The 71,179-nt window shown below is 38.0% G+C and overlaps 8 protein-coding genes across 8 annotated transcripts in view; all 8 read left to right on the forward strand.

The window, feature by feature from the left end:
• The first annotated feature begins 24,928 nt into the window (after positions 1-24,928).
• LOC128473770 (acrosin-like) lies at positions 24,929-28,110 on the forward strand. Its single transcript, XM_053456008.1, has 5 exons — positions 24,929-25,193; positions 26,343-26,589; positions 26,950-27,215; positions 27,435-27,580; positions 27,748-28,110. The coding sequence occupies exons 1-5, from the start codon at positions 24,929-24,931 to the stop codon at positions 28,009-28,011; spliced, it is 1,188 nt and encodes a 395-aa protein (XP_053311983.1). The 3' UTR covers positions 28,012-28,110.
• Positions 28,111-33,079: 4,969 nt separating this feature from the next.
• Positions 33,080-35,357, forward strand: LOC128473771 (acrosin-like). The gene is made up of 5 exons (XM_053456009.1): positions 33,080-33,149; positions 33,503-33,701; positions 34,064-34,329; positions 34,549-34,694; positions 34,868-35,357. Exons 1-5 carry the CDS (start codon positions 33,080-33,082, stop codon positions 35,129-35,131), a joined length of 945 nt encoding a protein of 314 aa, XP_053311984.1. The 3' UTR covers positions 35,132-35,357.
• Positions 35,358-39,056: 3,699 nt separating this feature from the next.
• Positions 39,057-41,264, forward strand: LOC128473188 (acrosin-like). The gene is made up of 5 exons (XM_053455279.1): positions 39,057-39,184; positions 39,537-39,735; positions 40,098-40,363; positions 40,583-40,728; positions 40,902-41,264. The coding sequence occupies exons 1-5, from the start codon at positions 39,115-39,117 to the stop codon at positions 41,163-41,165; spliced, it is 945 nt and encodes a 314-aa protein (XP_053311254.1). The 5' UTR covers positions 39,057-39,114; the 3' UTR covers positions 41,166-41,264.
• A 3,830-nt stretch (positions 41,265-45,094) lies between these two features.
• LOC128473186 (acrosin-like) lies at positions 45,095-47,429 on the forward strand. The gene is made up of 5 exons (XM_053455277.1): positions 45,095-45,222; positions 45,575-45,773; positions 46,136-46,401; positions 46,621-46,766; positions 46,940-47,429. The coding sequence occupies exons 1-5, from the start codon at positions 45,153-45,155 to the stop codon at positions 47,201-47,203; spliced, it is 945 nt and encodes a 314-aa protein (XP_053311252.1). The 5' UTR covers positions 45,095-45,152; the 3' UTR covers positions 47,204-47,429.
• A 3,749-nt stretch (positions 47,430-51,178) lies between these two features.
• On the forward strand, positions 51,179-53,328 carry LOC128473773 (acrosin-like). The gene is made up of 5 exons (XM_053456010.1): positions 51,179-51,248; positions 51,601-51,799; positions 52,162-52,427; positions 52,647-52,792; positions 52,966-53,328. The coding sequence occupies exons 1-5, from the start codon at positions 51,179-51,181 to the stop codon at positions 53,227-53,229; spliced, it is 945 nt and encodes a 314-aa protein (XP_053311985.1). The 3' UTR covers positions 53,230-53,328.
• Positions 53,329-57,138: 3,810 nt separating this feature from the next.
• LOC128473187 (acrosin-like) lies at positions 57,139-59,346 on the forward strand. The gene is made up of 5 exons (XM_053455278.1): positions 57,139-57,266; positions 57,619-57,817; positions 58,180-58,445; positions 58,665-58,810; positions 58,984-59,346. Exons 1-5 carry the CDS (start codon positions 57,197-57,199, stop codon positions 59,245-59,247), a joined length of 945 nt encoding a protein of 314 aa, XP_053311253.1. The 5' UTR covers positions 57,139-57,196; the 3' UTR covers positions 59,248-59,346.
• Positions 59,347-63,176: 3,830 nt separating this feature from the next.
• On the forward strand, positions 63,177-65,285 carry LOC128473774 (acrosin-like). Its single transcript, XM_053456011.1, has 5 exons — positions 63,177-63,304; positions 63,657-63,855; positions 64,218-64,483; positions 64,703-64,848; positions 65,022-65,285. Exons 1-5 carry the CDS (start codon positions 63,235-63,237, stop codon positions 65,283-65,285), a joined length of 945 nt encoding a protein of 314 aa, XP_053311986.1. The 5' UTR covers positions 63,177-63,234.
• A 3,979-nt stretch (positions 65,286-69,264) lies between these two features.
• Positions 69,265-71,179, forward strand: part of LOC128473775 (acrosin-like) — a 2,150-nt gene continuing 235 nt past the window's right edge. Inside the window, exons 1-5 of the mRNA XM_053456012.1 lie at positions 69,265-69,334; positions 69,687-69,885; positions 70,248-70,513; positions 70,733-70,878; positions 71,052-71,179. The exon at positions 71,052-71,179 is cut by the window's right edge and continues 235 nt beyond it. Coding sequence (XP_053311987.1) covers positions 69,265-69,334; positions 69,687-69,885; positions 70,248-70,513; positions 70,733-70,878; positions 71,052-71,179 — 809 coding nt within the window. The remainder of the gene's footprint in view (positions 69,335-69,686; positions 69,886-70,247; positions 70,514-70,732; positions 70,879-71,051) is intronic.

The following is a 71,179-nucleotide window of genomic DNA, read 5'->3' on the forward strand; positions in this document are numbered from 1 at the left end:
CATTTAACACATCACAAGTATGTTAAATCATGATAACATAAATATAATATACTCTGTTTACACTATAATATCTGAGTTTCTAAAAGCTGTCATTAAAACATAAAAATTCACCTTTCATAATGTTATTTTCTTAGAAGACCAGTTTATTTTCTTTGTTGTGTTTTACTTTGATACATTATTTATAAAACTATGGATAGCCTTAAGGATGCTCCTAGAGAGGTAAGCACTCTATATTCACATGATACAAAATTATAGTTAAGTGATCCTTTCCATGGATAGAGTATACGTCAACTAAAAATAAAACATCAAGAATACCCATGCAATAATATATAACGATGGTTCTGTACAAGTTTTTTCAGAACCATCAAGACCCATATCTAGACAATGTGGCTGTCTGTTGATTGAAACAGGCTTTCACCATACTAAATGTAGGATCAATTTTATTTAAATTCAGTTGGTTTGCTAAATTAAACTTTTAAAATTATGTATTCATCAGTGTATTTAGTGAGTGTATCTACTCTCAGTAGATATAACCGTTACACTATATATATGTATATATATATATATATATACACATGAGGGATATTCAAAAAGTTTTCATTGGAAACGGTGAAGGCGGGAGGAGTAGTAATTGGTCATGTCTTAGCGTGTCACTAGTTCTGTCTGGCAAGCTGGCTGCCCTTGCAGTTTACTATAAGAGTTTTCACCCTAGGATGAAGATGGCTGCGAAACGTATAAATTGCACCAAAGAGGAACAGCGTTCTGTCATACGCTTTATGTTGGCAGAAGGTGTACAGGGAGCACAAATTCATCTTCGCGTGTGTACTCAGTTGAAAAAGTTGGAAAGCTTAACGTGAGTGCTGGATCTGCCTAAGCCCTGATTCATGACAGCCTTAAGTTCAGTAAAGTTTGTGCCAGGTGGGTGCCTAAGCACCTGACAGAGGAGCACAAGTGTTCCCGACACATGGCCCGTTATTGTGAAGAAGGTGATGACTTCCTGCATCAGCACTGGTGATGAAATGTGGGTTCACCATTATGATCCTGAATGCAGTGGAAATATAAGTGGAAGCATCCATGCAGTGGAAGCATCCATCATGATGATGATGTAAAAGAAGTGGTGCATTGGTGGCTACGTGTTCAACCAAAAACATTTTTTGCTGAAGGCATTAAAAAATTGGTACAACGTTGGAAAAATTGCATCACAAAGAATGGTGGCTATGAAGAAAAGTGATGTAATTTGTTTTGGAAACTTTTTGAAGATCCCTCGTATATATATATATATATATATATATATATATATATATATACTCACTGGACACTTTATTAGGTACACCTTGCTAGTACCGAGTTGGACCCCCTTTTGCCTTCATTCTTCGTGGCATACTTTCTACAAGGTGCTGGAAACATTCCTCAGAGATTTTGGTCTATATGGACATGATGGCATCATGCAGTTGCTGCAGATTTGTCGGCTGTACATCCATGATGTGGATCTTCCATTCCACCGCATCCCAAAGGTGCTCTATTGGATTGAGATCTGGTGACTGTGGAGGCCATTGAAATACAGTGTAAAGTCATTGTCATGTTCAACAAAACAAGTTTGAGATGATGTGAGCCTTGTGACATGGTGCATTATCCTGCTGGAAGTAACCATCAGAAGATGGGTACACTGTGGTCATAAAGGGATGAACATGGTCTGCAACAATACTTAGGTTGGCTGTTTAAACAATGCTGAATAGGTACTAAGGGGCCCAAAGTGTGCCAAGAAAATGTCCCCAAAACCATTACACCACCACCACCAGCTCGAACCGTTGATACAAGGCAGGATGGATCCATTCTTTCATCTTGTTTACGACAAAGTCTGACCTTGCCATCTGAATGTCTCAGCTGGAATCAGGACTCATCAGACCAGGCAATGTTCTTCCAGTCTTCCATTGTTCAATGCAAATTGTAGCCTCAGTTTTCTGTTCTTAGCTGACAGAATTGGCACCCGGTATGATCATCTGCTGCTGTAGCCCATCTGCTTCAAGGTTCGACGTGCTGTGCTTTCAGAGATGGTATTCTGCATACCTTGGTTATAACAAGTGGTTATTTCAGTTAGTGTTACCTTTCTGTGATCTCGAACCAGTCTGCCCATTCTCCTCTGACCTCTGAAATCAACAAGGCTTTTTTGTCCACACAACTGCCGCTCACTCGATATTTTCTTTTTTTTGGACCATTCTCTGTAAACCCTAGAGATGGTTGTGCATGAAAGTCCCAGTAGATCAGCAGTTTCTGAAGTACTAAGACCAGCCCGTCTGGCACCAACAACCATGCCACGTTCAAAGTCACTTAAACCCCCTTTCTTCCCCATTCTGATGCTCGGTTTGAACTTCAGCAAGTTGTCTTGACCACGTCCACGTGCCTAAATGCATTGAGTTGCTGCCATGCGATTGGCTGATTAGCTATTTGTGTTAACAAGCAATTGAACAGGTGTACCTAATAAAGTGGCAATTGAGTGTATATATATATATACACTGTATATATACATACATACACATAGCAACATTCACAATAAATCCCAATGTGTCTGGGTGTTATTTAACTGGAAAGGTTAAACACAAAGTGTTTTATTGACCAGCTTACTAGTTGGATAACCTGACCGACTTTAAATAATGGTCTACTGTCTGTCGGCAGGAGCTGGTATAGCTGTCTCCTCACTGTCAGATACAACAAAACAGTACTTGCACTGATGTTGGAATCCTTCCTTCTGTAGGCCAAAATTTACAATTTAACCGTTACATTGTAACCAGCCATATGAGTAGGCAGGGCTGCGGCACAGCAATAGGTAACCTTCCTTTTCAGTCTAGCCTTTGGGTTATTATACATGAATGCTTCAGCAACCAACGTGGTCTTTATTAAAGCGTATGTTACTGAGGCCTAGCAAGTGTAATTAATATCATATGTAATCTGTACATTTTTACACTTTTTTATTGTTCGTGAGAGCAGCAGTATTATGCTGCAAATGTTTTCTCTAAAAATAGAAATTGTAATTACTCTGTATATACACGACTTACAGGAATCAGAATGCTGTTCGTTTTTATGAAGAAAGCTGAACGTAGAATAGCATATATTAACATAATAAAAGATTTATCTCCAGATCACTTACTCTTTAAAATGGTGTATGTACATTTACATTGCCAATTATACATGTTCACAGCAAATAACGGCTTACACATGCTTGATCACATTTTCATTGTTGATTTAGACAAATGCATATTCCTCATGTTGTATAATGTTATAATCTTTTTTAATGCAAATATTACATTTGTGTTTATGATACATTTTGGAAAATTGATGGATTTTAAATTTCTTATAGTTTTTTTGCATCGCAGTGAAAGGAGGTCTTCAGAATTAATAAGCCCCATCTGCATGTACAAAAGACATGACAAGTTTTGTCTGAGGACAAAACTACGCTTCCTTTCACACGCAATAGAGGAAATTAATGTCATCACCAGGATGAAGACATAAAGGGATTCAAAATTAAAAATCCTTTGTAAGCCTGCAAAAAGATTCCTATAATCAGCTGAAAGATAAGTAATGATCAAAGCCCGTTAAAATTATTGTTCACTCCATTACAACCACTATAAGAAATTGTCCAAGGTTATTGCAGAAATCACAGCATTCTTGTACTGAGCAGTCCAGATGTTTTTTTGGAATCGGCTTGCCTTTAAAAAATAAGGTTAAAAACCAAGATTCTGGCAAAATGATGTTATTCTTACATATTCTTCTCAAAAACATTCCTATTCCAGAGCACATGTAAAAAAATATCGTATAAGTAATTTAAAAATATACATTATTTTAGTATTTTTTAGAGTTTTAATGTTCATTTGTTCTAATTTTAATTGTTCCACCTATATACCAGCCACTCAGTAAAGCTAGAGCAATGCCTCTATGGTATAAATGGGCCATTTTGGGAGACCAGAGATCTGTAACAGGCCATTGAGCAGTGGTGCACCAAGATGCCTGACCACGAGGTGATCTACAACCAGTTTTGCAGCAGATGGGATGCTGCATCCTTGGACTTGCCACCGCTATGGACATTCTAGGCTAGTGTGCACCACAACTGAGAACAATTGGCGACTTATTGATACTGGACCAGAAATCGACCTTAATTCTGTCACATTATGCCACAGATCTCAGCTTCCATAAGGTGAAATAGTCATCTTTTTTTTTTTGCAATGCCAGCTTCATTTGCTGATTCTGAGAATTGCGCAGCAGCTTATTAATGCGGTTGCATTTAAGTTTGGGATAATATGATGTCATTTTGGTTTCTGCTGTTTGAAATCTATGGATTACTGTAATCTTGCTCAGGTGACAGTGATGTGGTTTGGTACTGAATAAAGGGCAGGGAGCAAACTAGAAGAGACTAAACAAAAGCTAATAGGAATGATAGCATGGGTATGAGTACTGCTGATGCATGATCAGTAAGTGGCAACTTCAGCTTCTAATACAGTGGCTTTATTTTTATCATTTCAGTAGAAACCTAGAATTTTCCACTTTGTTACACTGCCTGCCTACATTTAAGTTCTTAGAAATAATCACTCCTAAATCCCTTTCCTCGGTTGTCACTGATCGCTCAGTACCCTTATTCTGCCTTTGAAGTTTTACATTATTTTTACATTTATCAACATTAACATATAGCAAACACATTCCGGTTTGAATTTCCTTAAATTATTAGGTCTTTAAAATGATTTTAAATATTTTTTCTTAAATTATTACGTCTAAAGTGCATCAGAGCTCAGGTACAGTAAGACTGTACAACATTAAATGATGTAAAGTGGTACTTTTTTATACAGCTAGAGAACATAGTTATTGTCACTTTTATAACTGCGCAAAGAAGCAAGTAAAATGAATGTATGCCTCAGAAACACAGATATCTCTGTTCTTCTAATAGGTCAGCAAGATGTTACTTCTCTAGATTGCAGGGACACCATAACCTCTAAGCCAGTTGGCCTAGTTGTAGCTGCACCTCCTGCAAGCCATTTACTCACGTCACTGCTTATCATTTTGACATGTCCTTGCACTACACTTTAGTCTTTTGGAGTGTGCTGCCATGTGTATCCAGCAAGCAGTCATATATAATAGTATTTATTCACTAAAGGGAGAATTAGCAAGATAATTGGCAGCAGGGTTGTGATTCACTCTACTGGATGAATGGGCAAAAATTCCCACTGATACACTTCGAAATCTTGTGGAAAACCTTCCCAGGAGTGGAAGATGTTATAAATGCAAAACTGCAAAGGGGGGACCAATTACAAATTAATATCTATTTAATAAAAAATATAATATATATATTTAATTAAATATATATATATATATATACACACACACACACACACACATACATATAAATATATATATATATATATATATATAATATGTAAATGGATTTAGCTGTATTAGTCCAGTAGACACAATGTAAAAAACAAATACTCTGCAATACTCTGTTTTTTTTTACATTATATATATATATATATATATATATATATATATATATATATATATATATGTGTGTGTGTGTGTATACAATATATCTGCAAAATGTTATCTGTTAAAATATGCTTCTGAAAGAAATGTACTATTTGTAAAAAATAAAATGATGCTGTGAATAGGTAAAAAGCTTTTTTATTTATTTTTGAAAATCTACATTTTTTGAGTTATCTTTTTTTTTTTACTTAAAAACAGTCAAATGTTTTGCTGTCACATCTGTTAAACATAGGTTGCATTTATTATAGTGGTACGAGAAGCTGGAAGGATTAATTACTACAGCATAACTCTAGATGCACCCCTGTGTTCTTTAACAGAGAAAATTAATTCAGAGTTGACAAAACTCTTTCAGACACAACCTGCTTCCTGCTGATGGTGCTTTATTAGCATATTCTTCCCAGAAAAAAAAATGTCTCGTAGACCCATTTTTACCTCTCCTTTGAGTTCACTTTGTAAAGCACTGAGTGACATGGCATGAATATAACAGAGGCAAGTTGCCAAAATTATCCTGACAGAAGCACTTTGGTTCCATTGTTCTAAGTGCATTAAAGTCAAAGAAGGTCCATGTACCCCCGACAGTACAGAGGAGGCAGGATGTTCGCAGTAAGACAAAACAGCAGGTGATAAATGACATTAAATAACAGTGAGAATTTACCACAGACTAAATTAACTACTAAGGTGAAATATTCTCAGCTTTAAGGCTATAATAACAGTGACTCTATAATTAGGGATTAGCATTCTCTTTTAACATCCAAAGAAATCTATATGTAAAAATGACTGGATGTGGTTCTGTTTGACTCATGAGACAATATGCTTCTTCGCATATTTTTATCAGTATATCTTTTAAGTGGACCTATTATCGCTTTGATTTGTGTTATGACACCAATTCATAGAAGAAAAAGAAAAGTTTAAAGGGCACAACACAAAACTGCTTTTGTCAGATTTAAAATGCCACCTTTATGCCTATGGGGAAGAACACATTGGCAGTTTGGGCTTATGCAAATGAAACGTTTTAAATTTAGATACCCTGTAAGAGTAATACATATAAACAGACGTATGGAATGTTGTTATTAAATTATTCTGCATTAATTTAACAACATATAGTTTGCAGTTTCAATCATGTTGCTTAAAAAAGAGGTTATGCAAGTTATTACACTGCTCTATAGTGGGACCATAGTGCATCAGTGACCAGAGTCCTCCTGTTCCTTTATTGACGGAGGGCAGGAAATAATTGGTTAGGTATATATATATATATATATATATATATATATATATATATATATATATATATATATAAATAATTAGAAAAAAGGTTTTAATTTGTGTGAACCACCTCCATCTTACAGCACATGGGATGGAGGGAGGTATGAGTGACCTTTTCTAAAGGTTAGTTATGCCTTTTATCACCCTCCAGATCACAGCATGATGGGTGGTGGGAGGGGGAATAGCTAGGCACCATGTCTACCCCAGGGATCAACTTTGAATGTAACTTACCATCCTACTAGACACATGTAGATGTAGATGTAGATGGGCCCCATGCCTCCCCATAGTACTTACTACATATTTCTGATGCTCCCCTCTATAGTGGATGAGGTTGCCATAGGTAGGTTCTAAACATGTATTAATTGGGGCCCATGCCACATAACACCATTTACAACATATTTTCAACTCTCCATCCCAATATGTGATGAGGTGGGTATAGGTAGCCTGAGTACAAATTAGCCCCCAACTCTTGCATATGAGGTAAGTAGGAGATGCATTGGCTCCTCTTGGTTAAAAATGTCTTATCGGGAGAGAGGGTTTAACTCACATATTTAAGAGGTGAAGGGAAATTTACATAGTAAGGGGTTAATGTACTATATTGAAGTATAGTTTGAGTCTACTGTCAATGTGAGTTGGCAGTAGAGAATATGTGAGTTAGAGATTTTGTTCGACTTTGCTGAAGAGAGTCAAATTATATTTTTTTATCTACTGTCGTCCACCACTGCATGTTTAACATTAAACATTAATGCACACACACACAATTACACATACATGCTCTCACACACACATAATTATACATCCATGCTCTCACACACACACACACACACACACACAATTACACATCCATGCTTACATGCAAACATATAAACATACATATATATACTTCCCACCTCTGTATCTGCACAAATACACATCCACATACATGTAATCCTATATTAGCCAGCATATGCATAATGAAAATGTCTTATGTCCCATTCTGAGTTTAATGCACCAGGTTTGTGAGTCCCAAGATGAAATATCCAAAAGACTTCTCATTGACATAGGAGTCAAAATCACCCCCCTACGGTTACCTGACACACTGAAATTATCAAGCAATTCCAACAAAGACATTTTCTAGATCTAACACAATGCCCAAAGGTTATATAATGGTAAGTGACAAACTAAGGGGTGCATAAAGCAATATGTTTTAATCTGAGATTTATAGAGTTTATAGTTTGTATTTTATTTATGTGATATAAATACTGGCCACATATCCCTAAGTATTTCTAAGTTATTGTTTCGCTCTTCGTGTCTGTTTATTAGCCAAAACTGACATTTCTTTCAATAGATTTTGTACAGGGAGTGAGCATGGCCTGTTTTTGTATCTTATTTGTACATTCGTTAGGCTCACCCCCTAGAATGTAAACCAGCTGCCACCTTAAACATCTAGATACCCTGCCACAAACTACCGTTGATCTCATTGGCACCTAAGCCTAAAACTCAAGATGTATCATTAATAGCGCATTTAAAGTACAAATTTCTATGATAACCTGCCAATTTGACAATCGGTTCAGACAATGAGGGAGCAGTAGGTTGTGGAATAATTAGTGCAAATTATAAATGTTGAACTATTTTATGCCACAATGAAGAACTTTGTATTTTAAATAATACATTGTTTTTATTTTCCTATACCAGCTACACATCTTACACATTTCACGTATGCAGAAATAGATGAAATGTCCTGTTTTTGTCTACTTAGCATACTGTTTGTGCAAACTCAGCAAAAGGTAATTATAAATTGTTTATGTCTAGAATACATGTGTCTCAATACTGACAACAACAATTCTAATTTATGTAGTCTGAGCACAAAAAACTATATTGTTCAGATGGCATCCATAGCACGGACAATGAATTGTTTTTTTCTGAATTCATTTAAATCAATCAAGTTACTTAGACAAACAAACTTCTCTGTTAAATGTAGTAATGAGAGAATGAGTATTAGCAGCAGGAACAGAAGAGTGAATTCATAATGTTATTAGTAGCAAGTAAAATATTTAGAGGAGATGCTAGGCTTATTACTGTTGTATATAAATCTGTTTATAATCATCTAAGTCAACAAAATTAGTTTTCCCATTATTCTTCTAATGAGGAAGTACTGTGGGATGCGGTGCTTTTTTGTACTTACGCTTTAGCTTTCGCTTAAATTATTTGATATTTGTTGTTGGATATAAAATAATTAAATTGTATTCTAATGCTAATGCTTATTATGTAGCAAATCCAATCTACTAAAAGCCAATTTATTTACTGACAGTTTGCTTTAGCACTGTGTCACACAAAAAAAGCATTCTGTTATCTAACTATGAATTATATTTCTTTGAATGTTAGATTTTAATGGATGCTAGATTTTTAGCAGTATAACATTCAATCATTAAAGTCAAGGCAAACTCTATGTGGTTATATATTATATGGTGTCACATAAGATGAATTTTAATGGAGTAGTCTATTAAAAAAATAAAATGGAATATAGCCAGAAATATGTTTCTGGGAACAGCTAGAAGCCCTATATAAACAAAAGATAATGGTCTGGATTTAATGCTCGACATAAATCTATCCAAGTCACTGAATATTAATTCTCCCATAGTCTGCTATAGAGCAGTAAGACACATTTTATCTCAGTTAATTAATCTAGGCCAATATACCACATGTATACCAAATACAATTTTTTACATTGTATTGTATGGGATGACTGCTGTTAAATAACTTGTGATCTGTTATTGACATTGAATCCTGCCTGATGTGTAACAAATTCTACAAATTCTACTACTCCCTCAGATTATAACATCATGAGCGGGCAAAAGCCCATCATTACTGCTAGGAACGTTGTGTAAAAGTGCCATAAGGCTAGATGGCAAGCTCACAGGTATGTGTTAATTGCCCAATTTGTTGGCGCTTAATAAATAATAACAAAAGTTAATATAGTGAAGTTCAACAAGTAAGCCATAAGTAAATTTCAATAATGAGCAACCACCCAAATGTGTTACACAATTCTTACTTTGTGAATGTGTAGCACTGTCCCATTATAGAATTGTTTGTTTTTAGCATAACAATTCTTAAAGTCACATTTTTAAGATACAGTATTTATCTGGATAAGGAATCTCAACACAGTTGGGTCTATTCATTAATATGTCGAGTGCTCAGTCAATTTAAAGGTAAAGTCAACTGACCACTTGACTTAATGGTAAATAGGCTCAAGTGAATAGCTAAGAGATAACTCGACTGGTAGACTCAACTGAGTCAACATGTTCTTCCATATTAACAGTTATAAAACATACGAATATTCACTAAATTTAAATTGTGCGAGATGTAGGTAAGACTATGTGTGTTGAATGAAAAGTCACCCATGAATAAATATATGTAAATGAAAGAATGAATTACATTTTTAAAAAAGTCCTTTATTCAAGTGAAGAGGGTGATGATCATCTCCCCTAACCCATGCACCATTGAACATGGGTGGATTAAATCAACCAGGGGTTGGGAGGTGGAATTTGCTATGTGGAACTTAGTTGGTGGAACTTTGTTGCAACTTGCAAGCAGCTTGTAGGTTAATAAATGAGGTAGTCTTTTTTAACTCACATTAATTAGACACTCCTGCAGTGGAGCGTATATATGTTATCTGCAAGTGCTAATCCAAGGTGATCTTAATGAATTTGAGAGTTAGACTTTTGACCAGCTTTCCTGCTACAAATTCACATGTTTTGCCTACTTGCAAGCATTAACATGTGAAAGACCCCATTGTGCAGATATGAATTATTTTTAATTTGATTTAATATTTAATAACCTGCACCAGAATTATAATCTTTTCAGCCATGAAATACTGCTGTAAAAAGCCCAAGAGTAACCATATTGCAAGAAAATGAATAGTATGGAGTTCCCAAAACCACCTAATTAGAGGGAACAACTAACACAAGTACCAGGGTAACCGAAAGCTTTCAAATTGGATCGTTACTTTATTGCTTTCCCTTTCTGAAAGAGAAGCTTGCTGGTGTGTGCCAGCACAATATGCCAGTACAATTATATTATATTATATAATATATTATATGGATAATATATAGTGATATTAGAAAGCTAAAACTCTCCTTAAAAGACCCTCTAACTATTGGTAGTTTTTATATTTAAAATTATATTTTACATTTAATTATTTTTTTAATTTAATTAAGTTGTATTCAGTAAGTACCAGCTGATTTCATAGCATTATAATAATAATGTAAAATGGTACAAGAAGAAGAGGGCCCTAACCTTACAAGCTTACAATATATTAGAAATTGTTGTCTGTATTCTAAAAACTGTAACAGCAATATGATTATAACTGATAATGTTATATAGGCAGAGGCAGTGAGTTATACCATTTGATGAAGCCAAAGGCAAATATTATAAAGAAACAGAGTGACTGAGGAGATGATGCAAATTGGTTTCTGATGAACAGTGAGAGTGGATATAAGCAATTATTCATTACACACCTGATGGCAGAATTAGATGTTAATTTGATTTGCCTAAATGCACACCTTCGTGACTTTCCATACCCGATAGTAAAACAGTTGATGAAATAAAAATATGCAATATTGATTGATCTTGCTGGGAAAGGTCTTAAGCTACTGCTGTCAAGAATGATTATATGATTTTGAAGCTTAGTTTTGTATCTTACATTACATTACAGAAAGATACATTTCTGCATCTTGAAGGAATCCTGCATCATACAGTTGCTTAGTTACCGATGAAAGAGTAACCAGTAAACCAGTGGTTTTCATCCTAAATAGGAAGTATTTTGGTCTGCTTAGTGCAGAGACAACAGTAAAGCAAGAGTACCTAGAGCTAGACTATATATAGAACGAGTTTTAATTTTCAGGACAAGAAGATCTGCTGGTGCTGAATTTGATTGAAGTCTACCTTTAGGACATGACCCAGGGCAACTCCTGGATTTAAGTGGCTGCATGCTAGGTTTTCCCATCAAAATAACTCAACACACAGCCAATAAACCTTGGCAACAAAAGTGAGTACACCCCAAGTAGAAATGCCCAAATTGGGCCTAATTAGCCATTTTCCCTCCCCCGTGTCATGTGACTTGTTAGTGTTACAAGGTCTCAGGTGTGAATGGGGAGCAGGTGTGTTAAAGGTGTTATCGCTCTCACACTTTCTCATACTGGTTACTGGAAGTGCAACATGGCACCTCATGGCAAAGAACTCTCTGAGGATCTGAAAAAAAGAATTGTTGCTCTACATAAAGATGGCCTAGGCTTTAAGAAGATTGCCAAGACCCTGAAACCAAGCTGCAGCACGGTGGGCAAGACCATACAGTGGTTTCACAGGACAGGTTCCACTCTGAACAGGCCTCGACATGGTCGACCAAAGAAGTTGAGTGCACGTGCTCAGCGTCATATGCAGAGGTTGTCTTTGGGAAATAGACATATGAATGCTGCCAGCATTGCTGCAGAGTTTGAAGGGGTGGGGGGTCAGCCTGTCAGTGCTAAGGCCATACGCCGCACACTGCATCAAACTGGTCTGCATGGCTTCCGTCCCAGAAGGAAGCCTCTTCTAAAGATGATGCACAAGAAAGCCTGCAAACAGTTTGCTGAAGACAAGCAGACTGAGGACATGGATTACTGGAACCACGTGCTGTGGTCCGATGAGACCAAGATAAACTTATTTGGTTCACATGGTGTCAAGCGTGTGTGGTGGCAACCAGGTGAGGAGTACAAAGACAAGTTTGTCTTGCCTACAGTCAAGCATGGAGTGTCATGGTCTGGGCCTGCATGAGTGTGCCGGCACTGGGGAGCTACAGTTCATTGAGGGAACCATGAATGCCAGCATGTACTGTGACATACTGAAGCAGATCCCCTCCCTTCGGAGACTAGGCCACAGGGCAGTATTCCAACATGATAGCGACCCCAAACACACCACCAAGATGACCACTGCCTTGCTAAATAAGCTGAGGGTAAAGGTGAAGGACTGCCTAAGCATGTCTCCAGACCTAAACCCTATTGAGAATCTGCGGGGCATCCTCAAACGAAAGGTGGGGGAGCGCAAGTTTTCTAACATCCACCAGCTCCGTGATGTTGTATAGAGGTGTGGAAGAGGACTCCAGTGGCAACCTGCAAAACTCTGGTGAACTTCATGCCCAAGAGGGTTAAGGCAGTACTGGAAAATAATGGTGGTCACACATAAAATGACACTTTGGGCCCAATTTGGAAATTTCCACTTAGGGGTGTACTCACTTTTGTTGTCAAGGTTTAGACATTAATAGCTGTGTGTTGAGTTATTTTGATGGGAAAACCAAAGTTACACTGTAATACAGGTTGTACACTCACTACTTTACATTGTAGCAGAGTGTCATTTATTCAGTGTTGTCACATGAATATGAGTATATCCCCAAGTTCACAAACTGACCTGCCATTGCACCCCAAGGACTTTCCATTGCACCCGCATGACTTGCCCCTGCCCCCAGTGACTTGCTATAGCCACAGGACTTGACGTGGCACCCTCAAGACCTGCCTTGGCTCCTACTGAATATACAAAATACAAATTTGTTGAATTTTGGCAAAGTCCCCAAAGAAGAGCACAAAAATAAAGTAAAAAGCTCTCATATGCTCACTTTCTCATTCACACACTCTCTAAATGTTTCCCTACCTTCTCTGCCGAACACTTCCACTTCGTTTTAGCTGTGAGGAGGTCACTGGCAATCTTAGTCCGTGCAGTCTCTGTTGAATGCTGTGGATGGAAAACAGATTGTAGAGGGTCAAGTAGAGAGTTTGACGAGAGAAAGTTTGTTAGTTGATTGTACGTTAATTGTTCCAGCAGTTTGGAAGCTAGCATGAGAAGGGAATCAGTGTACAGTGTTAAAATGTTTGTGTCAGTATACAGGATTACAATAAGTATATGTGAGGAAGTCAGTGTGCAAATGAAACAGTGTTCAGTATGTCTCAGTATACAGTGTGTGTGTACATAGACCAGTTAGGGTGTCCATGCTGACCTCTGTCCCCTGCCAACAATGGGCACATGAGCATAAGAACTGGACCACAGAGCAATGGAAGAAGGTGCCCTGGTCTGATGAATCACGTTTTCTTTTACTTCACATGGATGGCCGGATGCGTTGCTTACCTGGAGAACACATGGCACCAGGATGCATCCACGGAAGCCCCACCTCGCAACTTACAGGACTTACAGGACCTGCTGCTAATGTCTTGGTGCCAGATACCACAGCACACCTTCAGGTCTAGTGGAGTCCATGCCTCGACTGGTCAGGGCTGTTTTGGTGGCAAAAGGGGGACCTACACAATATTAGGCAAGTGTTCATATTGTTATAGCTGATCGGTGTACAATGCCCATATAAACACATATATACACACACATATGGAGATATATACACTGGATATATTGCAGTTTGTTCTGCTCTGATTTGGATGTTAGCTTCATATAAAACTACCTTATGTATGTACATATGTTGTTTAAAAGGCAGTGAGTTTCATTCTATATATCTCAGAGGATGTTATTTTTCTTTATATTTTTAAAAGAGAATAATAACAGTGTTACTGTCATTATCAATCTTTGCCTCCATGTTTGTTCATGTGATGGAAAATGGAACTTGTTTGGATACCTTACAAAAGTAATGTGATATAGTTATCCACCATGGGTATGGGATGAGATTTTGTTGTGTGTTGCAGCTAGTCTTTGCCACTGAGCTGGTGTATGTTTATTACGAAGTAATGTGTAAACATCTTGTAGGGCCCTTGTCTCAAAAAGTTTATCTGGGGGTTGGGTTAAAATAATTCATTATGTATTAAAAACTATAATATGGAGATATGGCATGGGATCTCTATAATACCGAAATTACAAGGATTTTTTAAGGGGAGTAAATGGTTAAAAATACCCTTTCTTTAGTATAAACTAAAAAAAAGGTGTGTTATTAAATTCACCTCTTGGTAGCTTAATGTCACCAGTGTGGAACATAAAGCTAGTACCAGGCAGCCCGGCAACAAAATGGTTAAATGCTATATACTTAATAGCTGAACCTAAATCACTACTCTGGCTGTACTCCCCACGATACAATGTCACATTCTAATGATTCTTACTGGGCTGGCTCTACTAGCTAACAAATTATCTTGACGCCCTATCTGAAACATTAATAATAACAAAAAATGAACAAAAACAGGAAACCACTGTGTTTAATATAATTATCTAAACAAGTGATTTCCCGCCATGTCTTGATTTGTTGTTGATAAAGCTTTTCAACACATCTAAATGATTTTTTTATGTTGTCTGTAAATTCAAGATGTAGAAGTTGTAGGGAAATTCCATTTCACTACTGTGCTATTGTCGATTATAACTGGCAATTTATAGTTGGAATAAATTCCCTAATAAATCTTAGCCAGTTTATGAGTGACACGACTGGCTACACATTATCAAGTATTTAATGGCCGATACATACCATTATATAACATACCATAGCATTCTGTAGAAAAATGTTTTGTATGTTAGTAGAACATTAATGTTGCTGGTATGGGTGTATGTACACTGCCATATAGAAATTTTAAAAATGGTAGCCTGAGCATTTAAGTCAAGTTTGGTTTGGTTTGGAGGCATTGTAGTGTAAAAACACAACCATTTGGCTCATTGTAATAAAAATATCCTCTCAGGTCCAACTGTGAAGATGTAGTTAATTGTCATTCCTTTTATGCCTAACAGACCAATATATTTCATTAGATGTACCTTTTTCTTTTAACATATGGACTAACAGCCACATCCAACTACCATAATAAAATTCAGTTATTTGTTTGTATTAACATGCTTTCGGTTTTAATTCTGCTAGAATACGCCATTATAATATTTTTTTTGTTCTGTATGATTTATTTTAAACAAGCATATATGGCAATGCATAAATTACACGTCCCATCTGTTTTATTCACCAAATACGTCTTGCCTAGTGCTTATCCTATAAAAGAAAAAAATATATAAAGTTTGGTGGTAGTTTTGCTACAATTTATTATATATTTCTTTGGGTATGGGGTAGGATTCCATAGTAGACTTCTAATGGCCTCCTTGTGGCAGTAAAGTTGTGCCAGAAAGTAGGAGGAACATTAAGAGAAAGAAAAGAGATTTTCCATCATTTCCACATGGTGAATTGATTGAAAGAAATGCTTCTACAGCCCAGTGCTAGATCACGGCATGTATTGATGTCCTCACATAGTGACACAATGTGATAGCCCAGGGTTATGGTTTAGAGTTTGAGGCTGTGTCCTGGGTTGAGACAGTCCTAATACTCAGTGGAGAATGTAATGGATTGGTGTTGGCCTCACATGGCGGTACAAGCAGTGAAATCATTCTGATCAGCTGTTGAGGCAGTTGGCATTGACTCCTTCTATATCCCTTGGTGGTCATGTGTTTGATCTTTCACACAATACTTTTGTTATAGATGGGAGCCACTTGTTTGAGATCAAGAACATAACATTTTTAAAAAAAATGTTTATATCTTTGTTTTGCCTGCTAAAGTCAGTTTATGCTTTACCTAGCTGGCTATGGATAAACTGAAAAATATGAATGTTTGTCGTCCATCATAACTTTTGGTCTTCTTTTGTATCTATTAGGACAAAAATGCATACATTATCTCAGATAACTTATTGGACAGAATTTTACAGTTCACTTGTGACAGCTTTATATATTTGTATGAACCACAGATCTTCCACGGGACCCAGATGGTGGTACTATTATTGCCTGATCTGTGAACAAAAACTAATGTACTGTGACAAATCCCAAGCCTTTTCCTTAGGTCTGCCTTGTGTTTGTTGATCTAATAATGTTAAGCTGTGCACACTCACTACAAATACATTGCAACTGATATGATATCAAATAAAATGCTAAGGAGTAACAACATTACGCCTACCAGTTATAAGTAGAACAAAAAACATGTTACTTACAAAAAAGGTTCATAAATGAATCAAAATAATGTTTCAGCCAGATTAAAATATTGCCTTAACACCCATGTACAATAAATAGATTAGAATGGAAACATGATTATGATGTTAGTGATAAAAAGGGGAAAACATATTTGAATATTTCAACTACATGAGTGGTCGTGTAAAAAAGTATTTTATTTCTATGTGTATACTTACAGCTAAAAAAATACATTTGATATTTCCTCTATTTTGTCTAAGGTTTTTACAGCAGGAAATAGAAGATAATCAAATGGTTATAAAGTATATGTAGTAACCAGAATAATTAAATGTATCTATTGTGCAATATTAAGAATGGTAAAGGAAAAACATGACAACCTGGAAAAGCTGCAAAATCTGCTGAATGAAGATAATAAAAAGAGTTTCTTTTTTATCTTGTAAAACAAGGAATTCATTAAGTTTAGGTAGTTTAGGCATATAAAACATATGAATAATATATAATCACATTTTAACCCAAAAATACCTTTAACTAGAATGTATGTTTGAACTTTGAAAACCAATATGCTGGAGTTGTTAAACATCCACAATTTATTAGACATGTGAGAATAATTGACCAAGAAATTCAAATTAAATGATTTCTGCCATTTAATCTATATTGAAAGGCATTCTATTCAAATATATTTTTCTAATTTAGATAGCATTGTATTCTCCAAAATTAAATAAAGTACATAAAGTCCTACAAAATTATAGTCTATGATTGTTGTTTTATTTGGGTATGGATATTATGTCATTTAAATATAGACAATGTATAATTACAGGACAGTAACATATATTTTAAAGTTTTCTGAATTGTATGTGGTCTTAAACAGATGATTTTAGAAGTAGTATTGGTCAAGAATAAAATGAAAGCATGTAAGCGTGGATGTACCTTTAGTCAGAGACCACTATGTATAATATAGAAGAATAGTTTTCTACCTGCAAAGCATCAGATTACTCTTTTGGATCTGGATATTGTGACTGCCAGCTTCTCTTGATCAAACAAACTATAAAGACTATGCTAACTCTAAGTCAACAAAGAGGCCAAAGGTTTAGGGCAACTTCTGTGGTCCATAGGACTAGCAGAGGTCCAAACTAACTAGACTGACTGCACAGGAGAGGAAATCCAGCCATCATCAGGCTGAAATAGGTGCCTAGGTGTGACAAGCCAGATGCAACATTTGCATTGTAATGATGGATTGCGCACAAACGGTGCAAAAAAAGCAATGCAGAAGATACCAAATGCAATCACGCTTGAAGAGAAGGCACAAAACACAACCGAGATAGCAACAATAGTACATCATTTCTCAGGAGGAGAGCTAAAGTATTCAAGGTAACATCAAAGGGTTGACCTAAAAATTGTGTGTCAGTGCCTAGTGTACTGTACAAAATTAAGATCCATTTTAGCAGACGAATCAGTCCAAAGTTTCGTTTGTGATCATAGTTCACAAATTGGTTTTATTTTTATGTCAAACGAATGACAGGAAGGTGCTTTCTTTCCTTCAATCCTTCTTTTACATAGTTTTTTGAATTACAATTACTTCCATGTAAGTTATGAACATTTTTTAGAAATGTTTCATGGTTGCTTTCAGAATACCGTGACCTTTAGTCTTCATCTGTTGGAACTACCCCATATGCAATGTTTTTCCAGTTTTAAATAAATTTGGTAATTCATGCATTGAAAGGACATCAGCAATTATTTATAATTTTGGTTGCCTATGAACTAAGTAAAGTTAGTTTTGTAATAGATTAGATATTCTTTTTCACCCAAGGCATGATCTTAGAAGGTTATCAGCTTCAGGCCATCCGCATTTGGTATTCTGGAATAAGACATTTTCAACTTTGTTGAACTTTTGTAATGTATTCTAGTGAATCACATTAAAAATACATGAGTAAAAAAAGAAATAAAATGAAAAAAAAAAGAGACATGAAGTTTCCTGATGTGATATATCCCATTCCACTGAGAACTAAGTCCCAACCTGCTACATCCCTAGAGCAGTTTGCAGCTTTTCAAAAGGGAACAACACCTTCAAGTTATATTCTTCACAGGTACTGATGTGAAGATAAGTGCTTTCAATAACAATGACCACACAGAAATAAAAAGTGAATAAAAAGTGAATTCAAAATGATGGCAATAATTTTATCCATTCATGAAACTAGACAACCTGTCAAAGTGTCAGCATAACTTGCAAGATCTGCAGTAAATGTATTCTATTTCAATTTCCCAAGAGACCATCTACCTTAAAATAATTATATATTTTATAAATGCATAAATGTACTTTTAGATACAAAAGTGACAATCTTTTTTTTTGCATAAGAATGTTTTAAAACAAATAAAAATATATTTGCTTGGAATACAAAACCGATAACTAGTGCATCAATCAATGCATACCACTTAATTTCACTCATCATAAGTGATTTAGGAGACCTTCATTCTTTTAGTAAAAATAGCACTCTTTATTAACAGTCTGTAGAATTGATATAAATGCAAAAAAAACATTTAAGTGTATTAATTTATATATAAGTGGACATACATGAAAAATGTTCATAACATTTATAATGCAAATTTAGATTTGTCAAACATGTACTTAGTGCTAACACAATCACAAGTGGTTTTTTAGGCCTTGTATATATATTGAACATTGACCTCAACCACAATTTTTACCAAATAGTACATACAGAGTACAAATATAAAATATAAAAGTAATAGTACTAGAATTTAGAAAGAAAATAAAAGTCAATGACAAATGATGTGCTGTGCCCCATCCACTGGTTAAAGGATAACCAGGTGCAAGTGAATTGCCAGTTCAATAAAACAGTGGGGTTTCCAATGTTTTCTGAAAAATCAATGATATGATTGTGTGTTGCTAAATTCCTTTATTGTCAAAGTGTATATTTTTAGGATCACATGATTGTGTTTTAGTATGTCTCATTTAGGGCTGCAACAACTAATCGATAAAATCGATAATAATCGATAATGAAATTCGTTGGCAACGAATTTCATTATCGATTAGTTGAATCGATTATTATCGATTATAAAATGAGGGTTTTTTCAGAGCAAACGCTCTGAAAAATCCCCCTCATTATATAATCCGTTTAGTCTGACTCACCGTCTCACAGCAGCAGCTCCTACTTACTCCCCCTCCCTGTAATCACTGTGACAACTGGCCCCGCCCCTTCCTTCTCCAGGCCAGAACCACATGGCTGTGACACTCATCTAACTGTAAGTATATGTATATATATATATATATATATATAATGTGTATGTGTGTGTATATATATATATATATATATATATATATATATGTGTATATATGTATGTAATATATATATATATATATATATATTTGGGCTACTGAAAGTTAGGGGAGGTGGGGGTTAATTTAGGGGCAGTTATGGTTAGTGGGGTGTTTAGGGTTAATTTAGGGGCAGTTATGGTTAATTGGGTGTTTAGGGTTAATTTAGGGGCAGTTATGTTAATAGGGTGTTTAGGGTTAATTTAGGAGCAGCTGTGGTTAATGGGGTGTTTGGGGTTAATTTGAGGCAGTTGTGGTTAATGGTGTGTTTAGGGTTAATTTAGGGGATGCTGTGGTTAAGGGGGTGTTAAGGGTTAATTTAGGGGCAGTTATGGTTAATGGGGAGTTTGGGGTTAATTTAGGGGAATCTTAATCCTGGGGGCAGTGAAGTGACAGATCTGGGAGTATAAGGCATATACAGTATATAAGGCATATGTGGGGAGGGCAGTGTGGCATGTCTGGGGAGGACGGAGTGGTGTATCAGGGTGTATAAGGCATATCTGGGGGTAGAGAAGTGGCATGTCTGGGAGGCAGGGTGGCATGTCTGGGGAGGATGGAGTGGGGTATCAGGGGATATAAGGCGTATCAGGCACAGTGGCAGATGTGGGAGGCAGCGTGGAGTGGCAGATGTGGGAGGCAGCGTGGCATATGTGGGAGGCATTGTGGAGTGGCAGATGTGGGAGGCAGCATGGCGTGGCATATGTGGGGAGGGCAGGGTGGCATGTCTGGGGAGGATGGAGTGGTGTTTCAGGGGGTATAAGGCGTATCAGGCACAGTGGCATGTGGGGGGTAGAGTGGAGTGGCAGATGTGGGAGGCAGCGTGGCGTGGCAGATGTGGGAGGCAGCGTGGAGTGGCATATGTGGGAGGCAGCGTGGAGTGGCAGATGTAGGAGGTGGTGTGGTATATGTGGGAGGCAGCGTGGAGTGCTGTGGTAGGCAGCGTGGCATAGGTGGGGGGGCAGCATGGCATGTCTGGGAGGCAGCGTAGCAAGCCTGGGCTCAAATGTGCATATATTGGGGGGCTGGTTGGGAAATAAAGACAAGAAATGTATTATCAAAGTTTTTTTATTCTGCTGTTTGTATTTAACATCATTTGTTTAGTAAATTATTTTAAATAAATGAAAAATTTACATTCATTTTTTTTATCCGATTAATCGATTAATCGAAAAAATAATCGGCCAACTAATCGATTATTAAAATAATCGTTAGTTGCAGCCCTAGTCTCATTTATTTTATCACCTTACTTCGTCCTTGAAGTTAATTTGGCTACCAATTATTCATTACAAAATATAATATATCAGTTAAATCTTGAAACTAAACTCATAACACTTTCAATTGTCTTCTCTTTTCTAGTTAAAAAAAAACAATGACTACAAATGATTTACTGAATGCTATAAGTATAAGTATATATAATGTGTGTTTTGTTCTTACTTTTTGCTTTTATGAGTAGTATGAGATAATTCCAATAAAAACAATATTGGTAAAATTATTTCAATTAGATAGAAAATCCAATTTGCATTGTAAAATCAATTGCAGTTTCTTGTCTGATTCAAAAAATAAAATGTGTGTCTCTTTCAATGAAACCTTTTGGAGATGAGAAACTGAATGGGTTTAGAGGAAATTATGCCCTTCCATAAGAGGTAATATTAATCAGCTGATTACGCTATAAAACACAAATCAGCACTGATTAACTTATGAATGCAAACCAATAAATATGAATCAAATAATGGGTCAGGTGTCAATCCAAACATGCAGAAATACTTTTCCAAGTGTTCTAATATACATCATATGCAGCTGAAATGTAAGTAGTTTGTTTGCTATTAGAGTCTCATATGCCTTTCCAAATAACAAGTAGTAATTCTTGGATGTTTATTCTCCAATTGAAATTATATATTTGTACTGTTCTATACCAAAATACAATGTACAGTATTTAAGTGTTAAAAAAGCTATCTACCTATAGGCTTTACATTTTGACAATTTTTATGTATTTTTTATAACGGTCTCAATAATGTCTTGGTCTTTTTTAATGCACAAATGAAAGTTTTATTTCTTTACTTGATTTATTTTGTTGACCTTTATATTAATTGATTTTCATGGTTTTTCTAAGTGCAGAAGCAAAATACAACTTCTTAATAAATAAATGTAATTGTCATACAGATTGTCTACATTGTAAGCTCATTTGAGCAGGGCCCTCCTCACATGTTATTTTCTATAAGTCAAATTGTTATGCTAAATACTACATGTTATGTCTTGTTTACCCATTGTACAGTGCTATGGAATATAATGGTGCTATATAGAACAATAAAGGATATTATTAGTAGGTGGTTATTTGATATATTTTGACTTAGCAATGCTAAGTTCCCATTACATTTATCAGTACACGATTTCTATGATGCATTTGCTGAGGTTGGATTTTGTATCATACTCCTATATCTGTGACATCCATGATGCTTTGATAGTATTTTAAAAATAAAGGCATTGTATTAACTAACATTTTTCCTGAAAAGTAACATATTTTTGATGTTATTTACTAAATGATTGGAAATTACCTGACTGACTGAAAACACTAGCCTTTAATATTGGCAAATAAGAAGGATTGTGCAATAGTAATTGCAATTTTTATACTGTTAATCTGAAAGTTTAAGTACCATATTTGTTCAATTATAAGATGAGGCAAATGCTTTGAAAAATATCCCTCGTCTTATATTCGGTCATCTTATAACGAGACCTCAAATAGAGGTCTGACTACAAGACTAAGATCCAGATCCCGTGCAGCGCTGCAGGGGACCTGGATCCTCCTCTCTCTGGTAACCTCCACTGCTGTCAGCACTTTCTCTGGGGCTTCTATGACGGAGTGCCGGCATGACACGACCTTTCAGTGCTCCAGCATAAAAGCCCCAGCGGAAGTGCCGGCAGCAGCAGAGGTTGTCTGCACGCATTGCGCAGACATTAACTGGCTGCCAGAGAAGAGGATCCCTTGCAGCGCTGCAGGAGACATGGATCCTCCTCCCTGACAGTCACAGAACTCAGTCACAGAAGCCCCGGCGGAACTAATAGGCAGCAGAGGTTGTCTACGTGCATCGCACAGAAGTCCACTGGGTGGACCCACTGGGCACCAGGGAGTTTGAGGTACACGGTGGGGATTGAATATTAAGTCAGGGAGTGCAGAATGGCATATGGGGGGTATAAGGCATTTCTGGAGGCAGAGTGGCATATAGGTGGTTATAAGGCATATCAGCGAGGCAGAGTGAGAGAGATATTAAGCTTAAGTGCTCTCTTTGCTAATAATGGTAATAATTTCTGCAACATAGCATGTGTTCAATCTGTTGGTAAAGGTAACATTAATATATTGTCTTTAACAAATTAGATCTCACTATCCAGCTAATATTAATTTGAACAATAAAGTTGCCTTCTGAGTATATAACCAAATGTTAATGACTTTTTAATGATAAAACATTTTTTCAACAAGATTATATTATACCTGTTTTGATTTAGAAAGTTACATCCATCCATCAAGATAATTATTTTATTATTGCTCACATGCTAAGCATCATAAAATAGAAATTGATTTACTTAGCTTTTAAGTCCTACTTTTTCCTTTAACAAACTTTTATGGCAGCACATTCAATTATAATTATTAGTTCTTTTACTGTATTTCCATAATATGGGTTCCTTCACTAATGAGAAAAAAATAGTGATCGAACATTTTACTAAGAAACATCTTTTTAGCATCTATATGAATTATTTTTCAATATAGTCATCTATATAGGAATATATACTCAACAATAGTGTCATTTATATCTGCCATTTAAATGTTTTTGTTGGGTGACTTAGTCATCAGTCCTTTTGAAAGCTTAGAATTGCTTCACAAAAAAAAAAATACCTTACTTAAGCCATGCTGTCACATCTCCAAATTCCAGTTTAATGGCCTACCTTATATTAAACAGGTCTTTGCTTTATTTCCTTTGAAAACCTAAACAGTTTTATCACTTCTTTTAGGCACCACCAGCTGATAAATTTGCTTTCCCAATCCACATACCGACCATTGAGCAGTCTGGATTTTGTTGTACCGATCTTTCTAAAAATATAGCAGCAAGGTGTTAACACGTAATAGTGCTGAAAACAGGCCTCTTTCTATACTGCACTCTCAAAATGTACTTAATCTGTTGACTGTCATATAAACAAGGAGAAAGCAAAGCTAAAATGTAAGGAAACTAAATACACATAGCTTTTCTTTTGTGTGCGATCCATTAATGGATCCATTAATCCATTAATTAACTATTACACTATTCCAATTGACATTAATTAGCTTGGGCATAATAAATCAGGAAACGTTGAACACACATGATTTCCAAATATTTTGGATACATTATTTTTACAGTCAATGACTGTGTTGTCAAACTTTGCAATGTTAAGGGGTACTGTTTTACTCCTGGGATTAAAAACCTACAGACAGGATCGTCCCTGTGAAGCATGTCCAAGAGGACCAGAAGGGGCCACAAAGCCAGAGGGACTATCATGAAAAGCCACTTTTTATACAACAAAACTCCATGAAGAGCTACTGCATGAGCTCATATAACCAAGTACATACATGATATCCATGCACACACACACATACATATTCATGCCCACACACAAACATACAAACAGAATATGACAACCATGTGCATCCATACAAAGATATCCCCACATATATTCATACACACACAGCAGTATACACACTGACAGCTCCTACCTGCAGAGCATCTCTTCCTGTTAATGGCTGGGAATCCTTGCCTTTTCCTTACATGCAGAACCATGAAGCCTCCCTTTTAACTTCTTCCATTTTAACTGCAGCATGTGACAGCTGAAGGAGCTTCTTACTGGTAGATCCTGTCACAGGATCACATGACAGGAAGTTGGAAAACTGAGTCTGCCATCTCTGATGCCTGTCTGATGGAGTCTGTGTCTTGGCAAATACCCCTGCTGGAAGAGGAGCCCCATACAGCAAGTGAGTCTCCATCTACACCCTCACCTCACCCACCCAAGTACTGGACAGATGCTTCAACTACACTGCAGCAGGTGGGGCCCCAACCGCCAGGGCTCCGGAGCAACTGCCCCATTTGCCCCATTGTTAGGCTCAGTGTAAAGGAGTGTGAATATCTGTATATGAGTAAGTGTATTTTGCTAAAGTGTATGTAGGTTTGTATAAATATATCTATAAATAATTATATATATGTGTATATATATATATATATATATATATATATATATACACACACTAAACCGTTTACACAGTTTAATTAACTGTTAGAAATTTCTAGTTGTAACTTGATTGCAAAAGGGTTCTCTAACGATCAATTAGCCTTTTGAACTTGGATTAAACAAGTCATCTGAACACAGGAGTGATGGGAGTGATAAATGGCCTCTGTACGCCTATGAAGATATTTCATTACAAATCTGCTGTTTCCAGCTACAATAGTCATTTACAACATTAACAGCGTCTGCACTGTATTTCTGATCCATTTCATGTTATTTTAATGGACAAAATTAGCTTTTCTTTTAAAAACAGGGACATTCCTGTGACCCCAAACTTCCATGATCCATGCTTTATTGCTTAATACTTATATATATAAGGGTAAATAGAATAAACAAACACAGGGTACTCGTTTCAATGACTTCCTTTAATTGCATTTAATGATCACTTTTTGTATTATGAAAGCAGCAAATTAATAGTTTTTATTAAATGATAGAGAAGAAGCACAATTTTTTCTTGCATTTTTCTTGCCTTGATCCTTAATGTGTGCCTGTGATTGGCTGAGATTCATTATTTTGTGACCTAGTAGAGGCCTTGACAATGTCATAATACACACAGGTACACATATTCTATGCAGCCTGTGCATAAGATGACAGCTTTTTAGTGCACAGCACTAACCATGAAGCTGTTCCTAATCGGATTTATAATTTGGGCTCTTTTCATTGTTTCTGGGAGCTCTGAAGATGGAGGTGAGTTTATTACAGAGAATTTGGCATCAGAAGCTTTAAGGAAAATATAAAGCAGAGATTGTTACCATTAACATTGCAATTTATGGATGTTATAGTTTTATAGCTTATTCTATTATAATTAAATATTTAACCCCCCTTTCATCCTTTATACTAATTTAAACAGGTTGTTGCCTAACTGTCAAATAGTTTTAAATCTCACATATTATATAAAATGTGAATCCTGGATTATTAATATTCTGTTAATACCAATAAATTCAATCTTAGTTTATTCTTTAAAAATATAAAGGAGTAAAATTGTTTGTGTGTTATTTTACTTTAAACCAAAATCTCCTGTTTCTCAAATGTCTTGTCCTTTCCGTTTCAGTCTGTGGAAACAGACCCCTAGTGCAGGATTTCCGTGGCTCCCGCGTGGTTGGGGGAAAGGATGCGGAGCCCGGTAACTGGCCCTGGACAGTGAGTATCCAGGAGGAAATCGACAAAGAGTATTTTCATTTATGCGGAGGTGTCGTCCTGAATCCTTCATGGGTTCTGACAGCTGCCCATTGTTTTAAGGATATCGGCAAGTAAGTAACTTAATTTTTTTATGGCAGAAAGTGCAGAATTAGTACGGTCTAGGAGACAGGAGCCAGTGCGTATTGCAATACAAATAACTGTAATCTTTTAATTGAAACATTTAACATAAATCCCATAACCAGAACCCTAGTCATCTATTCTTTAGGAGAAACCATGGATATGCTTATTTCCTGAATATATGCATAATACACGACTATTTTTGGGGAAATTCAAACCCTTGACTTTATGTGGGGACTCATTCCTTTATGACATAACACAAAAACAAACACAGCATGTGTTCTGGTTAATATGGTATTTATTAATGCTTGAAAAAGTAAGATAACTAATAAAATGTACCTTGGTTTATTCAGTGAATATTTTTCCTGGAGACTTGTGTTTGGCGCCAACCAACTATCACAGATGGGGACAAAGGTTCAGATCCGTACCATAACAGAAAAGATTCAGCATGAGAAATATGATCCTGAAACGGAGAGCAACGACATTGCTTTGCTTAAGCTGAACAAGCCCATCATATTTGACGACTACACTCAGCCAGCGTGTCTCCCTGCCAAACAGGCGATTCTGAGTAAAATGGAAGACTGCTACATCGCAGGCTGGGGTGTCATTGAGGAAGGATGTAAGCACAGCTTTATACGTAGATTTTGTACATATCTATAGACTTTCTCCCTTTCCATGGATTTCGTGCCTTTCTGGACTTTGGGAGCAGGTGGCCCCATTGTAAGTGTGGTGGGAGGCACATGGGGTGGTAGAGGGCACGGAGTCCATTTGTAGGTTTCTATTCGTCCAAAGATTTCTGAGGGCAGCTCTGCATTTAATAACTCTTTTTTCTCTTCAGCTACTGAAGCATCAGACATCCTCCAGGAAGCTCCTGTGAACCTGATTCCAGTGGAACGCTGCAACAGCCCAACCTGGTATAACGGAGCTTTGGGTAACTACAACCTCTGTGCTGGATATGAACAGGGAGGCATCGATAGCTGCCAGGTAAGCCAATTTTCCCCATGTCATTTTTTACTCAGTGATGATGCATTAATGTTTTCAACATCCTGGGCAGTACTTGTTTTCTAAAAATGTGCTGAGGAACAGCTGGGGTAATGGTAATTATTTAAAGTCTTTATTAAGGAATGTTTTCTTTTCTTTGAATCATGCAGGGTGACAGTGGTGGACCGTTGATGTGCAAAAGACACAAAACTAAGTTTTACACTGTGGTTGGCATAACCAGCTGGGGCTCCGGCTGTGGCCAGAAGCAAAACCCTGGCATCTACACCTCGACCCAGTTCTACCTCGAGTGGATCTTTAAACACCTCAACGACGAGAAGAAACCTGCATCAAAATCTCTGAAGATGAAGGCCGCTAAAAAAATCTGGCCAAAATTAGCCGAAAAACTCGGCAAAGCTGGCAAGAAGACCAATTAATTTTAGGGTGCTCCAGAAATAGAAGAATCCATCAAATCTGGGCCATCTCCTCTACAAGAGAGAATAACATGTCAGCGATGAGTAGACTTGATTGTGTTAGCCGAAAAACTCGGCAAAGCTGGCAAGAAGACCTATTGATTTTAGGGTGCTCCAGAAATAGAAGAATCCATCAAATCTGGGCCATCTTCTTTACAATAGAGAATAACATGTCAGCGACGTGTAGACCTGATTGTGTAGATAAGTAAGCTAATAAATAGGAAAGCATAAAAAAGACGTGTACGTGTGATTACTTTAGAATGCTGTGGACATAGTTTATTTTCTTGAATGTGTATTGCTAAGGATTGGCTAGTATGTATATAAATGTTACTGAATTATAGCCTACTTTTTCTTTGATATTTAAACAGCAAGCGTCTGCATAGCCACACAGGACATTTTACCAAATTAACAGTATTTATATATATTTATATATATATATATATATATATATATATATATATATATATATAGTCAATGGCCACTGTATTAGGTACACCTTGCTAGTACCGGGTGGACTCCCTTCCGCCTTCATAACTGCTTTTTTTTCTTCATGGCATCACCACCAGCCTGAACCTTACAAGACAGGATGGATCCATGCTTTCATGTTGTTTACGCCAAAGTCTGAATTTTGCAGCTGTGATTGAGACTCTTCTGACCAGGCATCATTCTTCCAGTCTTCCATTGTCTGATTTTGGTGAGCCTGTTTGAATAGTAGTCTCAGTTTCCTGTTCTTAGCAGACAGGAGTGGCACCCGGTATGGTCTTCTGCTGCTTTAGCCCATCTGTTTCAAGGTTCAAGGTGTTGTGCGTTCAGCGATGATATTCTGCATACCTTGATTGTAACGAGTGGTTATTTGAGTTACTGTTACCTTTCTGTCATCTCGAACCAGACTGCCCATTCTCTGACCTCTAAAATCAAGAAGGCATTTTCATCCACACAACTGCCACTCATTGGATATTTTTTTCTCTTTTGCGGACCATTCTCTGTAAACGGTAGAGATGGTTGTCCGTGAAAATCTCAGTAAATCAGCAATTAAACAGGTGAACCTAATAAAGTAGCCAGAGTGCGTATATATATATATATATATATATATATATATGTACATATATATATATATATATATATATATATATATATATATACATATCTGTGTGTGTAATCTCATCTGCTTCATAGTGTGTCCCTGAATGTCAGAATAAAATGTCACCCTATCTGACACACTGACCAAATGTGCTGAGAGCCTCAGACAGCACTCCATATTCTGCAGTGTGCGGCCCCCTGGATATGCCTGGTCACATGAGCATAAAACCATAATGGGCAGCCTTGAATATCCAGTCTTAAAGTGCCAGGGCAGCCTAGTCATCCCCAGTACAGTCCTTACTTCACCTGTGTGTTTTAGGAGACAACACTCACTACCCTCTAATACTTAAGTTTATAGCAAAACATTATAAGGAAAAAGTGTATTTAGATATGCACTAATGTTGATGCGGCCAAAAAACACCACCGTCTCCCAGGAGAGTGCCTTCATAATCACATATACAGAGAACTGCTATGTATCTAGATGGTGAACACTGCTGGATTGTCACACATTTTAAGCATAACTGATTTTCTTTCTGTCTACTGATTTTGCACGTACAGTGCTTTCATAGATGACATGAAATGCACCATATCTGTAAACATTTATTTTACCCTTGTTTTATTTTAATATGTTTGTTTCTCCTTTGTCCCAGTTTTTTGTATATCAACATCTACTACAGATGAAGTGGTATTCCATTTTAGAGGTGGAGCATATCATTTAAATAACAATCACATTGACTCTGTTATTAGTTTTCCATTACTGTGATATCGTATTTGCTCGATTATAAGACGAGGTTTTTTTCAGAGCAAATGCTCTGAAAAATACCCCTCGTCTTCTAATCGGGGTCGTCTTCTAATCAGACCTCAAATAGAGGTCTGATTAGGAGACTAAGATCAAGATCCCCCGCACCGCTGCAGGGGACCTGGATCCTCCTATCGTCGCCCCCCCCCCAATTTAACGCCCCCCCCCCCACACTTACCGGTGCTTCCGGAGGTGAAGTTGGCAGCGGGGGTTTGTATGCGTCCGTCGCAAATACCTTCCACGACTGTCAGAGATCAGAGTTCCCCGCACCGGTGCGGGGAACTCTGATCTCTGACAGCCGGGGAAGGTATTTGCGACGGACGCATACAAACCCCCGCTGCCAACTCCACCTCCTTCCGGCTGCCGCGGAATGAGACGTCAACCCGCTGCCCCGGCAATACAGCAGGAAATTGGAAGCACCGGTAAGTAAGTGTGTGTGTGTGTGTGTGTGTGTGTGTGTGTGTGTGTAGGGCATTTCTGGAATGCCTTATACCCCTATATGCCACTCTGGCACTTAGGGGGTTAAAAGGCATATTATGGGGCAGAGTGGCATATAGGGAGGTATAAGGCATTTCAGGAGGCAGAGTGGCGTTAAGGGGGCATTTAATAGAGCACTCTGCCTCCTGAAATGCCTTATACCTCCCTATATGCCACTCTGCCCCATAATATGCCTTTTAACCCCCTAAATGCCAGAGTGGCATATAGGGGTATAAGGCATTTCTGGAGGCAGAGTGCTCTATACAATGCCTTTTAACTCCCTTAATGCCACTCTGCCTCCTGGAATGCCTTATACCTCCCTATATGCCACTCTGCCCCATAATATGCATTTTAACCCCCTAAATGCCAGAATGGGATATAGGGGTATAAGGCATTTCTGGAGGCAGAGTGGCACATAGGGGGTCAAAAGGCATACCATGGGGCACAGTGGCATATAGAGGGTTAAAAGGCATATCATGGGCCACAGTGCCATATTGGTGTGGCAAGCCTGGGGGCAGATGTGCGTAACTGGGGGACAGGTTGGAAAATACAAGAAATAAAAACAAAAAAAATATATTTTTCTCAATCATAGCTTTTATTAAAAAAAATAGTTTACATGAATTAACATTTACTGGTAAAACTTTTTTCCTTTAGGGTCGTCTTATATTCAGGCTTTTTCTTTTTTTCCTAAGTTAATATTCAGATTTTGGGGGGTCGTCTTATAATCAGGGTCGTCTTATAATCGAGCAAATACGGTAATTCACCAGTAATCCCTTCATATATCTGTAGAAGTGAGAAACAAAATTGAAAGGTAGATTTTCACTGTCATTAACTACAACTGCATAATTGCTATTTAGAAAATTGTCTATCACTGTTCTATTCAAATTTGTACTCTGAGGAGATGTCTGTAACAACTAATAATATATGGTTTGTCTATTTTACAAATATAGAATATAAGAAAAACAAAATCTTAATATTTCAGTATTATCTATAAGGGGTGTCTTTCTCATAACAGATGGTATCTGGGAACTGTATGCAGGAATTCTAGAAAATCATAAGATGTCCTATATTTTAAGTTTTCATAATTTTCCAATGAAAAATGCTGTTTGAATGTTAAATAAATTACAGAGCATGTGACAAAAACTCTAATTAAAGCCATAAGGTCTCTAATTGGGATAGATTTGTCAATAAATGAGTTATCTTGTGTATTCATTATGAATGCATCAATTAGATTTCTACCCTAGGTTTCAGACAATCAGAGGTTGATAACAAAAAGGTAGATAATGAAACAACCACGATTATTTTTACAGTCAATGACTGTGTTGTCAAACTTTGCAATGTTAAGGGGTACTGTTTTATGCAGCCATAGGCAGCCAGAACACAATTCACCTGTTTACAGATATGGTGCATTTCATGTCATCTATGAAAGCACTGTACGTGCAAAATCAATAGACAGAAAAAAAATCAGTTATGCTTAAAATGTGTGACAATCCAGCAGTGTTCACCATCTAGATACATAGCAGTTCTCTGTATATGTGATTATGAAGGCACTCTCCTGGGAGACGGTGGTTTTTTTTGGCTGCATCAACATTAGTGCATATCTAAATACACTTTTTCCTTATAATGTTTTGCTATAAACTTAAGTATTAGAGGGTAGTGAGTGTTGTCTCCTAAAGCACACAGGTGAAGTAAGGACTGTACTGGGGATGACTAGGCTGCCCTGGCACTTTAAGACTGGATATTCAAGGCTGCCCATTATGGTTTTATGCTCATGTGACCAGGCATATCCAGGGGGCCGCACACTGCAGAATATGGAGTGCTGTCTGAGGCTCTCAGCACATTTGGTCAGTGTGTCAGATAGGGTGACATTTTAAGTAAGTATATTTTGCTAAAGTGTATGTAGGTTTATATAAATATATCTATAAATAATTATATATATGTGTATATATATAAATATATATATATATATATATATATATATATATATATATATATACACACACTAAACCGTTCACACAGTTTACTCACTGTTAGAAAATGTTCTAGTTGTATCTTGATTGCAAAAGGGTTCTCTAACGATCAATTAGCCTTTTGAACTTGGATTAAACAAGTCATCTGAACACAGGAGTGATGGGAGTGATGGGAGTGATGGGAGTGATAAATGGCCCCTGTTCGCCTATGAAGATATTTCATTACAAATCCGCTGTTTCCAGCTACAATAGTCATTTACAACATTAACAGCGTCTGCGCTGTATTTCTGATCCATTTCATGTTATTTTAATGGACAAAATTTGCTTTTCTTTTAAAAACAGGAACATTCCTGTGATCCCAAACTTGCATGATCCATGCTTTATTGCTTTATACTTATATATATAAGGGTAAATAGAACAAACAAACACAGGGTACTCGTTTCAATGTCTTCCTTTAATTGCATTTAATGATCACTTTTTGTACTGTGAAAGCAGCAAATTAATAGTTTTTATTAAATGATAGAGAAGAAGCACATTTTTTTCTTGCATTTTTCTTGCCTTGATCCTTAATGTGTGCCTGTGATTGGCTGAGATTCATTATTTTGTGACCTAGTAGAGGCCTTGACAATGTCATAATACACACAGGTACACATATTCTATGCAGCCTGTGCATAAGATGACAGCTTTTTAGTGCACAGCACTAACCATGAAGCTGTTCCTAATCGGATTTATAATTTGGGCTCTTTTCATTGTTTCTGGGAGCTCTGAAGATGGAGGTGAGTTTATTACAGAGAATTTGGAATCAGAAGCTTTAAGGAAATATAAGGCAGAGATTGTTACCATTAACATTGCAATTTATGGATGTGTTATAGTTTTATAGCTTATTCTATTATAATTAAATATTTAACCCCCCTTTCATCCTTTGTACTAATTTAAACAGGTTGTTGCCTAACTGTCAAATAGTTTTAAATCTCACATATTAAATAAAATGTGTATCCTGGATTATTAATATTCTGTTAATACCAATAAATTCAATCTTAGTTTATTCTTTAAAAATATAAAGGAGTAAAATTTTTTGTGTGTTATTTTACTTTAAACCAAAATCTCCTGTTTCTCCTTTCCGTTTCAGTCTGTGGAAACAGACCCCTAGTGCAGGATTTCCGTGGCTCCCGCGTGGTTGGGGGAAAGGATGCGGAGCCCGGTAACTGGCCCTGGACAGTGAGTATCCAGGAGGAAATCGACAAAGAGTATTTTCATTTATGCGGAGGTGTCGTCCTGAATCCTTCGTGGGTTCTGACAGCTGCCCATTGTTTTAAGAATATCAGCAAGTAAGTAACTTAATTGTTTTATGGCAGAAAGTGCAGAATTAGTACGGTCTAGGAGACAGGGGCCAGTGCGTATTGCAATACAAATAACTGTTATCTTTTAATAGAAACATTTAACATAAAACCCATAACCAGAACCCTAGTCATCTATTCTTTAGGAGAAACCATGGATATGCTTATTTCCTGAATATATATGCATAGTACACAACTATTTTTGGGGAAACTCAAACCCCTGACTTTATGTGGGGACTCATTCCTTTATGACATAACACAAAAACAAACACAGCATGTGTTCTGATTAATATAGTATTTATTAATGCTTGAAAAAGTAAGATAACTAATAAAATGTCCCTTGGTTTATTCAGTGAATATTTTTCCTGGAGACTTGTGTTTGGCGCCAACCAACTATCACAGATGGGGACAAAGGTTCAGATCCGAACTATAAAAGAAAAGATTGAGCATGAGAAATATGATCCTGAAACGGAGAGCAACGACATCGCTTTGCTTAAGCTGAACAAGCCCATCATATTTGACGACTACACTCAGCCAGCGTGTCTCCCTGCCAAACAGGCGATTCTGAGTAAAATGGACGACTGCTACATCGCAGGCTGGGGTGTCATTGAGGAAGGATGTAAGCACAGCTTTATACGTAGATTTTGTACATATCTATAGACTTTCTCCCTTTCCATGGATTTCGTGCCTTTCTGGACTTTGGGAGCAGGTGGCCCCATTGTAAGTGTGGTGGGAGGCACATGGGGTGGTAGAGGGCACGGAGTCCATTTGTAGGCTTCTATTCGTCCAAAGATTTCTGAGGCCAGCTCTGCATTTAATAACTCTTTTTTCTCTTCAGCTACTGAAGCATCGGATATCCTCCAGGAAGCTCCTGTGAACCTGATTCCAGTGGAACGCTGCAACAGCCCAACCTGGTATAATGGTGCTTTGGGTAACTACAACCTCTGTGCTGGATATGAACAGGGAGGCATTGATAGCTGCCAGGTAAGCCAATTTTCCCCCACATGTCCTTTTTTACTCAGTGATGATGCATTGTTAATGTTTTCAACATCCTGGGCAGTACTTGTTTTCTAAAAATGTGCTGAGGAACAGCTGGGGTAATGGTAATTATTTAAAGTCTTTATTAAGGAATGTTTTCTTTGCTTTGAATCACGCAGGGTGACAGTGGTGGACCGTTGATGTGCAAAAGACACAAAACTAAGTTTTACACTGTGGTTGGCATAACCAGCTGGGGCTCCGGCTGTGGCCAGAAGCAAAACCCTGGAGTCTACACCTCGACCCAGTTCTACCTCGAGTGGATCTTTAAACACCTCAACGACGAGAAGAAACCTGCATCGAAATCTCTGAAGATGAAGGCCGCTAAAAAAATCTGGCCAAAATTAGCCGAAAAACTCGGCAAAGCTGGCAAGAAGACCAATTAATTTTAGGGTGCTCCAGAAATAGAAGAATCCATCAAATCTGGGCCATCTCCTCTACAAGAGAGAATCACATGTCAGCGATGAGTAGACTTGATTGTGTTAGCCGAAAAACTCGGCAAAGCTGGCAAGAAGACCTATTGATTTTAGGGTGCTCCAGAAATAGAAGAATCCATCAAATCTGGGCCATCTTCTTTACAATAGAGAATAACATGTCAGCGACGTGTAGACCTGATTGTGTAGATAAGTAAGCCAATAAATAGGAAAGCATAAAAAAGACGTGTCCGTGTGATTACTTTAGAATGCTGTGGACATAGTTTATTTTCTTGAATGTGTATTGCTAAGGATTGGCTAGTATGTATAAAACTGTGTACTGAAATATAGCCTACTTTTTCTTTGATATTTAAACAGCAAGCGTCTGCATAGCCACACAGGACATTTTACCAAATTAACAGTATATATATATATATTTATATATATATATATATATATATATAGTCAATGGCCACTGTATTAGGTACACCTTGCTAGTACCGGGTGGACTCCCTTCCACCTTCATAACTGCTTTTTTTTCTTCATGGCATCACCACCAGCCTGAACCTTACAAGACAGGATGGATCCATGCTTTCATGTTGTTTACGCCAAAGTCTGAATTTTGCAGCTGTGATTGAGACTCTTCTGACCAGGCATCATTCTTCCAGTCTTCCATTGTCCGATTTTGGTGAGCCTGTTTGAATAGTAGTCTCAGTTTCCTGTTCTTAGCAGACAGGAGTGGCACTCAGTATGGTCTTCTGCTGCTTTAGCCCATCTGTTTCAAGGTTCAAGGTGCTGTGCGTTCAGCGATGATATTCTGCATACCTTGATTGTAACAAGTGGTTATTTGAGTTACTGTTACCTTTCTGTCATCTCGAACCAGACTGCCCATTCTCTGACCTCTAAAATCAAGAAGGCATTTCCGTCCACACAACTGCCACTCATTGGATATTTTTTTCTCTTTTGCGGACCATTCTCTGTAAACGGTAGAGATGGTTGTCCATGAAAATCTCAGTAGATCAGCAATTAAATATATATATATATACATATATATATATATATATATATATATATATATATATATATATATACGCACTCTGGCTACTTTATTAATTTTAATAATTTTAAAAAATCAATAGACAGAAAAAAATCAGTTATGCTTAAAATGTGTGACAATCCAGCAGTGTTCACCATCTAGATACATAGCAGTTCTCTGTATATGTGATTATGAAGGCACTCTCCTGGGAGACGGTGGTGTTTTTTGGCTGCATCAACATTAGTGCATATCTAAATACACTTTTTCCTTATAATGTTTTGCTATAAACTTAAGTATTAGAGGGTAGTGAGTGTTGTCTCCTAAAACACACAGGTGAAGTAAGGACTGTACTGGGGATGACTAGGCTGCCCTGGCACTTTAAGACTGGATATTCAAGGCTGCCCATTATGGTTTTATGCTCATGTGACCAGGCATATCCAGTAGTGATGGGAAGTTCGGATCATTAAAGTGAATCGGATCATTTCGATTCGTTCACTGAAATGATCCGATTCATGATCCGGATCTTCGGATCACTCAGTGTGCCTGCACGGAGTTACTGTTTTCCAGTAACTCCGTGAAGGCACACTAACGATTGGCCCCGCCCCTTTCATTATGAATCCTCCCCCCTGCCTCCAGTGATGTCAATGAAGGCAGAGAGTCGTTCAAAGATTCGGATCTTACAGGGATCCGAATCTTACAGTGATCCGGATCACTGTAAGATCCGGATTACTGTAAGATCCGGATCATTGTAAGATCCGGATCATTGTAAGATCCGGATCATTGTAAGATCCGGATCTTTGAACGACTCTCTGCCTTCATTGGCATTCTAATCATTCAGAGAATGTCACCATACTGTTATAAATAAATACATTAATAATCACTGCCCCCAGGATTTACATTCCCCTTTACCTGCAACTGCACCTTAAGCTAACTTTATTAAATTAATCCTCACCATTAAATTAACCCTAAACACCCCATCAACCATGACTGCCCCTAAAATTAACCCTTAACACCCCATCAACCATGACTGCCCCTAAAATTAACCCTTAACACCCCATTAAGCATAACTGCCCCCAAATTAACCCTAAACACCCCATTAAGCATAACTGCCCCTAAATTAACCCTAAACACCCCGTTAAGCATAACTGCCCCCAAATTAACCCTAAACACCTCATTAAACATAACTGCCCCTAAATTAACACTAAATACCCCATTAAGCATAACTGCCCCTAAATTATCCCTAAACACCCCATTAAGCATAACTGCCCCTAAATTAACACTAAAGACCCCATCAACCATACCAATTTATTAGGTAATTTATCTGGAGTATATGCAATTAATTTAGGGGCAGTTATGGTTAATGGAGTATTTAGGGTTAATTTCAGGGGCCGTTATGGTTAATGGGATCTTTACGGTTAATTTCAGGGGCAGTTATGGTTGATGGGGTATAAGGGTTAATTTTATGCTGATGACTGAGGGTTAATTTAATTTATTTAATAAAGTTAACTGTAGGTGCAGTTATAGGTAAATGGGGGCAAACTCAGGGGAATCTAAATCCTGGGGGCAGTGTGAACATTATTAATGTATTTATTTATAAAAGTATGGTATCAGTAATATTCTCTGAATGATTCGAATCTCTGTAAGATTCGGATCCTTGTAAGATCCGGATCCCTGTAAGATTCGAATCATTCGACTCTTCGGTTCATTCGACTCTTCAGTTCATTCGACTCTTCGGTTCATTCGACTCTTCGGTTCATTCGACTCTTCGGATCATTCGAATCTTTGAACGAGTCTCTGACTCTATGAGTCATCCTTCCTGTGTGAATTAATGAGCTGTAACCTGACCCCAGAGTCTGTGGCTGAGTGCTCTGCAGATGACTCACAGCTCTAGGATCAGGTTACAGCTGCATGATTCACAGACTGAACCGCTACAAATGAATCGTTCAGTCTAGTGAACCGATTCATCCGGATCACTAAAAAGAACCGGATCAAATGAACGATTCGTTCATGATCCGGACATCACTAATATCCAGGGGGCCGCACACTGCAGAATATGGAGTGCTGTCTGAGGCTCTCAGCACATTTGGTCAGTGTGTCAGATAGGGTGACATTTTAAGTAAGTATATTTTGCTAAAGTGTATGTAGGTTTATATAAATATATCTATAAATAATTATATATATGTGTATATATATAAATATATATATATATATATATATATATATATATATATATATATATACACACACTAAACCGTTCACACAGTTTACTCACTGTTAGAAAATTTTCTAGTTGTATCTTGATTGCAAAAGGGTTCTCTAACGATCAATTAGCCTTTTGAACTTGGATTAAACAAGTCATCTGAACACAGGAGTGATGGGAGTGATGGGAGTGATGGGAGTGATAAATGGCCCCTGTTCGCCTATGAAGATATTTCATTACAAATCCGCTGTTTCCAGCTACAATAGTCATTTACAACATTAACAGCGTCTGCGCTGTATTTCTGATCCATTTCATGTTATTTTAATGGACAAAATTTGCTTTTCTTTTAAAAACAGGAACATTCCTGTGATCCCAAACTTGCATGATCCATGCTTTATTGCTTTATACTTATATATATAAGGGTAAATAGAACAAACAAACACAGGGTACTCGTTTCAATGTCTTCCTTTAATTGCATTTAATGATCACTTTTTGTATTGTGAAAGCAGCAAATTAATAGTTTTTATTAAATGATAGAGAAGAAGCAGATTTTTTTCTTGCATTTTTCTTGCCTTGATCCTTAATGTGTGCCTGTGATTGGCTGAGATTCATTATTTTGTGACCTAGTAGAGGCCTTGACAATGTCATAATACACACAGGTACACATATTCTATGCAGTCTGTGCATAAGATGACAGCTTTTTAGTGCACAGCACTAACCATGAAGCTGTTCCTAATCGGATTTATAATTTGGGCTCTTTTCATTGTTTCTGGGAGCTCTGAAGATGGAGGTGAGTTTATTACAGAGAATTTGGCATCAGAAGCTTTAAGGAAAATATAAGGCAGAGATTGTTACCATTAACATTGCAATTTATGGATGTTATAGTTTTATAGCTTATTCTATTATAATTAAATATTTAACCCCCCTTTCATCCTTTGTACTAATTTAAACAGGTTGTTGCCTAACTGTCAAATAGTTTTAAATCTCACATATTAAATAAAATGTGTATCCTGGATTATTAATATTCTGTTAATACCAATAAATTCAATCTTAGTTTATTCTTTAAAAATATAAAGGAGTAAAATTTTTTGTGTGTTATTTTACTTTAAACCAAAATCTCCTGTTTCTCCTTTCCGTTTCAGTCTGTGGAAACAGACCCCTAGTGCAGGATTTCCGTGGCTCCCGCGTGGTTGGGGGAAAGGATGCGGAGCCCGGTAACTGGCCCTGGACAGTGAGTATCCAGGAGGAAATCGACAAAGAGTATTTTCATTTATGCGGAGGTGTCGTCCTGAATCCTTCGTGGGTTCTGACAGCTGCCCATTGTTTTAAGAATATCAGCAAGTAAGTAACTTAATTGTTTTATGGCAGAAAGTGCAGAATTAGTACGGTCTAGGAGACAGGAGCCAGTGCGTATTGCAATACAAATAACTGTTATCTTTTAATAGAAACATTTAACATAAAACCCATAACCAGAACCCTAGTCATCTATTCTTTAGGAGAAACCATGGATATGCTTATTTCCTGAATATATATGCATAGTACACAACTATTTTTGGGGAAACTCAAACCCCTGACTTTATGTGGGGACTCATTCCTTTATGACATAACACAAAAACAAACACAGCATGTGTTCTGATTAATATAGTATTTATTAATGCTTGAAAAAGTAAGATAACTAATAAAATGTCCCTTGGTTTATTCAGTGAATATTTTTCCTGGAGACTTGTGTTTGGCGCCAACCAACTATCACAGATGGGGACAAAGGTTCAGATCCGAACTATAAAAGAAAAGATTGAGCATGAGAAATATGATCCTGAAACGGAGAGCAACGACATCGCTTTGCTTAAGCTGAACAAGCCCATCATATTTGACGACTACACTCAGCCAGCGTGTCTCCCTGCCAAACAGGCGATTCTGAGTAAAATGGACGACTGCTACATCGCAGGCTGGGGTGTCATTGAGGAAGGATGTAAGCACAGCTTTATACGTAGATTTTGTACATATCTATAGACTTTCTCCCTTTCCATGGATTTCGTGCCTTTCTGGATTTTGGGAGCAGGTGGCCCCATTGTAAGTGTGGTGGGAGGCACATGGGGTGGTAGAGGGCACGGAGTCCATTTGTAGGCTTCTATTCGTCCAAAGATTTCTGAGGCCAGCTCTGCATTTAATAACTCTTTTTTCTCTTCAGCTACTGAAGCATCGGATATCCTCCAGGAAGCTCCTGTGAACCTGATTCCAGTGGAACGCTGCAACAGCCCAACCTGGTATAATGGTGCTTTGGGTAACTACAACCTCTGTGCTGGATATGAACAGGGAGGCATTGATAGCTGCCAGGTAAGCCAATTTTCCCCCACATGTCCTTTTTTACTCAGTGATGATGCATTGTTAATGTTTTCAACATCCTGGGCAGTACTTGTTTTCTAAAAATGTGCTGAGGAACAGCTGGGGTAATGGTAATTATTTAAAGTCTTTATTAAGGAATGTTTTCTTTGCTTTGAATCACGCAGGGTGACAGTGGTGGACCGTTGATGTGCAAAAGACACAAAACTAAGTTTTACACTGTGGTTGGCATAACCAGCTGGGGCTCCGGCTGTGGCCAGAAGCAAAACCCTGGAGTCTACACCTCGACCCAGTTCTACCTCGAGTGGATCTTTAAACACCTCAACGACGAGAAGAAACCTGCATCGAAATCTCTGAAGATGAAGGCCGCTAAAAAAATCTGGCCAAAATTAGCCGAAAAACTCGGCAAAGCTGGCAAGAAGACCAATTAATTTTAGGGTGCTCCAGAAATAGAAGAATCCATCAAATCTGGGCCATCTCCTCTACAAGAGAGAATAACATGTCAGCGATGAGTAGACTTGATTGTGTTAGCCGAAAAACTCGGCAAAGCTGGCAAGAAGACCTATTGATTTTAGGGTGCTCCAGAAATAGAAGAATCCATCAAATCTGGGCCATCTTCTTTACAATAGAGAATAACATGTCAGCGACGTGTAGACCTGATTGTGTAGATAAGTAAGCCAATAAATAGGAAAGCATAAAAAAGACGTGTACGTGTGATTACTTTAGAATGCTGTGGACATAGTTTATTTTCTTGAATGTGTATTGCTAAGGATTGGCTAGTATGTATAAAACTGTGTACTGAAATATAGCCTACTTTTTCTTTGATATTTAAACAGCAAGCGTCTGCATAGCCACACAGGACATTTTACCAAATTAACAGTATATATATATATATATTTATATATATATATATATATATATATATATATATATACAGTCAATGGCCACTGTATTAGGTACACCTTGCTAGTACCGGGTGGACTCCCTTCCACCTTCATAACTGCTTTTTTTTCTTCATGGCATCACCACCAGCCTGAACCTTACAAGACAGGATGGATCCATGCTTTCATGTTGTTTACGCCAAAGTCTGAATTTTGCAGCTGTGATTGAGACTCTTCTGACCAGGCATCATTCTTCCAGTCTTCCATTGTCCGATTTTGGTGAGCCTGTTTGAATAGTAGTCTCAGTTTCCTGTTCTTAGCAGACAGGAGTGGCACTCAGTATGGTCTTCTGCTGCTTTAGCCCATCTGTTTCAAGGTTCAAGGTGTTGTGCGTTCAGCGATGATATTCTGCATACCTTGATTGTAACAAGTGGTTATTTGAGTTACTGTTACCTTTCTGTCATCTCGAACCAGACTGCCCATTCTCTGACCTCTAAAATCAGGAAGGCATTTCCGTCCACACAACTGCCACTCATTGGATATTTTTTTCTCTTTTGCGGACCATTCTCTGTAAACGGTAGAGATGGTTGTCCATGAAAATCTCAGTAGATCAGCAATTAAATATATATATATATACATATATATATATATATATATATATATATATATATATATATACGCACTCTGGCTACTTTATTAATTTTAATAATTTTAAAAAATCAATAGACAGAAAAAAATCAGTTATGCTTAAAATGTGTGACAATCCAGCAGTGTTCACCATCTAGATACATAGCAGTTCTCTGTATATGTGATTATGAAGGCACTCTCCTGGGAGACGGTGGTGTTTTTTGGCTGCATCAACATTAGTGCATATCTAAATACACTTTTTCCTTATAATGTTTTGCTATAAACTTAAGTATTAGAGGGTAGTGAGTGTTGTCTCCTAAAACACACAGGTGAAGTAAGGACTGTACTGGGGATGACTAGGCTGCCCTGGCACTTTAAGACTGGATATTCAAGGCTGCCCATTATGGTTTTATGCTCATGTGACCAGGCATATCCAGTAGTGATGGGAAGTTCGGATCATTAAAGTGAATCGGATCATTTCGATTCGTTCACTGAAATGATCCGATTCATGATCCGGATCTTCGGATCACTCAGTGTGCCTGCACGGAGTTACTGTTTTCCAGTAACTCCGTGAAGGCACACTAACGATTGGCCCCGCCCCTTTCATTATGAATCCTCCCCCCTGCCTCCAGTGATGTCAATGAAGGCAGAGAGTCGTTCAAAGATTCGGATCTTACAGGGATCCGAATCTTACAGTGATCCGGATCACTGTAAGATCCGGATTACTGTAAGATCCGGATCATTGTAAGATCCGGATCATTGTAAGATCCGGATCATTGTAAGATCCGGATCTTTGAACGACTCTCTGCCTTCATTGGCATTCTAATCATTCAGAGAATGTCACCATACTGTTATAAATAAATACATTAATAATCACTGCCCCCAGGATTTACATTCCCCTTTACCTGCAACTGCACCTTAAGCTAACTTTATTAAATTAATCCTCACCATTAAATTAACCCTAAACACCCCATCAACCATGACTGCCCCTAAAATTAACCCTTAACACCCCATCAACCATGACTGCCCCTAAAATTAACCCTTAACACCCCATTAAGCATAACTGCCCCCAAATTAACCCTAAACACCCCATTAAGCATAACTGCCCCTAAATTAACCCTAAACACCCCGTTAAGCATAACTGCCCCCAAATTAACCCTAAACACCTCATTAAACATAACTGCCCCTAAATTAACACTAAATACCCCATTAAGCATAACTGCCCCTAAATTATCCCTAAACACCCCATTAAGCATAACTGCCCCTAAATTAACACTAAAGACCCCATCAACCATACCAATTTATTAGGTAATTTATCTGGAGTATATGCAATTAATTTAGGGGCAGTTATGGTTAATGGAGTATTTAGGGTTAATTTCAGGGGCCGTTATGGTTAATGGGATCTTTACGGTTAATTTCAGGGGCAGTTATGGTTGATGGGGTATAAGGGTTAATTTTATGCTGATGACTGAGGGTTAATTTAATTTATTTAATAAAGTTAACTGTAGGTGCAGTTATAGGTAAATGGGGGCAAACTCAGGGGAATCTAAATCCTGGGGGCAGTGTGAACATTATTAATGTATTTATTTATAAAAGTATGGTATCAGTAATATTCTCTGAATGATTCGAATCTCTGTAAGATTCGGATCCTTGTAAGATCCGGATCCCTGTAAGATTCGAATCATTCGACTCTTCGGTTCATTCGACTCTTCAGTTCATTCGACTCTTCGGTTCATTCGACTCTTCGGTTCATTCGACTCTTCGGATCATTCGAATCTTTGAACGAGTCTCTGACTCTATGAGTCATCCTTCCTGTGTGAATTAATGAGCTGTAACCTGACCCCAGAGTCTGTGGCTGAGTGCTCTGCAGATGACTCACAGCTCTAGGATCAGGTTACAGCTGCATGATTCACAGACTGAACCGCTACAAATGAATCGTTCAGTCTAGTGAACCGATTCATCCGGATCACTAAAAAGAACCGGATCAAATGAACGATTCGTTCATGATCCGGACATCACTAATATCCAGGGGGCCGCACACTGCAGAATATGGAGTGCTGTCTGAGGCTCTCAGCACATTTGGTCAGTGTGTCAGATAGGGTGACATTTTAAGTAAGTATATTTTGCTAAAGTGTATGTAGGTTTATATAAATATATCTATAAATAACTATATATATGTGTATATATATAAATATATATATATATATATATATATATATATATATATATACACACACTAAACCGTTCACACAGTTTACTCACTGTTAGAAAATTTTCTAGTTGTATCTTGATTGCAAAAGGGTTCTCTAACGATCAATTAGCCTTTTGAACTTGGATTAAACAAGTCATCTGAACACAGGAGTGATGGGAGTGATGGGAGTGATGGGAGTGATAAATGGCCCCTGTTCGCCTATGAAGATATTTCATTACAAATCCGCTGTTTCCAGCTACAATAGTCATTTACAACATTAACAGCGTCTGCGCTGTATTTCTGATCCATTTCATGTTATTTTAATGGACAAAATTTGCTTTTCTTTTAAAAACAGGAACATTCCTGTGATCCCAAACTTGCATGATCCATGCTTTATTGCTTTATACTTATATATATAAGGGTAAATAGAACAAACAAACACAGGGTACTCGTTTCAATGTCTTCCTTTAATTGCATTTAATGATCACTTTTTGTATTGTGAAAGCAGCAAATTAATAGTTTTTATTAAATGATAGAGAAGAAGCACATTTTTTTCTTGCATTTTTCTTGCCTTGATCCTTAATGTGTGCCTGTGATTGGCTGAGATTCATTATTTTGTGACCTAGTAGAGGCCTTGACAATGTCATAATACACACAGGTACACATATTCTATGCAGTCTGTGCATAAGATGACAGCTTTTTAGTGCACAGCACTAACCATGAAGCTGTTCCTAATCGGATTTATAATTTGGGCTCTTTTCATTGTTTCTGGGAGCTCTGAAGATGGAGGTGAGTTTATTACAGAGAATTTGGCATCAGAAGCTTTAAGGAAAATATAAGGCAGAGATTGTTACCATTAACATTGCAATTTATGGATGTTATAGTTTTATAGCTTATTCTATTATAATTAAATATTTAACCCCCCTTTCATCCTTTGTACTAATTTAAACAGGTTGTTGCCTAACTGTCAAATAGTTTTAAATCTCACATATTAAATAAAATGTGTATCCTGGATTATTAATATTCTGTTAATACCAATAAATTCAATCTTAGTTTATTCTTTAAAAATATAAAGGAGTAAAATTTTTTGTGTGTTATTTTACTTTAAACCAAAATCTCCTGTTTCTCCTTTCCGTTTCAGTCTGTGGAAACAGACCCCTAGTGCAGGATTTCCGTGGCTCCCGCGTGGTTGGGGGAAAGGATGCGGAGCCCGGTAACTGGCCCTGGACAGTGAGTATCCAGGAGGAAATCGACAAAGAGTATTTTCATTTATGCGGAGGTGTCGTCCTGAATCCTTCGTGGGTTCTGACAGCTGCCCATTGTTTTAAGAATATCAGCAAGTAAGTAACTTAATTGTTTTATGGCAGAAAGTGCAGAATTAGTACGGTCTAGGAGACAGGGGCCAGTGCGTATTGCAATACAAATAACTGTTATCTTTTAATAGAAACATTTAACATAAAACCCATAACCAGAACCCTAGTCATCTATTCTTTAGGAGAAACCATGAATATGCTTATTTCCTGAATATATATGCATAGTACACAACTATTTTTGGGGAAACTCAAACCCCTGACTTTATGTGGGGACTCATTCCTTTATGACATAACACAAAAACAAACACAGCATGTGTTCTGATTAATATAGTATTTATTAATGCTTGAAAAAGTAAGATAACTAATAAAATGTCCCTTGGTTTATTCAGTGAATATTTTTCCTGGAGACTTGTGTTTGGCGCCAACCAACTATCACAGATGGGGACAAAGGTTCAGATCCGAACTATAAAAGAAAAGATTGAGCATGAGAAATATGATCCTGAAACGGAGAGCAACGACATCGCTTTGCTTAAGCTGAACAAGCCCATCATATTTGACGACTACACTCAGCCAGCGTGTCTCCCTGCCAAACAGGCGATTCTGAGTAAAATGGACGACTGCTACATCGCAGGCTGGGGTGTCATTGAGGAAGGATGTAAGCACAGCTTTATACGTAGATTTTGTACATATCTATAGACTTTCTCCCTTTCCATGGATTTCGTGCCTTTCTGGACTTTGGGAGCAGGTGGCCCCATTGTAAGTGTGGTGGGAGGCACATGGGGTGGTAGAGGGCACGGAGTCCATTTGTAGGCTTCTATTCGTCCAAAGATTTCTGAGGCCAGCTCTGCATTTAATAACTCTTTTTTCTCTTCAGCTACTGAAGCATCGGATATCCTCCAGGAAGCTCCTGTGAACCTGATTCCAGTGGAACGCTGCAACAGCCCAACCTGGTATAATGGTGCTTTGGGTAACTACAACCTCTGTGCTGGATATGAACAGGGAGGCATTGATAGCTGCCAGGTAAGCCAATTTTCCCCCACATGTCCTTTTTTACTCAGTGATGATGCATTGTTAATGTTTTCAACATCCTGGGCAGTACTTGTTTTCTAAAAATGTGCTGAGGAACAGCTGGGGTAATGGTAATTATTTAAAGTCTTTATTAAGGAATGTTTTCTTTGCTTTGAATCACGCAGGGTGACAGTGGTGGACCGTTGATGTGCAAAAGACACAAAACTAAGTTTTACACTGTGGTTGGCATAACCAGCTGGGGCTCCGGCTGTGGCCAGAAGCAAAACCCTGGAGTCTACACCTCGACCCAGTTCTACCTCGAGTGGATCTTTAAACACCTCAACGACGAGAAGAAACCTGCATCGAAATCTCTGAAGATGAAGGCCGCTAAAAAAATCTGGCCAAAATTAGCCGAAAAACTCGGCAAAGCTGGCAAGAAGACCAATTAATTTTAGGGTGCTCCAGAAATAGAAGAATCCATCAAATCTGGGCCATCTCCTCTACAAGAGAGAATCACATGTCAGCGATGAGTAGACTTGATTGTGTTAGCCGAAAAACTCGGCAAAGCTGGCAAGAAGACCTATTGATTTTAGGGTGCTCCAGAAATAGAAGAATCCATCAAATCTGGGCCATCTTCTTTACAATAGAGAATAACATGTCAGCGACGTGTAGACCTGATTGTGTAGATAAGTAAGCCAATAAATAGGAAAGCATAAAAAAGACGTGTCCGTGTGATTACTTTAGAATGCTGTGGACATAGTTTATTTTCTTGAATGTGTATTGCTAAGGATTGGCTAGTATGTATAAAACTGTGTACTGAAATATAGCCTACTTTTTCTTTGATATTTAAACAGCAAGCGTCTGCATAGCCACACAGGACATTTTACCAAATTAACAGTATATATATATATATTTATATATATATATATATATATATATATATACAGTCAATGGCCACTGTATTAGGTACACCTTGCTAGTACCGGGTGGACTCCCTTCCACCTTCATAACTGCTTTTTTTTCTTCATGGCATCACCACCAGCCTGAACCTTACAAGACAGGATGGATCCATGCTTTCATGTTGTTTACGCCAAAGTCTGAATTTTGCAGCTGTGATTGAGACTCTTCTGACCAGGCATCATTCTTCCAGTCTTCCATTGTCCGATTTTGGTGAGCCTGTTTGAATAGTAGTCTCAGTTTCCTGTTCTTAGCAGACAGGAGTGGCACTCAGTATGGTCTTCTGCTGCTTTAGCCCATCTGTTTCAAGGTTCAAGGTGCTGTGCGTTCAGCGATGATATTCTGCATACCTTGATTGTAACAAGTGGTTATTTGAGTTACTGTTACCTTTCTGTCATCTCGAACCAGACTGCCCATTCTCTGACCTCTAAAATCAGGAAGGCATTTCCGTCCACACAACTGCCACTCATTGGATATTTTTTTCTCTTTTGCGGACCATTCTCTGTAAACGGTAGAGATGGTTGTCCATGAAAATCTCAGTAGATCAGCAATTAAATATATATATATATATACATATATATATATATATATATATATATATATATATATATATATACGCACTCTGGCTACTTTATTAATTTTAATAATTTTAAAAAATCAATAGACAGAAAAAAATCAGTTATGCTTAAAATGTGTGACAATCCAGCAGTGTTCACCATCTAGATACATAGCAGTTCTCTGTATATGTGATTATGAAGGCACTCTCCTGGGAGACGGTGGTGTTTTTTGGCTGCATCAACATTAGTGCATATCTAAATACACTTTTTCCTTATAATGTTTTGCTATAAACTTAAGTATTAGAGGGTAGTGAGTGTTGTCTCCTAAAACACACAGGTGAAGTAAGGACTGTACTGGGGATGACTAGGCTGCCCTGGCACTTTAAGACTGGATATTCAAGGCTGCCCATTATGGTTTTATGCTCATGTGACCAGGCATATCCAGTAGTGATGGGAAGTTCGGATCATTAAAGTGAATCGGATCATTTCGATTCGTTCACTGAAATGATCCGATTCATGATCCGGATCTTCGGATCACTCAGTGTGCCTGCACGGAGTTACTGTTTTCCAGTAACTCCCTGAAGGCACACTAACGATTGGCCCCGCCCCTTTCATTATGAATCCTCCCCCCTGCCTCCAGTGATGTCAATGAAGGCAGAGAGTCGTTCAAAGATTCGGATCTTACAGGGATCCGAATCTTACAGTGATCCGGATGACTGTAAGATCCGGATTACTGTAAGATCCGGATCATTGTAAGATCCGGATCATTGTAAGATCCGGATCATTGTAAGATCCGGATCTTTGAACGACTCTCTGCCTTCATTGGCATTCTAATCATTCAGAGAATGTCACCATACTGTTATAAATAAATACATTAATAATCACTGCCCCCAGGATTTACATTCCCCTTTACCTGCAACTGCACCTTAAGCTAACTTTATTAAATTAATCCTCACCATTAAATTAACCCTAAACACCCCATCAACCATGACTGCCCCTAAAATTAACCCTTAACACCCCATCAACCATGACTGCCCCTAAAATTAACCCTTAACACCCCATTAAGCATAACTGCCCCCAAATTAACCCTAAACACCCCATTAAGCATAACTGCCCCTAAATTAACCCTAAACACCCCGTTAAGCATAACTGCCCCCAAATTAACCCTAAACACCTCATTAAACATAACTGCCCCTAAATTAACACTAAATACCCCATTAAGCATAACTGCCCCTAAATTATCCCTAAACACCCCATTAAGCATAACTGCCCCTAAATTAACACTAAAGACCCCATCAACCATACCAATTTATTAGGTAATTTATCTGGAGTATATGCAATTAATTTAGGGGCAGTTATGGTTAATGGAGTATTTAGGGTTAATTTCAGGGGCCGTTATGGTTAATGGGATCTTTACGGTTAATTTCAGGGGCAGTTATGGTTGATGGGGTATAAGGGTTAATTTTATGCTGATGACTGAGGGTTAATTTAATTTATTTAATAAAGTTAACTGTAGGTGCAGTTATAGGTAAATGGGGGCAAACTCAGGGGAATCTAAATCCTGGGGGCAGTGTGAACATTATTAATGTATTTATTTATAAAAGTATGGTATCAGTAATATTCTCTGAATGATTCGAATCTCTGTAAGATTCGGATCCTTGTAAGATCCGGATCCCTGTAAGATTCGAATCATTCGACTCTTCGGTTCATTCGACTCTTCAGTTCATTCGACTCTTCGGTTCATTCGACTCTTCGGTTCATTCGACTCTTCGGATCATTCGAATCTTTGAACGAGTCTCTGACTCTATGAGTCATCCTTCCTGTGTGAATTAATGAGCTGTAACCTGACCCCAGAGTCTGTGGCTGAGTGCTCTGCAGATGACTCACAGCTCTAGGATCAGGTTACAGCTGCATGATTCACAGACTGAACCGCTACAAATGAATCGTTCAGTCTAGTGAACCGATTCATCCGGATCACTAAAAAGAACCGGATCAAATGAACGATTCGTTCATGATCCGGACATCACTAATATCCAGGGGGCCGCACACTGCAGAATATGGAGTGCTGTCTGAGGCTCTCAGCACATTTGGTCAGTGTGTCAGATAGGGTGACATTTTAAGTAAGTATATTTTGCTAAAGTGTATGTAGGTTTATATAAATATATCTATAAATAATTATATATATGTGTATATATATAAATATATATATATATATATATATATATATATACACACACTAAACCGTTCACACAGTTTACTCACTGTTAGAAAATTTTCTAGTTGTATCTTGATTGCAAAAGGGTTCTCTAACGATCAATTAGCCTTTTGAACTTGGATTAAACAAGTCATCTGAACACAGGAGTGATGGGAGTGATGGGAGTGATGGGAGTGATAAATGGCCCCTGTTCGCCTATGAAGATATTTCATTACAAATCCGCTGTTTCCAGCTACAATAGTCATTTACAACATTAACAGCGTCTGCGCTGTATTTCTGATCCATTTCATGTTATTTTAATGGACAAAATTTGCTTTTCTTTTAAAAACAGGAACATTCCTGTGATCCCAAACTTGCATGATCCATGCTTTATTGCTTAATACTTATATATATAAGGGTAAATAGAACAAACAAACACAGGGTACTCGTTTCAATGTCTTCCTTTAATTGCATTTAATGATCACTTTTAGTATTGTGAAAGCAGCAAATTAATAGTTTTTATTAAATGATAGAGAAGAAGCACATTTTTTTCTTGCATTTTTCTTGCCTTGATCCTTAATGTGTGCCTGTGATTGGCTGAGATTCATTATTTTGTGACCTAGTAGAGGCCTTGACAATGTCATAATACACACAGGTACACATATTCTATGCGCTCTGTGCATAAGATGACAGCTTTTTAGTGCACAGCACTAACCATGAAGCTGTTCCTAATCGGATTTATAATTTGGGCTCTTTTCATTGTTTCTGGGAGCTCTGAAGATGGAGGTGAGTTTATTACAGAGAATTTGGCATCAGAAGCTTTAAGGAAAATATAAGGCAGAGATTGTTACCATTAACATTGCAATTTATGGATGTTATAGTTTTATAGCTTATTCTATTATAATTAAATATTTAACCCCCCTTTCATCCTTTGTACTAATTTAAACAGGTTGTTGCCTAACTGTCAAATAGTTTTAAATCTCACATATTAAATAAAATGTGTATCCTGGATTATTAATATTCTGTTAATACCAATAAATTCAATCTTAGTTTATTCTTTAAAAATATAAAGGAGTAAAATTTTTTGCGTGTTATTTTACTTTAAACCAAAATCTCCTGTTTCTCCTTTCCGTTTCAGTCTGTGGAAACAGACCCCTAGTGCAGGATTTCCGTGGCTCCCGCGTGGTTGGGGGAAAGGATGCGGAGCCCGGTAACTGGCCCTGGACAGTGAGTATCCAGGAGGAAATCGACAAAGAGTATTTTCATTTATGCGGAGGTGTCGTCCTGAATCCTTCGTGGGTTCTGACAGCTGCCCATTGTTTTAAGAATATCAGCAAGTAAGTAACTTAATTGTTTTATGGCAGAAAGTGCAGAATTAGTACGGTCTAGGAGACAGGGGCCAGTGCGTATTGCAATACAAATAACTGTTATCTTTTAATAGAAACATTTAACATAAAACCCATAACCAGAACCCTAGTCATCTATTCTTTAGGAGAAACCATGGATATGCTTATTTCCTGAATATATATGCATAGTACACAACTATTTTTGGGGAAACTCAAACCCCTGACTTTATGTGGGGACTCATTCCTTTATGACATAACACAAAAACAAACACAGCATGTGTTCTGATTAATATAGTATTTATTAATGCTTGAAAAAGTAAGATAACTAATAAAATGTCCCTTGGTTTATTCAGTGAATATTTTTCCTGGAGACTTGTGTTTGGCGCCAACCAACTATCACAGATGGGGACAAAGGTTCAGATCCGAACTATAAAAGAAAAGATTGAGCATGAGAAATATGATCCTGAAACGGAGAGCAACGACATCGCTTTGCTTAAGCTGAACAAGCCCATCATATTTGACGACTACACTCAGCCAGCGTGTCTCCCTGCCAAACAGGCGATTCTGAGTAAAATGGACGACTGCTACATCGCAGGCTGGGGTGTCATTGAGGAAGGATGTAAGCACAGCTTTATACGTAGATTTTGTACATATCTATAGACTTTCTCCCTTTCCATGGATTTCGTGCCTTTCTGGACTTTGGGAGCAGGTGGCCCCATTGTAAGTGTGGTGGGAGGCACATGGGGTGGTAGAGGGCACGGAGTCCATTTGTAGGCTTCTATTCGTCCAAAGATTTCTGAGGCCAGCTCTGCATTTAATAACTCTTTTTTCTCTTCAGCTACTGAAGCATCGGATATCCTCCAGGAAGCTCCTGTGAACCTGATTCCAGTGGAACGCTGCAACAGCCCAACCTGGTATAATGGTGCTTTGGGTAACTACAACCTCTGTGCTGGATATGAACAGGGAGGCATTGATAGCTGCCAGGTAAGCCAATTTTCCCCCACATGTCCTTTTTTACTCAGTGATGATGCATTGTTAATGTTTTCAACATCCTGGGCAGTACTTGTTTTCTAAAAATGTGCTGAGGAACAGCTGGGGTAATGGTAATTATTTAAAGTCTTTATTAAGGAATGTTTTCTTTGCTTTGAATCACGCAGGGTGACAGTGGTGGACCGTTGATGTGCAAAAGACACAAAACTAAGTTTTACACTGTGGTTGGCATAACCAGCTGGGGCTCCGGCTGTGGCCAGAAGCAAAACCCTGGAGTCTACACCTCGACCCAGTTCTACCTCGAGTGGATCTTTAAACACCTCAACGACGAGAAGAAACCTGCATCGAAATCTCTGAAGATGAAGGCCGCTAAAAAAATCTGGCCAAAATTAGCCGAAAAACTCGGCAAAGCTGGCAAGAAGACCAATTAATTTTAGGGTGCTCCAGAAATAGAAGAATCCATCAAATCTGGGCCATCTCCTCTACAAGAGAGAATAACATGTCAGCGATGAGTAGACTTGATTGTGTTAGCCGAAAAACTCGGCAAAGCTGGCAAGAAGACCTATTGATTTTAGGGTGCTCCAGAAATAGAAGAATCCATCAAATCTGGGCCATCTTCTTTACAATAGAGAATAACATGTCAGCGACGTGTAGACCTGATTGTGTAGATAAGTAAGCCAATAAATAGGAAAGCATAAAAAAGACGTGTACGTGTGATTACTTTAGAATGCTGTGGACATAGTTTATTTTCTTGAATGTGTATTGCTAAGGATTGGCTAGTATGTATAAAACTGTGTACTGAAATATAGCCTACTTTTTCTTTGATATTTAAACAGCAAGCGTCTGCATAGCCACACAGGACATTTTACCAAATTAACAGTATTTATATATATTTATATATATATATATATATATATATATATATATATATATACAGTCAATGGCCACTGTATTAGGTACACCTTGCTAGTACCGGGTGGACTCCCTTCCACCTTCATAACTGCTTTTTTTTCTTCATGGCATCACCACCAGCCTGAACCTTACAAGACAGGATGGATCCATGCTTTCATGTTGTTTACGCCAAAGTCTGAATTTTGCAGCTGTGATTGAGACTCTTCTGACCAGGCATCATTCTTCCAGTCTTCCATTGTCCGATTTTGGTGAGCCTGTTTGAATAGTAGTCTCAGTTTCCTGTTCTTAGCAGACAGGAGTGGCACTCAGTATGGTCTTCTGCTGCTTTAGCCCATCTGTTTCAAGGTTCAAGGTGTTGTGCGTTCAGCGATGATATTCTGCATACCTTGATTGTAACAAGTGGTTATTTGAGTTACTGTTACCTTTCTGTCATCTCGAACCAGACTGCCCATTCTCTGACCTCTAAAATCAGGAAGGCATTTCCGTCCACACAACTGCCACTCATTGGATATTTTTTTCTCTTTTGCGGACCATTCTCTGTAAACGGTAGAGATGGTTGTCCATGAAAATCTCAGTAGATCAGCAATTAAATATATATATATATACATATATATATATATATATATATATATATACGCACTCTGGCTACTTTATTAATTTTAATAATTTAAAAAAATCAATAGACAGAAAAAAATCAGTTATGCTTAAAATGTGTGACAATCCAGCAGTGTTCACCATCTAGATACATAGCAGTTCTCTGTATATGTGATTATGAAGGCACTCTCCTGGGAGACGGTGGTGTTTTTTGGCTGCATCAACATTAGTGCATATCTAAATACACTTTTTCCTTATAATGTTTTGCTATAAACTTAAGTATTAGAGGGTAGTGAGTGTTGTCTCCTAAAACACACAGGTGAAGTAAGGACTGTACTGGGGATGACTAGGCTGCCCTGGCACTTTAAGACTGGATATTCAAGGCTGCCCATTATGGTTTTATGCTCATGTGACCAGGCATATCCAGTAGTGATGGGAAGTTCGGATCATTAAAGTGAATCGGATCATTTCGATTCGTTCACTGAAATGATCCAATTCATGATCCGGATCTTCGGATCACTCAGTGTGCCTGCACGGAGTTACTGTTTTCCAGTAACTCCGTGAAGGCACACTAACGATTGGCCCCGCCCCTTTCATTATGAATTCTCCCCCCTGCCTCCAGTGATGTCAATGAAGGCAGAGAGTCGTTCAAAGATTCGGATCTTACAGGGATCCGAATCTTACAGTGATCCGGATGACTGTAAGATCCGGATTACTGTAAGATCCGGATCATTGTAAGATCCGGATCATTGTAAGATCCGGATCATTGTAAGATCCGGATCTTTGAACGACTCTCTGCCTTCATTGGCATTCTAATCATTCAGAGAATGTCACCATACTGTTATAAATAAATACATTAATAATCACTGCCCCCAGGATTTACATTCCCCTTTACCTGCAACTGCACCTTAAGCTAACTTTATTAAATTAATCCTCACCATTAAATTAACCCTAAACACCCCATCAACCATGACTGCCCCTAAAATTAACCCTTAACACCCCATCAACCATGACTGCCCCTAAAATTAACCCTTAACACCCCATTAAGCATAACTGCCCCCAAATTAACCCTAAACACCCCATTAAGCATAACTGCCCCTAAATTAACCCTAAACACCCCGTTAAGCATAACTGCCCCCAAATTAACCCTAAACACCTCATTAAACATAACTGCCCCTAAATTAACACTAAATACCCCATTAAGCATAACTGCCCCTAAATTATCCCTAAACACCCCATTAAGCATAACTGCCCCTAAATTAACACTAAAGACCCCATCAACCATACCAATTTATTAGGTAATTTATCTGGAGTATATGCAATTAATTTAGGGGCAGTTATGGTTAATGGAGTATTTAGGGTTAATTTCAGGGGCCGTTATGGTTAATGGGATCTTTACGGTTAATTTCAGGGGCAGTTATGGTTGATGGGGTATAAGGGTTAATTTTATGCTGATGACTGAGGGTTAATTTAATTTATTTAATAAAGTTAACTGTAGGTGCAGTTATAGGTAAATGGGGGCAAACTCAGGGGAATCTAAATCCTGGGGGCAGTGTGAACATTATTAATGTATTTATTTATAAAAGTATGGTATCAGTAATATTCTCTGAATGATTCGAATCTCTGTAAGATTCGGATCCTTGTAAGATCCGGATCCCTGTAAGATTCGAATCATTCGACTCTTCGGTTCATTCGACTCTTCAGTTCATTCGACTCTTCGGTTCATTCGACTCTTCGGTTCATTCGACTCTTCGGATCATTCGAATCTTTGAACGAGTCTCTGACTCTATGAGTCATCCTTCCTGTGTGAATTAATGAGCTGTAACCTGACCCCAGAGTCTGTGGCTGAGTGCTCTGCAGATGACTCACAGCTCTAGGATCAGGTTACAGCTGCATGATTCACAGACTGAACCGCTACAAATGAATCGTTCAGTCTAGTGAACCGATTCATCCGGATCACTAAAAAGAACCGGATCAAATGAACGATTCGTTCATGATCCGGACATCACTAATATCCAGGGGGCCGCACACTGCAGAATATGGAGTGCTGTCTGAGGCTCTCAGCACATTTGGTCAGTGTGTCAGATAGGGTGACATTTTAAGTAAGTATATTTTGCTAAAGTGTATGTAGGTTTATATAAATATATCTATAAATAATTATATATATGTGTATATATATAAATATATATATATATATATATATATATATATACACACACTAAACCGTTCACACAGTTTACTCACTGTTAGAAAATTTTCTAGTTGTATCTTGATTGCAAAAGGGTTCTCTAACGATCAATTAGCCTTTTGAACTTGGATTAAACAAGTCATCTGAACACAGGAGTGATGGGAGTGATGGGAGTGATGGGAGTGATAAATGGCCCCTGTTCGCCTATGAAGATATTTCATTACAAATCCGCTGTTTCCAGCTACAATAGTCATTTACAACATTAACAGCGTCTGCGCTGTATTTCTGATCCATTTCATGTTATTTTAATGGACAAAATTTGCTTTTCTTTTAAAAACAGGAACATTCCTGTGATCCCAAACTTGCATGATCCATGCTTTATTGCTTAATACTTATATATATAAGGGTAAATAGAACAAACAAACACAGGGTACTCGTTTCAATGTCTTCCTTTAATTGCATTTAATGATCACTTTTAGTATTGTGAAAGCAGCAAATTAATAGTTTTTATTAAATGATAGAGAAGAAGCACATTTTTTTCTTGCATTTTTCTTGCCTTGATCCTTAATGTGTGCCTGTGATTGGCTGAGATTCATTATTTTGTGACCTAGTAGAGGCCTTGACAATGTCATAATACACACAGGTACACATATTCTATGCAGTCTGTGCATAAGATGACAGCTTTTTAGTGCACAGCACTAACCATGAAGCTGTTCCTAATCGGATTTATAATTTGGGCTCTTTTCATTGTTTCTGGGAGCTCTGAAGATGGAGGTGAGTTTATTACAGAGAATTTGGCATCAGAAGCTTTAAGGAAAATATAAGGCAGAGATTGTTACCATTAACATTGCAATTTATGGATGTTATAGTTTTATAGCTTATTCTATTATAATTAAATATTTAACCCCCCTTTCATCCTTTGTACTAATTTAAACAGGTTGTTGCCTAACTGTCAAATAGTTTTAAATCTCACATATTAAATAAAATGTGTATCCTGGATTATTAATATTCTGTTAATACCAATAAATTTAATCTTAGTTTATTCTTTAAAAATATAAAGGAGTAAAATTTTTTGCGTGTTATTTTACTTTAAACCAAAATCTCCTGTTTCTCCTTTCCGTTTCAGTCTGTGGAAACAGACCCCTAGTGCAGGATTTCCGTGGCTCCCGCGTGGTTGGGGGAAAGGATGCGGAGCCCGGTAACTGGCCCTGGACAGTGAGTATCCAGGAGGAAATCGACAAAGAGTATTTTCATTTATGCGGAGGTGTCGTCCTGAATCCTTCGTGGGTTCTGACAGCTGCCCATTGTTTTAAGAATATCAGCAAGTAAGTAACTTAATTGTTTTATGGCAGAAAGTGCAGAATTAGTACGGTCTAGGAGACAGGGGCCAGTGCGTATTGCAATACAAATAACTGTTATCTTTTAATAGAAACATTTAACATAAAACCCATAACCAGAACCCTAGTCATCTATTCTTTAGGAGAAACCATGGATATGCTTATTTCCTGAATATATATGCATAGTACACAACTATTTTTGGGGAAACTCAAACCCCTGACTTTATGTGGGGACTCATTCCTTTATGACATAACACAAAAACAAACACAGCATGTGTTCTGATTAATATAGTATTTATTAATGCTTGAAAAAGTAAGATAACTAATAAAATGTCCCTTGGTTTATTCAGTGAATATTTTTCCTGGAGACTTGTGTTTGGCGCCAACCAACTATCACAGATGGGGACAAAGGTTCAGATCCGAACTATAAAAGAAAAGATTGAGCATGAGAAATATGATCCTGAAACGGAGAGCAACGACATCGCTTTGCTTAAGCTGAACAAGCCCATCATATTTGACGACTACACTCAGCCAGCGTGTCTCCCTGCCAAACAGGCGATTCTGAGTAAAATGGACGACTGCTACATCGCAGGCTGGGGTGTCATTGAGGAAGGATGTAAGCACAGCTTTATACGTAGATTTTGTACATATCTATAGACTTTCTCCCTTTCCATGGATTTCGTGCCTTTCTGGACTTTGGGAGCAGGTGGCCCCATTGTAAGTGTGGTGGGAGGCACATGGGGTGGTAGAGGGCACGGAGTCCATTTGTAGGCTTCTATTCGTCCAAAGATTTCTGAGGCCAGCTCTGCATTTAATAACTCTTTTTTCTCTTCAGCTACTGAAGCATCGGATATCCTCCAGGAAGCTCCTGTGAACCTGATTCCAGTGGAACGCTGCAACAGCCCAACCTGGTATAATGGTGCTTTGGGTAACTACAACCTCTGTGCTGGATATGAACAGGGAGGCATTGATAGCTGCCAGGTAAGCCAATTTTCCCCCACATGTCCTTTTTTACTCAGTGATGATGCATTGTTAATGTTTTCAACATCCTGGGCAGTACTTGTTTTCTAAAAATGTGCTGAGGAACAGCTGGGGTAATGGTAATTATTTAAAGTCTTTATTAAGGAATGTTTTCTTTGCTTTGAATCACGCAGGGTGACAGTGGTGGACCGTTGATGTGCAAAAGACACAAAACTAAGTTTTACACTGTGGTTGGCATAACCAGCTGGGGCTCCGGCTGTGGCCAGAAGCAAAACCCTGGAGTCTACACCTCGACCCAGTTCTACCTCGAGTGGATCTTTAAACACCTCAACGACGAGAAGAAACCTGCATCGAAATCTCTGAAGATGAAGGCCGCTAAAAAAATCTGGCCAAAATTAGCCGAAAAACTCGGCAAAGCTGGCAAGAAGACCAATTAATTTTAGGGTGCTCCAGAAATAGAAGAATCCATCAAATCTGGGCCATCTCCTCTACAAGAGAGAATAACATGTCAGCGATGAGTAGACTTGATTGTGTTAGCCGAAAAACTCGGCAAAGCTGGCAAGAAGACCTATTGATTTTAGGGTGCTCCAGAAATAGAAGAATCCATCAAATCTGGGCCATCTTCTTTACAATAGAGAATAACATGTCAGCGACGTGTAGACCTGATTGTGTAGATAAGTAAGCCAATAAATAGGAAAGCATAAAAAAGACGTGTACGTGTGATTACTTTAGAATGCTGTGGACATAGTTTATTTTCTTGAATGTGTATTGCTAAGGATTGGCTAGTATGTATAAAACTGTGTACTGAAATATAGCCTACTTTTTCTTTGATATTTAAACAGCAAGCGTCTGCATAGCCACACAGGACATTTTACCAAATTAACAGTATATATATATATATTTATATATATATATATATATATATATATATACAGTCAATGGCCACTGTATTAGGTACACCTTGCTAGTACCGGGTGGACTCCCTTCCACCTTCATATCTGCTTTTTTTTCTTCATGGCATCACCACCAGCCTGAACCTTACAAGACAGGATGGATCCATGCTTTCATGTTGTTTACGCCAAAGTCTGAATTTTGCAGCTGTGATTGAGACTCTTCTGACCAGGCATCATTCTTCCAGTCTTCCATTGTCCGATTTTGGTGAGCCTGTTTGAATAGTAGTCTCAGTTTCCTGTTCTTAGCAGACAGGAGTGGCACTCAGTATGGTCTTCTGCTGCTTTAGCCCATCTGTTTCAAGGTTCAAGGTGTTGTGCGTTCAGCGATGATATTCTGCATACCTTGATTGTAACAAGTGGTTATTTGAGTTACTGTTACCTTTCTGTCATCTCGAACCAGACTGCCCATTCTCTGACCTCTAAAATCAAGAAGGCATTTCCGTCCACACAACTGCCACTCATTGGATATTTTTTTCTCTTTTGCGGACCATTCTCTGTAAACGGTAGAGATGGTTGTCCATGAAAATCTCAGTAGATCAGCAATTAAATATATATATATATATACATATATATATATATATATATATATATATATATATATATACGCACTCTGGCTACTTTATTAATTTTAATAATTTTAAAAAATCAATAGACAGAAAAAAATCAGTTATGCTTAAAATGTGTGACAATCCAGCAGTGTTCACCATCTAGATACATAGCAGTTCTCTGTATATGTGATTATGAAGGCACTCTCCTGGGAGACGGTGGTGTTTTTTGGCTGCATCAACATTAGTGCATATCTAAATACACTTTTTCCTTATAATGTTTTGCTATAAACTTAAGTATTAGAGGGTAGTGAGTGTTGTCTCCTAAAACACACAGGTGAAGTAAGGACTGTACTGGGGATGACTAGGCTGCCCTGGCACTTTAAGACTGGATATTCAAGGCTGCCCATTATGGTTTTATGCTCATGTGACCAGGCATATCCAGTAGTGATGGGAAGTTCGGATCATTAAAGTGAATCGGATCATTTCGATTCGTTCACTGAAATGATCCGATTCATGATCCGGATCTTCGGATCACTCAGTGTGCCTGCACGGAGTTACTGTTTTCCAGTAACTCCGTGAAGGCACACTAACGATTGGCCCCGCCCCTTTCATTATGAATCCTCCCCCCTGCCTCCAGTGATGTCAATGAAGGCAGAGAGTCGTTCAAAGATTCGGATCTTACAGGGATCCGAATCTTACAGTGATCCGGATCACTGTAAGATCCGGATTACTGTAAGATCCGGATCATTGTAAGATCCGGATCATTGTAAGATCCGGATCATTGTAAGATCCGGATCTTTGAACGACTCTCTGCCTTCATTGGCATTCTAATCATTCAGAGAATGTCACCATACTGTTATAAATAAATACATTAATAATCACTGCCCCCAGGATTTACATTCCCCTTTACCTGCAACTGCACCTTAAGCTAACTTTATTAAATTAATCCTCACCATTAAATTAACCCTAAACACCCCATCAACCATGACTGCCCCTAAAATTAACCCTTAACACCCCATCAACCATGACTGCCCCTAAAATTAACCCTTAACACCCCATTAAGCATAACTGCCCCCAAATTAACCCTAAACACCCCATTAAGCATAACTGCCCCTAAATTAACCCTAAACACCCCGTTAAGCATAACTGCCCCCAAATTAACCCTAAACACCTCATTAAACATAACTGCCCCTAAATTAACACTAAATACCCCATTAAGCATAACTGCCCCTAAATTATCCCTAAACACCCCATTAAGCATAACTGCCCCTAAATTAACACTAAAGACCCCATCAACCATACCAATTTATTAGGTAATTTATCTGGAGTATATGCAATTAATTTAGGGGCAGTTATGGTTAATGGAGTATTTAGGGTTAATTTCAGGGGCCGTTATGGTTAATGGGATCTTTACGGTTAATTTCAGGGGCAGTTATGGTTGATGGGGTATAAGGGTTAATTTTATGCTGATGACTGAGGGTTAATTTAATTTATTTAATAAAGTTAACTGTAGGTGCAGTTATAGGTAAATGGGGGCAAACTCAGGGGAATCTAAATCCTGGGGGCAGTGTGAACATTATTAATGTATTTATTTATAAAAGTATGGTATCAGTAATATTCTCTGAATGATTCGAATCTCTGTAAGATTCGGATCCTTGTAAGATCCGGATCCCTGTAAGATTCGAATCATTCGACTCTTCGGTTCATTCGACTCTTCAGTTCATTCGACTCTTCGGTTCATTCGACTCTTCGGTTCATTCGACTCTTCGGATCATTCGAATCTTTGAACGAGTCTCTGACTCTATGAGTCATCCTTCCTGTGTGAATTAATGAGCTGTAACCTGACCCCAGAGTCTGTGGCTGAGTGCTCTGCAGATGACTCACAGCTCTAGGATCAGGTTACAGCTGCATGATTCACAGACTGAACCGCTACAAATGAATCGTTCAGTCTAGTGAACCGATTCATCCGGATCACTAAAAAGAACCGGATCAAATGAACGATTCGTTCATGATCCGGACATCACTAATATCCAGGGGGCCGCACACTGCAGAATATGGAGTGCTGTCTGAGGCTCTCAGCACATTTGGTCAGTGTGTCAGATAGGGTGACATTTTAAGTAAGTATATTTTGCTAAAGTGTATGTAGGTTTATATAAATATATCTATAAATAATTATATATATGTGTATATATATAAATATATATATATATATATATATATATATATATATATATATATATATACACACACTAAACCGTTCACACAGTTTACTCACTGTTAGAAAATTTTCTAGTTGTATCTTGATTGCAAAAGGGTTCTCTAACGATCAATTAGCCTTTTGAACTTGGATTAAACAAGTCATCTGAACACAGGAGTGATGGGAGTGATGGGAGTGATGGGAGTGATAAATGGCCCCTGTTCGCCTATGAAGATATTTCATTACAAATCCGCTGTTTCCAGCTACAATAGTCATTTACAACATTAACAGCGTCTGCGCTGTATTTCTGATCCATTTCATGTTATTTTAATGGACAAAATTTGCTTTTCTTTTAAAAACAGGAACATTCCTGTGATCCCAAACTTGCATGATCCATGCTTTATTGCTTTATACTTATATATATAAGGGTAAATAGAACAAACAAACACAGGGTACTCGTTTCAATGTCTTCCTTTAATTGCATTTAATGATCACTTTTTGTATTATGAAAGCAGCAAATTAATAGTTTTTATTAAATGATAGAGAAGAAGCACATTTTTTTCTTGCATTTTTCTTGCCTTGATCCTTAATGTGTGCCTGTGATTGGCTGAGATTCATTATTTTGTGACCTAGTAGAGGCCTTGACAATGTCATAATACACACAGGTACACATATTCTATGCAGTCTGTGCATAAGATGACAGCTTTTTAGTGCACAGCACTAACCATGAAGCTGTTCCTAATCGGATTTATAATTTGGGCTCTTTTCATTGTTTCTGGGAGCTCTGAAGATGGAGGTGAGTTTATTACAGAGAATTTGGCATCAGAAGCTTTAAGGAAAATATAAGGCAGAGATTGTTACCATTAACATTGCAATTTATGGATGTTATAGTTTTATAGCTTATTCTATTATAATTAAATATTTAACCCCCCTTTCATCCTTTGTACTAATTTAAACAGGTTGTTGCCTAACTGTCAAATAGTTTTAAATCTCACATATTAAATAAAATGTGTATCCTGGATTATTAATATTCTGTTAATACCAATAAATTCAATCTTAGTTTATTCTTTAAAAATATAAAGGAGTAAAATTTTTTGTGTGTTATTTTACTTTAAACCAAAATCTCCTGTTTCTCCTTTCCGTTTCAGTCTGTGGAAACAGACCCCTAGTGCAGGATTTCCGTGGCTCCCGCGTGGTTGGGGGAAAGGATGCGGAGCCCGGTAACTGGCCCTGGACAGTGAGTATCCAGGAGGAAATCGACAAAGAGTATTTTCATTTATGCGGAGGTGTCGTCCTGAATCCTTCGTGGGTTCTGACAGCTGCCCATTGTTTTAAGAATATCAGCAAGTAAGTAACTTAATTGTTTTATGGCAGAAAGTGCAGAATTAGTACGGTCTAGGAGACAGGGGCCAGTGCGTATTGCAATACAAATAACTGTAATCTTTTAATAGAAACATTTAACATAAAACCCATAACCAGAACCCTAGTCATCTATTCTTTAGGAGAAACCATGGATATGCTTATTTCCTGAATATATATGCATAGTACACAACTATTTTTGGGGAAACTCAAACCCCTGACTTTATGTGGGGACTCATTCCTTTATGACATAACACAAAAACAAACACAGCATGTGTTCTGATTAATATAGTATTTATTAATGCTTGAAAAAGTAAGATAACTAATAAAATGTCCCTTGGTTTATTCAGTGAATATTTTTCCTGGAGACTTGTGTTTGGCGCCAACCAACTATCACAGATGGGGACAAAGGTTCAGATCCGAACTATAAAAGAAAAGATTGAGCATGAGAAATATGATCCTGAAACGGAGAGCAACGACATCGCTTTGCTTAAGCTGAACAAGCCCATCATATTTGACGACTACACTCAGCCAGCGTGTCTCCCTGCCAAACAGGCGATTCTGAGTAAAATGGACGACTGCTACATCGCAGGCTGGGGTGTCATTGAGGAAGGATGTAAGCACAGCTTTATACGTAGATTTTGTACATATCTATAGACTTTCTCCCTTTCCATGGATTTCGTGCCTTTCTGGACTTTGGGAGCAGGTGGCCCCATTGTAAGTGTGGTGGGAGGCACATGGGGTGGTAGAGGGCACGGAGTCCATTTGTAGGCTTCTATTCGTCCAAAGATTTCTGAGGCCAGCTCTGCATTTAATAACTCTTTTTTCTCTTCAGCTACTGAAGCATCGGATATCCTCCAGGAAGCTCCTGTGAACCTGATTCCAGTGGAACGCTGCAACAGCCCAACCTGGTATAATGGTGCTTTGGGTAACTACAACCTCTGTGCTGGATATGAACAGGGAGGCATTGATAGCTGCCAGGTAAGCCAATTTTCCCCCACATGTCCTTTTTTACTCAGTGATGATGCATTGTTAATGTTTTCAACATCCTGGGCAGTACTTGTTTTCTAAAAATGTGCTGAGGAACAGCTGGGGTAATGGTAATTATTTAAAGTCTTTATTAAGGAATGTTTTCTTTGCTTTGAATCACGCAGGGTGACAGTGGTGGACCGTTGATGTGCAAAAGACACAAAACTAAGTTTTACACTGTGGTTGGCATAACCAGCTGGGGCTCCGGCTGTGGCCAGAAGCAAAACCCTGGAGTCTACACCTCGACCCAGTTCTACCTCGAGTGGATCTTTAAACACCTCAACGACGAGAAGAAACCTGCATCGAAATCTCTGAAGATGAAGGCCGCTAAAAAAATCTGGCCAAAATTAGCCGAAAAACTCGGCACAGCTGGCAAGAAGACCAATTAATTTTAGGGTGCTCCAGAAATAGAAGAATCCATCAAATCTGGGCCATCTCCTCTACAAGAGAGAATAACATGTCAGCGATGAGTAGACTTGATTGTGTTAGCCGAAAAACTCGGCAAAGCTGGCAAGAAGACCTATTGATTTTAGGGTGCTCCAGAAATAGAAGAATCCATCAAATCTGGGCCATCTTCTTTACAATAGAGAATAACATGTCAGCGACGTGTAGACCTGATTGTGTAGATAAGTAAGCCAATAAATAGGAAAGCATAAAAAAGACGTGTACGTGTGATTACTTTAGAATGCTGTGGACATAGTTTATTTTCTTGAATGTGTATTGCTAAGGATTGGCTAGTATGTATAAAACTGTGTACTGAAATATAGCCTACTTTTTCTTTGATATTTAAACAGCAAGCGTCTGCATAGCCACACAGGACATTTTACCAAATTAACAGTATATATATATATATATTTATATATATATATATATATATATATAGTCAATGGCCACTGTATTAGGTACACCTTGCTAGTACCGGTTGGACTCCCTTCCACCTTCATAACTGCTTTTTTTTCTTCATGGCATCACCACCAGCCTGAACCTTACAAGACAGGATGGATCCATGCTTTCATGTTGTTTACGCCAAAGTCTGAATTTTGCAGCTGTGATTGAGACTCTTCTGACCAGGCATCATTCTTCCAGTCTTCCATTGTCCGATTTTGGTGAGCCTGTTTGAATAGTAGTGTCAGTTTCCTGTTCTTAGCAGACAGGAGTGGCACTCAGTATGGTCTTCTGCTGCTTTAGCCCATCTGTTTCAAGGTTCAAGGTGTTGTGCGTTCAGCGATGATATTCTGCATACCTTGATTGTAACAAGTGGTTATTTGAGTTACTGTTACCTTTCTGTCATCTCGAACCAGACTGCCCATTCTCTGACCTCTAAAATCAGGAAGGCATTTCCGTCCACACAACTGCCACTCATTGGATATTTTTTTCTCTTTTGCGGACCATTCTCTGTAAACGGTAGAGATGGTTGTCCATGAAAATCTCAGTAGATCAGCAATTAAATATATATATATATACATATATATATATATATATATATATATATATATATATATATATATATACGCACTCTGGCTACTTTATTAATTTTAATAATTTTAAAAAATCAATAGACAGAAAAAAATCAGTTATGCTTAAAATGTGTGACAATCCAGCAGTGTTCACCATCTAGATACATAGCAGTTCTCTGTATATGTGATTATGAAGGCACTCTCCTGGGAGACGGTGGTGTTTTTTGGCTGCATCAACATTAGTGCATATCTAAATACACTTTTTCCTTATAATGTTTTGCTATAAACTTAAGTATTAGAGGGTAGTGAGTGTTGTCTCCTAAAACACACAGGTGAAGTAAGGACTGTACTGGGGATGACTAGGCTGCCCTGGCACTTTAAGACTGGATATTCAAGGCTGCCCATTATGGTTTTATGCTCATGTGACCAGGCATATCCAGTAGTGATGGGAAGTTCGGATCATTAAAGTGAATCGGATCATTTCGATTCGTTCACTGAAATGATCCGATTCATGATCCGGATCTTCGGATCACTCAGTGTGCCTGCACGGAGTTACTGTTTTCCAGTAACTCCGTGAAGGCACACTAACGATTGGCCCCGCCCCTTTCATTATGAATCCTCCCCCCTGCCTCCAGTGATGTCAATGAAGGCAGAGAGTCGTTCAAAGATTCGGATCTTACAGGGATCCGAATCTTACAGTGATCCGGATCACTGTAAGATCCGGATTACTGTAAGATCCGGATCATTGTAAGATCCGGATCATTGTAAGATCCGGATCATTGTAAGATCCGGATCTTTGAACGACTCTCTGCCTTCATTGGCATTCTAATCATTCAGAGAATGTCACCATACTGTTATAAATAAATACATTAATAATCACTGCCCCCAGGATTTACATTCCCCTTTACCTGCAACTGCACCTTAAGCTAACTTTATTAAATTAATCCTCACCATTAAATTAACCCTAAACACCCCATCAACCATGACTGCCCCTAAAATTAACCCTTAACACCCCATCAACCATGACTGCCCCTAAAATTAACCCTTAACACCCCATTAAGCATAACTGCCCCCAAATTAACCCTAAACACCCCATTAAGCATAACTGCCCCTAAATTAACCCTAAACACCCCGTTAAGCATAACTGCCCCCAAATTAACCCTAAACACCTCATTAAACATAACTGCCCCTAAATTAACACTAAAGACCCCATTAAGCATAACTGCCCCTAAATTATCCCTAAACACCCCATTAAGCATAACTGCCCCTAAATTAACACTAAAGACCCCATCAACCATACCAATTTATTAGGTAATTTATCTGGAGTATATGCAATTAATTTAGGGGCAGTTATGGTTAATGGAGTATTTAGGGTTAATTTCAGGGGCCGTTATGGTTAATGGGATCTTTACGGTTAATTTCAGGGGCAGTTATGGTTGATGGGGTATAAGGGTTAATTTTATGCTGATGACTGAGGGTTAATTTAATTTATTTAATAAAGTTAACTGTAGGTGCAGTTATATGTAAATGGGGGCAAACTCAGGGGAATCTAAATCCTGGGGGCAGTGTGAACATTATTAATGTATTTATTTATAAAAGTATGATATCAGTAATATTCTCTGAATGATTCGAATCTCTGTAAGATTCGGATCCTTGTAAGATCCGGATCCCTGTAAGATTCGAATCATTCGACTCTTCGGTTCATTCGACTCTTCAGTTCATTCGACTCTTCGGTTCATTCGACTCTTCGGTTCATTCGACTCTTCGGATCATTCGAATCTTTGAACGAGTCTCTGACTCTATGAGTCATCCTTCCTGTGTGAATTAATGAGCTGTAACCTGACCCCAGAGTCTGTGGCTGAGTGCTCTGCAGATGACTCACAGCTCTAGGATCAGGTTACAGCTGCATGATTCACAGACTGAACCGCTACAAATGAATCGTTCAGTCTAGTGAACCGATTCATCCGGATCACTAAAAAGAACCGGATCAAATGAACGATTCGTTCATGATCCGGACATCACTAATATCCAGGGGGCCGCACACTGCAGAATATGGAGTGCTGTCTGAGGCTCTCAGCACATTTGGTCAGTGTGTCAGATAGGGTGACATTTTAAGTAAGTATATTTTGCTAAAGTGTATGTAGGTTTATATAAATATATCTATAAATAATTATATATATGTGTATATATATAAATATATATATATATATATATATATATATATATATATATATATATACACACACTAAACCGTTCACACAGTTTACTCACTGTTAGAAAATTTTCTAGTTGTATCTTGATTGCAAAAGGGTTCTCTAACGATCAATTAGCCTTTTGAACTTGGATTAAACAAGTCATCTGAACACAGGAGTGATGGGAGTGATGGGAGTGATAAATGGCCCCTGTTCGCCTATGAAGATATTTCATTACAAATCCGCTGTTTCCAGCTACAATAGTCATTTACAACATTAACAGCGTCTGCGCTGTATTTCTGATCCATTTCATGTTATTTTAATGGAAAAATTTGCTTTTCTTTTAAAAACAGGAACATTCCTGTGATCCCAAACTTGCATGATCCATGCTTTATTGCTTAATACTTATATATATATAAGGGTAAATAGAACAAACAAACACAGGGTACTCGTTTCAATGTCTTCCTTTAATTGCATTTAATGATCACTTTTTGTATTGTGAAAGCAGCAAATTAATAGTTTTTATTAAATGATAGAGAAGAAGCACATTTTTTTCTTGCATTTTTCTTGCCTTGATCCTTAATGTGTGCCTGTGATTGGCTGAGATTCATTATTTTGTGACCTAGTAGAGGCCTTGACAATGTCATAATACACACAGGTACACATATTCTGTACAGTGTGTGCATAAGATGACAGCTTTTTAGTGCACAGCACTAACCATGAAGCTGTTCCTAATCGGATTTATTATTTGGGCTCTTTTCATTGTTTCTGGGAGCTCTGAAGATGGAGGTGAGTTTATTACAGAGAATTTGGCATCAGAAGCTTTAAGGAAAATATAAGGCAGAGATTGTTACCATTAACATTGCAATTTATGGATGTTATAGTTTTATAGCTTATTCTATTATAATTAAATATTTAACCCCCCTTTCATCCTTTGTACTAATTTAAACAGGTTGTTGCCTAACTGTCAAATAGTTTTAAATCTCACATATTAAATAAAATGTGTATCCTGGATTATTAATATTCTGTTAATACCAATAAATTCAATCTTAGTTTATTCTTTAAAAATATAAAGGAGTAAAAATTTTTGCGTGTTATTTTACTTTAAACCAAAATCTCCTGTTTCTCCTTTCCGTTTCAGTCTGTGGAAACAGACCCCTAGTGCAGGATTTCCGTGGCTCCCGCGTGGTTGGGGGAAAGGATGCGGAGCCCGGTAACTGGCCCTGGACAGTGAGTATCCAGGAGGAAATCGACAAAGAGTATTTTCATTTATGCGGAGGTGTCGTCCTGAATCCTTCGTGGGTTCTGACAGCTGCCCATTGTTTTAAGAATATCAGCAAGTAAGTAACTTAATTGTTTTATGGCAGAAAGTGCAGAATTAGTACTGTCTAGGAGACAGGGGCCAGTGCGTATTGCAATACAAATAACTGTTATCTTTTAATAGAAACATTTAACATAAAACCCATAACCAGAACCCTAGTCATCTATTCTTTAGGAGAAACCATGGATATGCTTATTTCCTGAATATATATGCATAGTACACAACTATTTTTGGGGAAACTCAAACCCCTGACTTTATGTGGGGACTCATTCCTTTATGACATAACACAAAAACAAACACAGCATGTGTTCTGATTAATATAGTATTTATTAATGCTTGAAAAAGTAAGATAACTAATAAAATGTCCCTTGGTTTATTCAGTGAATATTTTTCCTGGAGACTTGTGTTTGGCGCCAACCAACTATCACAGATGGGGACAAAGGTTCAGATCCGAACTATAAAAGAAAAGATTGAGCATGAGAAATATGATCCTGAAACGGAGAGCAACGACATCGCTTTGCTTAAGCTGAACAAGCCCATCATATTTGACGACTACACTCAGCCAGCGTGTCTCCCTGCCAAACAGGCGATTCTGAGTAAAATGGACGACTGCTACATCGCAGGCTGGGGTGTCATTGAGGAAGGATGTAAGCACAGCTTTATACGTAGATTTTGTACATATCTATAGACTTTCTCCCTTTCCATGGATTTCGTGCCTTTCTGGACTTTGGGAGCAGGTGGCCCCATTGTAAGTGTGGTGGGAGGCACATGGGGTGGTAGAGGGCACGGAGTCCATTTGTAGGCTTCTATTCGTCCAAAGATTTCTGAGGCCAGCTCTGCATTTAATAACTCTTTTTTCTCTTCAGCTACTGAAGCATCGGATATCCTCCAGGAAGCTCCTGTGAACCTGATTCCAGTGGAACGCTGCAACAGCCCAACCTGGTATAATGGTGCTTTGGGTAACTACAACCTCTGTGCTGGATATGAACAGGGAGGCATTGATAGCTGCCAGGTAAGCCAATTTTCCCCCACATGTCCTTTTTTACTCAGTGATGATGCATTGTTAATGTTTTCAACATCCTGGGCAGTACTTGTTTTCTAAAAATGTGCTGAGGAACAGCTGGGGTAATGGTAATTATTTAAAGTCTTTATTAAGGAATGTTTTCTTTGCTTTGAATCACGCAGGGTGACAGTGGTGGACCTTTGATGTGCAAAAGACACAAAACTAAGTTTTACACTGTGGTTGGCATAACCAGCTGGGGCTCCGGCTGTGGCCAGAAGCAAAACCCTGGAGTCTACACCTCGACCCAGTT

This window comes from Spea bombifrons, chromosome 2 (genome assembly GCF_027358695.1).
Source record: "Spea bombifrons isolate aSpeBom1 chromosome 2, aSpeBom1.2.pri, whole genome shotgun sequence".
Classification (NCBI taxonomy): domain Eukaryota; kingdom Metazoa; phylum Chordata; class Amphibia; order Anura; family Pelobatidae; genus Spea; species Spea bombifrons.

Bases quoted from the DNA above. Each gene is read 5' to 3' on its own strand.
- LOC128473771 (XM_053456009.1), top strand. From the start codon at position 33,080: ATGAAGCTGTTCCTAATCGGATTTATAATTTGGGCTCTTTTCATTGTT. The intron at 33,150-33,502 runs GTGAGTTTATTA...TTTCCGTTTCAG, and splicing joins TGGGAGCTCTGAAGATGGAG to TCTGTGGAAACAGACCCCTA. The intron at 34,695-34,867 runs GTAAGCCAATTT...TGAATCACGCAG, and splicing joins GAGGCATTGATAGCTGCCAG to GGTGACAGTGGTGGACCGTT.
- LOC128473187 (XM_053455278.1), top strand. From the start codon at position 57,197: ATGAAGCTGTTCCTAATCGGATTTATAATTTGGGCTCTTTTCATTGTT. The intron at 57,818-58,179 runs GTAAGTAACTTA...TGGTTTATTCAG, and splicing joins TGTTTTAAGAATATCAGCAA to TGAATATTTTTCCTGGAGAC. The intron at 58,446-58,664 runs GTAAGCACAGCT...TTTTCTCTTCAG, and splicing joins GGGTGTCATTGAGGAAGGAT to CTACTGAAGCATCGGATATC.
- LOC128473188 (XM_053455279.1), top strand. From the start codon at position 39,115: ATGAAGCTGTTCCTAATCGGATTTATAATTTGGGCTCTTTTCATTGTT. The intron at 39,736-40,097 runs GTAAGTAACTTA...TGGTTTATTCAG, and splicing joins TGTTTTAAGAATATCAGCAA to TGAATATTTTTCCTGGAGAC. The intron at 40,729-40,901 runs GTAAGCCAATTT...TGAATCACGCAG, and splicing joins GAGGCATTGATAGCTGCCAG to GGTGACAGTGGTGGACCGTT.
- LOC128473773 (XM_053456010.1), top strand. From the start codon at position 51,179: ATGAAGCTGTTCCTAATCGGATTTATAATTTGGGCTCTTTTCATTGTT. The intron at 51,249-51,600 runs GTGAGTTTATTA...TTTCCGTTTCAG, and splicing joins TGGGAGCTCTGAAGATGGAG to TCTGTGGAAACAGACCCCTA. The intron at 52,793-52,965 runs GTAAGCCAATTT...TGAATCACGCAG, and splicing joins GAGGCATTGATAGCTGCCAG to GGTGACAGTGGTGGACCGTT.
- LOC128473770 (XM_053456008.1), top strand. From the start codon at position 24,929: ATGACAGGAAGTTGGAAAACTGAGTCTGCCATCTCTGATGCCTGTCTG. The intron at 27,216-27,434 runs GTAAGCACAGCT...TTTTCTCTTCAG, and splicing joins GGGTGTCATTGAGGAAGGAT to CTACTGAAGCATCAGACATC. The intron at 27,581-27,747 runs GTAAGCCAATTT...TGAATCATGCAG, and splicing joins GAGGCATCGATAGCTGCCAG to GGTGACAGTGGTGGACCGTT.
- LOC128473186 (XM_053455277.1), top strand. From the start codon at position 45,153: ATGAAGCTGTTCCTAATCGGATTTATAATTTGGGCTCTTTTCATTGTT. The intron at 45,774-46,135 runs GTAAGTAACTTA...TGGTTTATTCAG, and splicing joins TGTTTTAAGAATATCAGCAA to TGAATATTTTTCCTGGAGAC. The intron at 46,402-46,620 runs GTAAGCACAGCT...TTTTCTCTTCAG, and splicing joins GGGTGTCATTGAGGAAGGAT to CTACTGAAGCATCGGATATC.
- LOC128473774 (XM_053456011.1), top strand. From the start codon at position 63,235: ATGAAGCTGTTCCTAATCGGATTTATAATTTGGGCTCTTTTCATTGTT. The intron at 63,856-64,217 runs GTAAGTAACTTA...TGGTTTATTCAG, and splicing joins TGTTTTAAGAATATCAGCAA to TGAATATTTTTCCTGGAGAC. The intron at 64,484-64,702 runs GTAAGCACAGCT...TTTTCTCTTCAG, and splicing joins GGGTGTCATTGAGGAAGGAT to CTACTGAAGCATCGGATATC.